General features: G+C 33.0%; 7 protein-coding genes across 7 annotated transcripts; 6 read left to right on the forward strand and 1 right to left on the reverse strand.

The window, feature by feature from the left end:
• Positions 1-1564: 1564 nt before the first annotated feature.
• Positions 1565-16158, forward strand: LOC108343043 (brefeldin A-inhibited guanine nucleotide-exchange protein 5). Its single transcript, XM_052871795.1, has 33 exons — positions 1565-2001; positions 2222-2294; positions 2470-2698; positions 2790-2911; positions 2994-3052; positions 4224-4281; positions 4360-4444; positions 4532-4735; positions 4809-4867; positions 4956-5025; positions 5106-5174; positions 6763-6885; positions 6961-7014; positions 7107-7195; positions 7310-7406; positions 7507-7605; positions 7701-7892; positions 8012-8122; positions 8204-8388; positions 8898-9521; positions 9720-10137; positions 10519-10758; positions 10854-10977; positions 11052-11200; positions 11661-12017; positions 12265-12431; positions 12512-12774; positions 13060-13232; positions 13310-13423; positions 13771-13907; positions 14010-14331; positions 15119-15214; positions 15915-16158. The coding sequence occupies exons 1-33, from the start codon at positions 1890-1892 to the stop codon at positions 15975-15977; spliced, it is 5337 nt and encodes a 1778-aa protein (XP_052727755.1). The 5' UTR covers positions 1565-1889; the 3' UTR covers positions 15978-16158.
• A 2831-nt stretch (positions 16159-18989) lies between these two features.
• Positions 18990-20962, forward strand: LOC108336832 (glucan endo-1,3-beta-glucosidase 5). Its single transcript, XM_017573284.2, has 2 exons — positions 18990-19410; positions 19683-20962. The coding sequence occupies exons 1-2, from the start codon at positions 19064-19066 to the stop codon at positions 20824-20826; spliced, it is 1491 nt and encodes a 496-aa protein (XP_017428773.1). The 5' UTR covers positions 18990-19063; the 3' UTR covers positions 20827-20962.
• A 2224-nt stretch (positions 20963-23186) lies between these two features.
• Positions 23187-27267, forward strand: LOC108323887 (uncharacterized). Its single transcript, XM_017556699.2, has 6 exons — positions 23187-24424; positions 25085-25182; positions 25673-25697; positions 26165-26285; positions 26370-26504; positions 26680-27267. The coding sequence occupies exons 1-6, from the start codon at positions 23902-23904 to the stop codon at positions 26882-26884; spliced, it is 1107 nt and encodes a 368-aa protein (XP_017412188.1). The 5' UTR covers positions 23187-23901; the 3' UTR covers positions 26885-27267.
• Positions 27268-28669: 1402 nt separating this feature from the next.
• LOC108320668 (alpha-aminoadipic semialdehyde synthase) lies at positions 28670-38975 on the reverse strand. The gene is made up of 26 exons (XM_017552169.2): positions 38895-38975; positions 38681-38728; positions 38310-38560; positions 38129-38215; positions 37774-37903; positions 37496-37669; positions 37285-37367; positions 36507-36617; positions 35551-35626; positions 34913-35084; positions 34120-34216; positions 33852-34018; positions 33658-33715; positions 33376-33516; positions 32537-32884; positions 32379-32459; positions 32129-32194; positions 31599-31716; positions 31132-31261; positions 30617-30696; positions 30367-30525; positions 30003-30240; positions 29817-29925; positions 29398-29559; positions 29251-29320; positions 28670-29032 (listed from the first exon to the last, which is right to left on the reverse strand). Exons 3-26 carry the CDS (start codon positions 38547-38549, stop codon positions 28980-28982), a joined length of 3150 nt encoding a protein of 1049 aa, XP_017407658.1. The 5' UTR covers positions 38550-38560; positions 38681-38728; positions 38895-38975; the 3' UTR covers positions 28670-28979.
• Positions 38976-58959: 19984 nt separating this feature from the next.
• LOC108323761 (pectinesterase/pectinesterase inhibitor PPE8B) lies at positions 58960-63069 on the forward strand. Its single transcript, XM_017556487.2, has 3 exons — positions 58960-59451; positions 59547-60071; positions 62066-63069. The coding sequence occupies exons 1-3, from the start codon at positions 59133-59135 to the stop codon at positions 62761-62763; spliced, it is 1542 nt and encodes a 513-aa protein (XP_017411976.1). The 5' UTR covers positions 58960-59132; the 3' UTR covers positions 62764-63069.
• Positions 63070-63955: 886 nt separating this feature from the next.
• Positions 63956-66358, forward strand: LOC108332083 (probable pectinesterase/pectinesterase inhibitor 12). Its single transcript, XM_017567193.2, has 2 exons — positions 63956-65053; positions 65437-66358. The coding sequence occupies exons 1-2, from the start codon at positions 64165-64167 to the stop codon at positions 66123-66125; spliced, it is 1578 nt and encodes a 525-aa protein (XP_017422682.1). The 5' UTR covers positions 63956-64164; the 3' UTR covers positions 66126-66358.
• A 116-nt stretch (positions 66359-66474) lies between these two features.
• On the forward strand, positions 66475-69192 carry LOC108340310 (putative pectinesterase/pectinesterase inhibitor 45). The gene is made up of 3 exons (XM_017577600.2): positions 66475-67927; positions 68021-68181; positions 68290-69192. Exons 1-3 carry the CDS (start codon positions 66948-66950, stop codon positions 68982-68984), a joined length of 1836 nt encoding a protein of 611 aa, XP_017433089.1. The 5' UTR covers positions 66475-66947; the 3' UTR covers positions 68985-69192.
• Positions 69193-71413: the final 2221 nt, after the last annotated feature.

A 71413-nucleotide genomic window follows, 5' to 3' on the forward strand; every position in this document is an offset into this window, starting at 1 on the left:
TTGGTCTTCAAGCTAAGATTTGCACCATATTTCTCATATTACAACACAAGAATGACTCACTCACAATTTTCTTTAAACACACCAATGAACGATACTCATATGTAACCATGAATGCAAGAGCAAAGTTATAGAAGTTTGGACTAAGACATATTTATGGGAATTTACTGCATAATTTAAATGCTTTGTTACTTTTGGTAAAAAAGAAACCTCTATTATACTTAGGAATCTTTGCATGTACAACTGAATCTCTAGATGCACATTAAAAGTAAATGAATCGTCGCACACATAGTGAAATAAAATGAGGACAAACAAGTGAAAAACTTATCTGCCAATTGGCTTTCCCCTTCTTTCTTCTCACATATGAGAGGAATCCCAATACCATTTTTCCTGCAAATTAATTGATATGAACGTCTCACCCACTTTGTTTTTTATTCTTTTGAACAATACTTTTGTGAAGACAAACAAAACATAAATAATAATGAAGTTTGTTTTAGGTGTTTGTGATTTATGTTTTTCATGGATGAAGTGTTCAGAGATTGATTTTGACACACTATTCATCTAAAGTGAAGCTTGAAAGTTGATAATTGTTTGAGCTTTAATTTTTGTGGTCTTATTAGTTTCAAACATTTATAAGTTTGTAGTTTGAATTATTTCTAGATTGTGTAAGTAATTAAGAAGGTTTCTATTATGCAATTTAGAAGTCCAATCAATTATGCAATCTAAAAGGAAAAAAGTTATTTCTTTAAGATAATGTGATTTGAAACTTCAAAATAACATGTATTTCTGATTACTGTAACCACAAAATTATCGAGTTAAATAATTTAAAATACAATTTTAAATTTCAATAAAGTCAAAATTGTATTTTTTGACTAAAAATATTTGGATTAGATACTTTAAAATATAAGAGTGATCCTATTCTCCCCCACACCTTTCCAATTTTTTAAAAATTCTAAATTTACTTTTTTTACTTTTTATTTTTTACTTTTATCAATTTTATTTTTTATTTTTTAAAACCTTAATTTTAATCTTTCTTCCTTTTATTTTTCTTTTTACTCTCAACAGCAAACTCCCACCCTCACTGTATAAATAAACTATGAAACTTTATAGATTACAAAATTGGTAATGGCGCTAACTCTACAATCTTGAAATTTTATGGAAAAAAAAAAAGTCTAAAATACAACATACACAACAACAATTTGAAATAAGAACTTGACTATTCAACGTGGCAAACATCATCAACGTCGGTGGCAACAACAAGAGGTTGCGATGGTTTAAGCAATTCAGTAGAGGGAAAAAGAAGGATAAGGAGATGATATAACAATAGTTTATGTGTAGATACAGATAAGGACCTTTTTGTCTTTTCATCTATGGAGGTGCAGACAGTAACCATGGTGTGAAAAGCACTTGCCTGTAATTTCTCTAAATCCAACTTTAGCCCAAAAAGCAAAGCATGAGACTAGACCAAAAAAGTAAAAGAAAAGGGGGGAAAAACAAAATTAATATTGCAAAATTGCCCCTGTGTCTTCTGAAATTGAGCTAGTTCAACTTGGGGAAACATGGTTGGAATAGTATTGTTTTGGCAGTGCGAGACCAAAACAGACACAAAACATTTAAGACAGATCTACGCCTTTCTTTCTTTCCATTTCTCAGATCTCTGTCTCTTCCCCATACTCTTTGCAGCTCCATTTCCTCTTCCCTCTCCCTCTCCGGTTTCCAATTCCATCGCCGCCGGACAACTTGCATTCCTCGAGACTGAACGATCTCCTTTCCGATTTCGGATGATCTTCAATTCGATTCGCCTGCATTCCGATTCCGAATTGCACGCTGTCTGGGATCCGTGACTCCGTTGAGAAACGCGTCTGGCCGCAGAGCAATTATAGTGAGAGGAAATGGCCGGAGGTGCAGCCGGGGGTTTCGTCACTCGAGCATTCGATTCTATGCTCAAGGAGTGTTATGGCAAGAAGTTTCCCGAACTCCAGAAAGCTATCCAGAATTACACAGGTTTCAACCCTAGATCCCTGTTTCCACTTCTTTATTCGCTATATAAGGCCTTTAATCCTCTTTCTTTGTTTTTCTTTTCCATTTAGATAAGATAATTATCCGGTTCCAATGTTCGACTCCTCGCATTGATTATTTAGTTCGTCTAGTTACCATGATACCGGTAAACGGCTATGTCGTTGATTATTTAGTTATGTTTGGTGTCTGCTCTTTAATTGTATAGATATCACGAAAGAGGCCAGCCAGAAAAAGCAGAGCGAGGTCAATCAAGCTGCGCCCTCAGTTGAATCTGGCAGGTGAGATGTTTCGGAATAAACATTGATGATAGATAGAATGTTATTGGTGCGTTTTGGAATATTGTGCATGGACGTTTGATGAATCTGTTTATGGAAAGTGGGTAATAGTCCTTATTTGGCGGAAATGGGATCGAGCTTTTGGTTTTAATATTTTAATTATGTTGTTTTTCACTAGTTCGAACGAGACTGATGATGGAGTGGCAACTAGGACAGAGGCAGATCAGTCACAGAAGGCTGAGCATGCTTCAGACGACAGGCCTAAGACTGGAAACATTAATGTTGTCCTGGCTAGTGCCGGGAATACACTTGAAGGAGATGATGCAGAAATTGTTTTAAATCCACTTCGTCTTGCATTTGAGACTAAGAGCTTGAAAATCCTTGAATCAGCTTTGGATTGTCTTCATGTACATACCTTCTTGGCACTAATTGACAGTTGTTATCGCGGTTGTTCATACTAAATTGGTTACTTGCTCGGACTAATTATTCTTTATACAGAAACTTATTGCGTATGACCATTTGGAGGGAGATCCTGGGTTAGAGGGTGGTAAAAATGTCCCATTGTTTACAGACATTCTAAACATGGTTTGCAGTTGTGTTGACAATTCATCACCTGACAGGTATGCAAATCACTATGCATATTATGGTTACCCTATGTATACTTCCTGTAACACCTATTCATTTTTAAGAATCGTGATGCAGTACCATTCTCCAAGTGCTGAAGGTTCTTCTGACTGCTGTTGCTTCTACAAAATTCAGAGGTATGTTTACTGTAATAGGAAAGAATGTAATATTGAGCAAGGTACCTTCAAAGTTCTATCGTGTGTGTTAAACGACAAAAAAAATCCTTACATGTACTTTAAATGATTAACCTAATGTTATTTAAAGCTTAGAAGAAGGTTTTAGCTAAAGGAGATTAATTTACATGTTATGACCATAGCAGATATTGTTGGAAAACAATGGTAATGTACCCAAGTAGGCTCAGCATGATCTTAGTTTTGGATGTAATCTATCTGAATGACTTATTTTTGTTTGGCTGCAATTTTATTCAAGCGAAAATGTTTGAGCAATTTAATTTTCTCCCTATTATTTGTTATATAATGCTTTTTTTTTTCTGAGAAAGTTATTCAGGTTTTCGTGTAGAATTTGGATTTGAATCTACTTTTTGTTTTGTCTTGGATGTATATTTTCAAGGATTCACTTACTTTCGACCATTGGTGTCTCTACCTTAGAAAATGTTTCTCTTGTTGAGAAAGACACTTTGGGGAAAGTGTCTCTATTTTGGAGGTCTTTTTCTTTCCTTTACCATACGTTTTAGTATTATAAACTGGGGTTTTAGTTGCAATTGAATGTTGACAATAGTTGTTACGATGTCAAGTTGCCCAGGTAATTATTGATGGGTTGACTTGTTTGAATAATGAGCTCGAATAGTTTAATGAGCTACGTCTGTTGATGCCCATTTATGATTCTAGCTTCAGCATTCTGCTTCTTGCGTTTAGGTTTTTGTTTGACTAGATTCTCTTCATTTTATTATACTTCTTTTTTCAGTTAATATTGGAAGTTGGGGCGTTCCAATTAGGCATGACTAAAGATGCTAAACTGTTGTGTCAAGGAGGGGATAAATAGAAATTTCATTAATGGAAAGGACCAAAATACTAATACACTTGCTTTCTTTCATGCATTATTGAAACATGTGTACAATTTGAGGCTTAGATCAATGTTTGTATACAAATTAATTTTGCTGTCTTGCATATATTTGTTGTGCTTTTATTGTCCTTTCACCATGTTAACATTGGTCGTTTATATTGGTGCTGTGATTAGAAAACCACCTTGTGCTACCAGAAAATGTTTATTGCATTGATATATTTCCTTGTTTCAAATATGTTTAATTTTTTTTTTTTTGTATTTTGAATTCTTATTTACATTATTCAGTACATGGCGAACCTCTACTGGGAGTTATCAGAGTATGCTACAATATTGCTCTGAATAGGTATTAATAATTTCCTTTGTCTTCAAGGCTTGTTATTGCTAATCTATAGTACTGAGATTCATTGTTTTGGAATTGTAGCAAGAGCCCTGTAAACCAAGCAACATCAAAGGCAATGCTAACACAGATGATCAGCATCATTTTCAGAAGAATGGAAACTGATCCGGTGGGGCTTCTAAAATTCTCATTAAGTGCATATTTGGCTTATGTCTTTTGTAGTAAATGATTTTTAAGTGCCCATCAAAATTTCAAGGTTGGAGCTCCATCTGTTTCTGGGGGCCAAACAATATCAAAGGCAGCTTCAGCAGAGAATTTGAACCCAAAATCTGATGAATCTTCAACTGGAGACTCAAACGAAAAAGAAATGAGTTTAGGTGATGCACTTACTCAAGCCAAGGATGCATCTCCAACATCTCTTGAGGAAATTCAAAATCTTGCTGGGGGTGCTGATATCAAGGTAAATCAATTGTGTAGCTATGTATGAAACCCTAGCACAACCTTATTATGACAATATTGTATGTCTTGTATAGGGCTTAGAAGCAGTACTGGATAAGGCTGTGCATACGGAAGATGGTAAAAAGATAACACGGTATAAAACATGAATATGATATTGTTCTTTGGGATATGCATTTGTGTTTTACTCTGAATAGGAGCTTAAGTATTTATCTTCTGTAAAGTGGGATTGATTTGGAGAGCATGGGCATAGTACAACGTGATGCTTTGCTGGTATTCCGCACTCTTTGCAAGGTTGGTTGTCTCACTTTAACAAGAACATGGTGGTCACTTCTTCTGCACATTAACTATAGTTCACACTTTAAATTTTGCAGATGGGTATGAAGGAAGATAATGATGAAGTTACAACCAAGACAAGGATATTGTCTCTCGAGCTTCTTCAGGTCATACGGTGATTTCAGCTTCTATTACTTGTTAGTTAATAGGTGAATAATAATGCATTGGAATATTATGTTACTGGTAGTCGTGCAGAAGTAATTATTTGCTTTATTAATTATGGGCTGATCTGCTGGTGCCTGGTACTTATATTTTATGTGGCTGACTTGGTTTCACTCAATGACGTTACCCTTGGTTAAGATCTAGAATTGTGCATTTAATTGTTAGAAGTTGAGTGAACTACCTAAATAATTGCCTAACAAAACCTAATAATTACTCCAGCATTTTTCTATTGCACTCTAACACAAGGAAATAAATTTTATAATAATTTTTTTTGCTGTTGATTTTTACTATTTAATGCTGAGCCTTAGGGAAGGATTACATCTTGTTCTTCTTTATCACTCTTTGAGATGTCCCATCTTTCTCTTAAATGAAATTGTAGATACTAGTTTTCGTATATTGTGTAACTTGGTGACTAAGTCTAAGACAATCACAGATTGAAGTGGTTTGCTACCATATGATGTTGATTATGGGAAACGTAATTCTACATGGATTGCATTGGACTAGTTTGAACCACTTCTTGGAACTGTTATCACTGCAATCCTTGTTAGAGCGAGACCTTTTATAAAAGAAAATAAATTAGTATTAATGAATAGTCAGTGTTAACTAATTTACATATAAATATTTATCTCCTCCTTTCCCTAGTGTAATTATAGTCTCCTATAACTTTAATACCCGTTCCAGCATAGATACAGAACTAACTTGCCAAATTAGCAAGAGTCCTAGCTTCTTCATTTCCCTCGTTTATATCTTCAGATATACTGTGTACACCTTCTGAGCCTTGATCTGGTTCATTAACCAGCTGGTCTTGATTTTTCCCAAAAGCCACTTTTATCACATTATTCGACCAAACATTGTTGCTAGTTGATTTCTTCACCCACATGATAAATACGTACATAATTTTTCTTTTGGATTCTTTCAGTAAATTATATTATTCGTTAAAGTTAAAACCAGAAATATGTGGTTAAAGGAGAGTGCAGCCTTGTACTCTGGTTATAGAAATTTCAGGGGTTGGAAACGGTGACTGCATGCATGTGCGAGTAACCTTGTATTATTGAATATTTAGTAAGTACTTTATTTTTTCATGAATTAAAGATTATAAGAAAGTTTCCATGTGAATGAATCCCACTAAGTAGCCACAAAAAGATTCCTTTGAGAGGAAATTCAAAATGAAGGAGAAAATACGAAAAAAAGGCCAGGAATACAAAATATGCCTCAATTATTCAGCGGATCAAGCTTTTGTAAAGCTCTGAAAAAATAAAAAAAACTCACTATACAACTACCGGCTACTGCTGTTGTACTGTTGGTTCAAGAAATGTTTTGTTTATAAGCAATTACATGACAAAACTAGTTTCCTATTGCTGATTAATATAATTTTTAGTTCTGCCCATTCTTAGGCTAGACTGTAGCATTATGTGGAAGTAGATAGGATAGGAGCAAATATTCCATCCTTGCTCTTCCACCCATTCAAGTTTTTCTTTCTCTGAAACTACTATTTTGTCTGTTCAGTCACATGTTTGTTATGTTATTTTTCAGGGTTTGTTGGAGGGAGTCAGCCATTCATTTACAAAGAACTTCCATTTTATTGATTCAGTGAAGGCATATCTTTCATATGCACTGTTACGAGCTTCAGTTTCACAATCCCCTGTCATATTTCAGGTCTTTTTGCACAACATTATCTATCTTTGTGAAGGTATCTGTGTAAATTTTAATATCGATATTCTTTCTTGGCAGTATGCAACTGGAATATTCTTGGTGCTGTTATTGCGATTCAGGGAGAGTCTCAAAGTATGCATGTTATTCTGCAGAGTTTGTGGAAGCTTCTCCACAGGGAATAATATTTTGATGTCTCATTTATTTTTCCACTATTTTGTTTCCAGGGGGAAATAGGGATCTTCTTTCCGTTGATTGTTCTTAGACCACTGGATGGTTTGGATTTTCCTGTCAACCAAAAACTCAGTGTTCTCCGGTATAATGTTCACCCTAGTTAATTAAAAAATTACAAGTATTACGTCAATGAACTCTTTTGTTGTGTTCATTGTCATTCCCTTTCCTTAGTAATCTGGTTTAGTATGGTTTGCAGGATGTTAGAGAAAGTATGTAAGGATCCACAGATGCTTGTTGACATCTTTGTGAATTATGATTGTGATCTCGAGGCGCCAAACTTGTTTGAACGAATGGTATAATCTTACTGAATCATGGCATTATAGACAGCATGTAAATCAGTTATTTCCTCTTTGATAAATATAATAATATTTTATTTTCTAAACCAATGTGTAGGTTACTACTCTATCCAAAATAGCTCAAGGGACTCTAAATGCTGATCCAAATTCAGTTGTTGTTTCTCAGACAGCTTCAATTAAAGGCTCGTCACTTCAAGTAGGTTTAGTTGTTTTCTTTTAGAAATCATTAATTTGTTGAATGGACGTTTTTTATAAAAGTTGGCGATTGATCCCATTTTCTGTCTTTCTCAGGGTCTTGTGAGTGTGCTCAAATCTCTGGTCGATTGGGAGCAATCTCATAGGGATTTGGAAAAGTTAAAGATTAATCAGCAAGAAGGGATCTCAGCTGAAGATTCTTCTGAAATAAGAGTCAGGGAAGATGTGACTAGTGATTTTGAGAAGGCTAAGGCTCATAAATCCACGTTGGAGGCTGCCATTGCTGAGGTATATATCATGCATTCTTTAAGTATTTTAACAGGGAAGGGGAAATTTGTCTTAACCTTCTTTTGCATAATGATCAAGTTATGGTTGGGAGCTGACTTACAGTTTTAATAATCTTTTAGTTCAACAGAAAACCAATGAAGGGGGTGGAGTATCTAATTTCAAACAAGTTGGTGGAAAACACACCTGCTTCAGTTGCTCAATTTTTGAAAAATACTCCCAGTTTGGATAAGGTTGTGATTCTTCACTATTATTTTTTATTTACCATTGCATCTAAATTTGTTCTGGAATATGTAAGTGTTCGTTGTTTTCAGGCTACAATTGGTGACTATTTAGGTCAACATGAAGAGTTCCCCCTTGCCGTGATGCATGCCTATGTAGATTCAATGAAATTTTCTGGATTGAAATTTGATACTGCAATCAGGGAGTTTCTTAAAGGATTTCGACTTCCTGGGGAAGCTCAAAAGATAGATCGGATCATGGAAAAGTTTGCAGAGAGGTAATGGCATTTTTTGTACATGCAAATTCCCTCCATATCTCCTTTCCCGAGTGGCAATCAGTTTCCTATTTGTAGAACTGTGATCGAACAATTAGATGTATCCATTTATGCATCTGTGTTGGAATCTCCTTGAGTGCTGGATATTGTAGATGATATGTGCACAATATTTATTCATCATCATTCTTGCTTTTTAAGAGTTTTGTTAACAGGTCATTTGTTTAACCAGTGTGCTTGTCAGTTATTGATTTCCTTGAACCTAACTAGTGGGAAGAAAGGAAAACTTTGATAGTTCTATTTGTTACTCTTCATGTGGACTGAGGTTAAGAAGTCTCGGTGTTTTGTGAGATGTCAAATCTTGGTTGATTGTCATGTTATAATGATTCATTCCGATTGGTCCAAGATCAAGACTGTTTTATGTATATTGTGTCTTATACTTTATATTTCATTGGCTTGACACCTTTTACCTGTACACCAATAGTTTATATCTTTTGTGCATGTTGTCTATACAGATACTGTGCAGATAATCCAGGCCTTTTCAAAAATGCAGATACTGCATATGTGCTAGCTTATGCTGTTATTATGTTAAATACTGATGCTCATAATCCCATGGTGTGGCCCAAGATGGCCAAGTCAGATTTTGTTCGCATGAATGCTAGGGATGATCCAGATGAATGTGCTCCTAGAGAACTACTTGAAGAAATCTATGATTCTATTGTTAAAGAGGAGATTAAAATGAAAGATGACACATCTTTAATTGGAAAAAGCAGCAGACAGAAGCCAGATGGTGAAGAAGGACGGCTTGTCAGTATTCTTAATCTGGCACTCCCTAAAGGAAAGTCATCCGGTGACGCCAAGTCTGAAAGTGAGGCCATTATTAAGAAAACACAAGCTATATTCAGGAATAAAGGGGTGAAAAGAGGAGTTTTCTACACTGCCCAGCAGATTGAACTTGTAAGGCCCATGGTTGAAGCTGTTGGGTGGCCTTTGCTTGCTACATTTTCTGTAACTATGGAGGAAGGCGATAACAAGCCTCGAGTTGTTTTGTTGATGGAGGGATTTAAAGCTGGCATACATATTACGTTTGTTCTTGGGATGGATACCATGCGATATGCATTTCTAACATCTCTCGTCAGGTATAGATTCCATGATCCCACCATCATGCTCCATCCCCAAAAAAGTGTTGCCTTGATTATTACAAGTTAACTGTTTTTTTTCTCTTTATTTTGACATGCAAGGGAAAGATGGTGTATTGTGCACGGGAATACTGATTGGAAACTTTGATGTTTCGTACTGTTGACTAGGTTCATTTAGTTTCTTTTTTGACACCTCAGGTTTACTTTCTTGCATGCCCCCAAGGAAATGCGTAGTAAAAATGTGGAAGCTTTGCGCACATTGTTGATCCTGTGTGATTCAGATATGAATGCTCTTCAAGACACATGGAATGCAGTTCTGGAATGTGTTTCTCGCCTTGAATTTATAACATCAACTCCTTCAATTTCTGCTACTGTTATGCATGGGTCAAATCAAATCTCCAAGGATGCTGTTGTTCAATCTCTGAGAGAATTAGCTGGGAAACCTGCTGAACAAGTTTTTATGAATAGTGTCAAACTACCTAGTGATTCAGTTGTGGAATTCTTCACTGCTCTCTGCGGTGTATCAGCTGAAGAGCTTAAACAAACTCCAGCTCGTGTCTTCAGCTTGCAGAAGCTTGTTGAAATTAGTTATTACAATATGGCTCGCATACGTATGGTATATCTTTTATCAACCGTCAGTTGCACAGTTTTTATTTTTCATTTTAGTGTTTCATGTCTTACCTTTGGCACTTTTTTATGCTCACTTTATTTTTTGAGTTATTAGACTTTTTGTTATTGTTAATTTTTTGTTTGAATGTATTGTTTCCTTGAGGAAATTGAATAATTGAATTTAGTTTATGCATATATAAATAATGCACATATCTGTACGTGTATACATGCTTTGATAATTACTGACTATTTTAAGGTGTCATTTTTCTCAAGCTTTGGTTTTATTCCCTTAATTGTTGAACTATTCTGTCCTTTGATCCCATGTATAATATTGTCTTTTGATGCTGCTATGAATTCATTTCTAAGCTCTAATTGTTATGTTTTTAAGGTCTGGGCTAGAATCTGGACTGTTCTAGCAAATCACTTCATATCAGCCGGGAGTCATCATGATGAGAAAATTGCTATGTATGCAATAGATTCTCTAAGACAGCTTAGTATAAAGTATTTGGAGCGTGCTGAATTAGCCAAGTTTTCATTCCAAAATGATATTCTCAAACCATTTGTTGTTCTTATGCGAAATAGTCCAAGTGAATCCAAAAGGAGGCTAATTGTTGACTGCATTGTCCAGGTGTTGTAGGCTTAATTTCTTATTCTTCTCACATTTGAGCTTAATATCGTTGGATACATTAACTGAAGTTCAGCTGGAACTGTTGCCTATTTCAGATGATAAAATCTAAGGTTGGGAGCATAAAGTCTGGGTGGCGTAGTGTATTTATGATATTTACAGCTTCTGCAGATGATGAATTAGAATCAATTGTGGAGAGTGCATTTGAAAATGTTGAGCAGGGTAGGAATGATATTCTGTGTCATTGTAGTCTACAATTGCGATTATGGTGTATCTAACACGTTGAAATTTTACAGTCATCTTAGAACACTTTGATCAAGTAGTGGGCGACTGTTTCATGGATTGCGTGAATTGTCTGATTAGATTTGCCAACAACAAAAGTTCACATCGCATTAGTTTGAAGGCTATTGCACTCCTGCGGATCTGTGAGGACCGTCTTGCAGAGGTATGCTGAGTTATCTTTAGGAAATTGCTTTTCTGAATTTGAAGGCTTCTCACACCACAAAAAAGAATGTATGCACACACACATTAATAGTATAAAAATGGGTAGTTTTTCATTTCAAAGTCCAGTAACTTTTGCCCACTAGAGTTGTCTGCAATCTACTTGTTTTTTTATGAGGGTTTGATATCTCAGTACAGAGATGTACAGTGTTGGAAGCTAAACTGTTTTAATATCAATTTTTCAAATGTCCAATCCGTATTGCACTGATATCTAATGTTCAAACAGAAATCTATGAGAAAGGGAGCATGCTATAACTTAGCTCATGATTTTGAGTAATGTGTAATTAAATGTACATTGTTTAAGGATTTGGAAACTGTTTATTCATTTTTACTGTCAATAGTTTGTTCTTTCCTTACATTGACATCCCTCCTTTTAAGTGGTTTTAATTGTTTTTTTGCTTAAGGGCCTTATTCCTGGAGGTGCTTTAATGCCCATTAATGCTAATTTGGAATCGACTTTGGAAGTAACTGAGCATTATTGGTTCCCAATGCTGGCTGGTTTGTCTGATCTAACCTCAGATCAAAGGCCAGAGGTCAGAAGTTGTGCTCTCGAAGTCTTGTTTGATTTATTGAATGAAAGAGGTAGCAAGTTCTCTACATCATTTTGGGAGAGTATTTTTCATCGAGTTCTATTTCCAATTTTTGATCACGTGAGACATGCTGGAAAAGAGGGCTTTACTTCCACCGATGATGATTGGTTTCGTGAAACAAGCATACATTCGCTTCAGCTGCTATGCAACCTTTTTAACACATTCTATAAGGTAGTGAACTAAAACAATATTGTTGTCTATTCTTGTAACTTAAACAAGCATGCATGTGAAAATTTCTCAACAAAAGTTAGCAAACATGGTGTTATAGTTTTGACGGAAAATTGCCCATGTTGACTTTGTTAGTTTATTGGATTAGACGCTTTTGTTATGTTATAAATATTTATGAAATTCATGTTTAGAATTTATATGATTTCTGTTAAATATCAAAAGAATTACTCATGAGGAATCTTGCTTCCAGGAGGTTTGTTTTATGTTGCCTCCCCTACTGGGTCTGCTGTTAGATTGTGCTAAAAAAACAGATCAAACAGTGGTCTCGATATCTCTTGCTGCTCTGGCGCATCTCATTGAAGTCGGGGGACACCAATTCAGTGCCACTGACTGGGATACTTTACTTAAAAGCATAAGGTGCAATTTTTTTTCTATTTTCTGAACCTCCGTTTTAGTTAATATCAACTATAAAACATCTATTTAATATTGATTTCCAGAGATGCTTCATATGCTACACAACCTTTAGAGCTGCTTAATGCATTAACTTTTGAAAATATGAGAAACCCTGGAAGCCTTATTAGTGATTCTGAAGGCAACCCAGGGGACAGTGGTGCCATCAGGTCTGTTGACAATGAGGTAATGGCTGATCATCAACTTAATGTCAATAGTAATGGGAAATTATCCTCATTGGCATCCTCAAATACAAATGCTGACGAAGTTGAAGATTCTGTATCACAGACCAATGTAGATCAGTCTGAAGGTTAGTTTTTTTTTTCAAGAAAAAAACGTTTCTTTTTAGTTTAGTGTGTGTGAAAGCATGCTCATGTCAGGCACAACAGTGAGAAGTGGTATCGGTTATCAAAAGATTTGTCAAAGTTACCTTGTTAAAAAAAAGTGAAATATCTTATTCAAAATCCCCAAATCTCATGGTGGGGCCTTAGAAGCTACATTAAATTGGAAAAATGAAGAATGAATTGGGCATTAATTGATACTGAAGAGCAAATCAATTTGGTTGACACCATCAAGGAATTGTTTATTATTGTAGGTCTTCCATCTCCATCAGGAAGAACTCCCAAAACTGGAGATGGGGGAGGTTTCCAGCGGAGTCAAACCTTGGGTCAACGGATTATGGGAAATATGGAAAATCTCTTCCTTCGAAATCTTACAAAAACTAAAAGCCATATATCTGATGCTTCTCAACCATCATCTCCAGTTAAGGTATAGTGTTTCTTTAGTGCCCTGTTAATTGACCTTTATTATCCTGTGAATACATCTCTTATATCACTCTGTTTTAGCTTTCTGATACTGTAGAGCCAGATACCAAGAATGAGGAGAGTCCTTTCATGGCAACTGTCAGGGGAAAGTGCATTACACAGTTATTACTTCTTGGTGCTATTGATGGTATTCAGGTCTGTGTGTTTATTTCTTTTCTTTGTTCAGATCTCATATTTTTTGGGGTTCCCTTAAATTTGTGCTATTTGATGGCTTAGATTCTATATAGGATAAGGAGAAGGTTTTCCCTCGTTTTTCTCCCCACATTAAGGTCTTGGAAAAAATTTCCGTTTGAGGAAGTACCTCTTTCACACTGTATATATACGAGGAATAGACTGAGAATGTAATTTGAGGTCCATCTGTTTAAAGACTTGGTGGTGGATTGAGTTTGGAATCCATCACCTTCTAGCCAAAAATTTCTTGATGAGGAGTCTGATTATAAGATGGTATCTTCTTACAGCTATGTTTTTCTAATTATTTGCAGAAGAAATATTGGGCTAAGTTAAAAGCACAGCAGAAGGTTTCTATAATGGATATTTTGCTGTCTGTGTTGGAGTTTGCTGCTTCATATAACTCATCCACCAATCTTAGAACTCGTATGCACCAAATTCCTGATGAAAGGTAATGCAAAATTCAATATCTAATTTTCTTATTTTTGTTCTGGTGGAATTGGTTGACATTGGAATGGAGGACTTCAAGCATCACTAAAGTTTTCTTGGATAGGCCTCCAATAAATCTTCTTCGTCAGGAGTTAGCTGGTACTGGCATATATCTCGAAATCTTACAAAAGGCAACTACTTGCTTTGAAACCAAAGAGGCAGACTCTGATGGATTTCAAGATGCAGACTCTGCAGAAGTTAATGGCTCGAGTATTGCTCTAGATCTTGATGCAGAACAGAAGTTTGAAAGGTTAGCTGAGGAGAAGCTGGTCTCTTTCTGTGAACAAGTGCTCAGGGAGGCATCTGATCTCCAGTCAAGTACAGGAGAAGCCAATAACATGGATATTCATCGAGTCTTAGAACTGCGTGCTCCCATCATTGTTAAGGTTTGAAGTTTATTCTTCATGATAATATATGAAAGTTGACTTGCCTTCTACTCAGTGTCATAGTGTTGCGAGTCGTATACTTCTCGATTAGTGCATATTGCAAATATTGCAGCCCTTGGTGTAAATAAAATTTATTTCAAGTTATTAAATATCTATGCCTGGGTTTTATAATTTATACTGAGTGAACGAGATATCATCACCAATTTTAAGTTTCTATTGTTTATGAATAGCCGAATTACCATGATGTGGAGCTTGCTTGTGGATGGCATAACCTGCATATACCAAACCTTTAAACTAAAAATAGTATTTGTTGAAATGATGTATTTTGTAGATTGATTTTGGTATCAAATATCATAAAAAAGTCCCAGGTCCTCTTTCCGTATTATGAGAAGTAAAAACTCTCAAGTCTCAACCTGTCTGTCTTGATTGGCAAGTATTTCTTCTTTAAAAAATTTGCTACTTTATAATCAAAGATGCTCCACCCATACTTGTTTTAAGGGATTTGCCATGTCCTGTATAAAAAGACTGGTTGGATGTTCTGCGTTCTTTGTTTTCTTCTTATTTCTTTCAGTTTTTTTTCCGCACTTATTGTTTTTCAAATGTTTTGAATACCTGACCCCAGTCTGTATTTCCCTTTTTTTAGTTTCTTTTTTCTATAACACAATCAATTAAAGGGGTACTCCGCTAGAGTTTTTATCTGCTTGCTTATCAATATAGTTGAATGATATTCATTGCAACTTATGTTGTGTTCATTTATGCGCTAATAAATTATTTATTTACTTTGTAGGTGCTTCAAAGCATGAGTTTTATGAACAATATGATTTTTAGAAGACATCTAAGGGAATTATACCCTTTGCTAACAAAACTTGTTTGCTGTGACCAGGTAATTTCTTGTTTCTACAATTATTCAAGGCTGCTTTTTGATTGATTGTTTTGATAATTATTTTTTATGCATAAAGTTATTTTTGTGATTCTTCAGCTGCTGCTATATGTATGTTTCGTATGTCATTACTTGGTTGTGTTCGCAATATATGCTTGTGTCAATGAAAATAGAATAGTTTAATAGGATTTCATTAAATATTTTAAATCTCACAAGAATTGGTCTGAAAATTAGAGATGGAAACATAGTTTGGCTCCATTTAGGTGTATGTCTTTTGGTCATTATTTTGTTTCTATAACTAATATGGTTCTTGCACCGGACAATCTATTTCGGTTTAGCCTAGCACATAAAATCCATATAATTTGATCTTCATATGGCATTGCAAACTTATTACGAATCTATCCATTTTATCTAATGAAGTTATAACAGTGATATATTTGGTCTATACATGGTATCGCTCTTTGTTTCATTACTTATCCAGGAAAAGAAAATTACACTACATTTTGGTCATTCCGTGCAAGAAAACTCTACATGACATCTCATTTTTCGTGTTGGTCATTTCAAGAAAAATACTCCAATACCATTATTACTTTTAAGTAAATGTTGAAGGGAGCTCTTGGTGATTTATTCCGAGCACAGCTGATGGGTGTTTTTAAGAAAGGAAACCTTGTGTGTTGAACTGATAATCCTTTGTTTTGAACAGATGGATGTTCGGGGAGCTCTTGGTGATTTATTCCAAGCACAATTGAAACCTCTTTTACCATAACCATCTTATAATGCCGCTGTTAGGGTTCTCATATAAATCTCAGGGCATTGCCCCGATATCAGTTTTAGATGGCTTGGAAAGAAATATGATAGCATTTTTTTGTATTAATCTTCTTATGGAAATTTTTGTGCTTGTACCAACAGTTTTGTAGAAAGGCAATAGAAATGTAATTTTGGTTTCATCTGACGTCTCCCACTATTCGTTTGCACTCAACTCAATTTGTTTGTGCAGTATTTGGACAATAGGTGAAAGCTCTGAGTGAGGTTTCGTATGAGTCTTTTGTTGTATGATAATAGATGAATAGCATGTGAAACCCTTGTGTCTTTCACGATGAGAACTTATGGAGGTACAGACTAAACTGAAAGAAATGGCCTTTTTAGTGACGAGTTCTGCTGTTAATTGTTGAAGTAAAGGGGTGCTGAACCTAAGCTCATTTTATGAAAATATATATCCGGCTTTTACTTCTTGCACCCTCAGTTTATTTTTTTCATCCTCTTAAATTTCTAAAATTCTCATTTTATTCTCTATAAAAATTACTTTCGGATTACATGTTTTGAAAGCTTTCCGAAACAAGTCTTTTTGGAGCTTTTGGAATAGGATTTCCAGATTTAGATTTTCATAATCAAAATTTTGAAATGAAATATTTGAAATGCATGGAATATATTTTGGAATAAAATCTCAAACAAACTTTCCTAAATGCATGTGATACTTTTTGAAAAGAATTTTTGTACAATATCTCTAGAAAAAAAATTCAGAATACATTAAGTGTGTTCTGAAAGAAACTCTTCACAATAAATGAAATACATTTTGAAAGAAAACATTTTGGAGAGTTTTTTTTCTTTTTCATATTTTCTCTTTTCTTTCTCTGCAGCACGGGTATAACGGCGAGGCAACAATGAAAGTAGAGGCAGTGATGAAAAATATTGAAGTCCTTTTCCTGTTATTGTTAAGGTGCAATTAGTATTGTGGAAATACCGCAAGCAATATCTTATTGATACACATGGCAATACGATTTCTCACTGCCATTTATTTCTTTATTTTATCTTTGCTTTTTAATGACTCCGTTAATTTATAGTTGCAAGTGTAAACTTTAATAAAACAACTCAGATGAGCGCAATTTTTTCTTCCACCCTATTATAATTTTCCCTGTATCTCATTATTTTGGATTTTATATTTTGAAATATACTAAATCAATTTTGAAAACGTTTTTTCAGAACAAGAGGGGTGACTGTCTTCCAGAAAAATGTTTCTGGAATTGATTTAATAAATCTCGGAAAATAAAGTCCAAAATAATAAAGTGCAAAAAAATTTGATGGGATGCATAAAGAAAGTGCCTCAGATGACACGTCGTAAGAAAAACAAACCCATGTCTGGCCTTCGGCATAACAGATTTATTAAGCACGATTAGTCTATACGGTTCAATATATTATTTAAATATTTAGTTGTTCTTTTAATGTCTTCAATTGGATATTTTATGAGTAATAATAGGGTTCCAATGATTTAGGGATATATGGTAAATTTTTAAGTTTGGTAATTAGATATTTTGATGAAAATTCGAAAGATATTTCAACGTGTGGCATTGGAATTTAAATAAAGGAAATTTAAGGAATAATTCATTTTTATGGTGAAAAATAAATAAACCCCAAAAATCTTATTTTAAAAAGCTTATCCTAAAATACATTTTAGAAATTCTGATCCAAAAATTTTATTCTGAACATTTTTGGAAAGCTTGTTCCTGAAAATTTTATAAATATATAATCTAAAAGTCACTTTTAGAAAAAGTAAAATGTTATTTTGAAAATTTGTGAGATTGTGCAAAGAAATTGTGGAAGTTCAGGAAGTAAAAGCCACATGTTGGAACTTGGATGACAATTTCAGCACTGAGACAGACAGGACACTTGCCTCTTAACCCCTAACTGCTGCTGGCTTAATCTCGCAATCTAAGTCCAACTTCTCCAACTAAAAGGAGATACGAAATGAGATAATAAGAAAACATACAAAAAAAAAAAAAAAGAGAAAGACATTTTTTCCTTTTCCTTTAAATTTTTAAAATACTTATTTTGAAAATAAATTTCAAAACTTAATAAATTTTTAAATAAGAAGTTAGTTGTTAGCTTGAGGGAAAAATAAAAAGAAAATGAAATAAAAAAGTGATTTGGGAACGAAATACTTTGTTAGTTTTAAAACATTTTATTTTATGAAAAAAATATTGTAAGCTAGCTTTTTAGTGAGTAGAAGTAAGCAGGACACACGAGAGTTGAAGGAGCAACATGCAAAAAAGGAAAACTTGGTGTAGAAAACTCCATTCAGTTAACAAAATATAAAAAAAAAAGTTAATTTTTAAAATAGTTTTCAAGAACTACTACAAAAATATATGATATATTAACAATTTTTTTTTAACAATTTTTGATAATGGAGTATGTGTTACTATTTTATTGATTCGTATATTTAAAATAAACCAATCACAAATTATCACATAGACTATTGTAGTAAAAAAAAATTATTAAAAAAACATTTTCCTTAAAAGAAACAAACATGCCATCCCGTTTCTCTTCGATGTTATTTACGGAATCATGATGTTTTGCTAGTAACATGTCTCGTTGTATATGCTCTAAAAGTTTCTTTTAGCAATATGTATAAAGAAAATTGATTCCATACCGTATAGTATAAATTAAAAAGGCATGTTAATAAATAATAAATTAGTAGACAACACAAAGATAGGGAAACCAATAAAGATTCATAGACAATCCAAAAACCCAGTAGGAATATGTTTCAGAATTTAAAAAAAAAAACTTTGCTTTTTAGTCTGATTCTACCTTTCTTTCCTAGATTGTTCTCCCTCTCCTGCCACTTACGCACTTCCAAGAAAAACAAGAAAAGGGTTATGCTTTGGCTTGGTGTCACACAAGCAGTTTAGGAATCCAGTGCTTTGTTTACTCTAAATGCAATTCTTTACGTAACTTTCTATTGAATAAAAGGACATCATTTTCCTTCCACTTTGTTTAATATATTCCATTCTACTCAGAATAATCATCTTCATATAGGTGAGTGTTGGGACAAAGGGTATTCAGAAAAGCATAGGTAGCATGGGATTCAAACATTTTAGTAGGTGTTTTTTGTTAGCACTATGCATTCTAAGCCAAGGTTTGGTAATGGGTGCTCATGGCTTTGCTTGCAACTGGGGAACGCGTTTAACACATCCTCTTCCACCTCAAATAACTGTGAAACTTATGAGAGACAATGGATTCAAGCAAGTGAAGCTATTTGAGGCTGATCCTGCTGCTTTGAAGGCTCTTGGAAATTCTGGCATTCAAGTAATGGTTGGCATACCAAACGACCTCTTAGCTACCCTTGCTGCCAGTGTCGATGCTGCCATTGCATGGGTTAACCAAAACGTATCCAACTACATATCCAAAAATGGGGTTGATATAAGGTTATTCAACTACACCACCTCTTTCTTTCAATGCTTTTTTCTCTTCTCTTATACTTTTCACAGGTAAAAACTTTTTAAAGTTAATGCTATGTTTTTAAAAGTCATAAAATATGAAGATCAAATTCATTATTTAGAAGTAAAATGCAAAAACTAAAACGAACGGAGTGAAAATTGAAGTATCTGAAACCCATTTTACCTATTTGAAAACTGTGTTTGTGCAGAAGGTGCAAATGAATTGCATGTTTAACAAGTGTTTGAAAAATTATTCCTAGGTACGTTGCTGTGGGAAATGAAGCATTTCTGAAAACATACAATGGTCGGTTTGTGAATTCAACTTTTCCAGCAATCCAGAACATTCAAGCAGCCCTTATAAAAGCAGGATTAGGCAGGCAAGTGAAGGTGACAACCCCTTTAAACGCAGATGTGTATCAAAGTGACAGTGGTCTTCCATCAGGGGGAAACTTCAGGCCAGATATTCATGACCAAATGATCTCCATAATAAAGTTCCTGAGCCAAAATGGTGGCCCTCTAACCTTCAACATCTACCCATTCCTCAGCCTTGATGCTGATCCTCACTTCCCAAAAGAGTTTGCGTTCTTTGATGGCTCAGCTGCCCCTGTGGTTGATGGCTCCATAACTTACACCAATGTGTTTGATGCAAACTATGACACACTCATCACAGCACTTGAGAAGAATGGTTTTGGCCAAATGCCTGTCATAATTGGAGAGGTTGGGTGGCCAACAGATGGAACAGCCAGTGCCAACATAAAGAATGCTCAAAGGTTCAACCAAGGCCTAATCGATCGCATTGTGAAAAGGCAAGGAAGTCCCAAAAGACCAACCCCACCTGATATCTACTTGTTTGGATTCATCGATGAGGATGCCAAGAGCATTGAGCCTGGCCCTTTTGAAAGGCACTGGGGTGTCTTCAACTTTGATGGTTCCATCAAATACCCCTTAAATCTTGGTGGCGGAAAACAGCTAGTTGCTGCAAGAGGGGTCAGGTATTTGCCGAAACAATGGTGCGTGATGTCAACTCAAGCAAATGTTCAAGACCCTACTGCTTTTTCTGAAAGCATGAGCAAAGCATGCACATATGCTGATTGCACACCTCTCTCTCCCGGAGGATCTTGCAGTGGATTAGACATAAGAGGCAATGCTTCGTATGCTTTCAACATGTACTATCAGACCATGGATCAACGCAAAGGTTCATGCAATTTCAATGGTCTCTCTGTCATCACTAACATCAACCCTTCACCCCCTCAAAGTTCTTGTCAGTTCAAGATCATGATCGATCTGGGGAAGCATGAAAAGAAGTCCACTACTCCTTCCGATGCACCAAAAATTAAACTCAACTCAATGCTCATGCTCCTGTCAAGCTTCATTTTCACCATGTTCTTGCTGCTTCGTGTATAGGTTTTTTTATTGCTCTTCTGCAGAGATTCACCACTTCACGCCACCAATTTTTTTCTTTATTCATTCTGTGTCTGTATTATATCACTTTCGAGTAGATTTTCAGTCTCGTACATGATCAATGAATGAATAAAATTGATCTCGTTCTTCAAGTTGAACCAATTTTTATTCCCCGAACAACCTCTTACTATCGCAGTTTTTTCAGTCTGGATATTTCCACTCTGCAACTTACTTAATCTGTAAAACAAGTTCAGAATTCAGTGTTATATAATAGCTTTTTGCGATACTTAAGATTTCGAAATCTCCAAAGTTGTTTCATTTTTCTAATTGTTGTCATTAGTTTTAATATCTAATGTTTAATAAATATGTAGCATATAATTGTGTGATATTTGCATGCATACTGAGTGCATATAGTCAACAATAACATGTTAACTGAACCAAATTTACCTATCAAAATTTTATTTAACCTTTTGGTTTTATTCATAACACTCAGTTACGAGGGTCAAACTTCCTGTTTCGGATGTGGGAGCAGTGCTGGTCCCACGTTTCCACGTTACTCTCTTCTCGTCGTCCGTATGTCGGATCTTCTATGCTTACTTCTCAGTTCGCCGGTGGGAGACCTGCAAAAGATTTTCCGATGCCAAAGTCAGTTGAGAGCTATGGGTTTGGGATTAGTGACAAGTTAATCACGGCCCAATTCAGCCCAAATAGCTTTTAAACCCTACTTACCTTAAACTAGGATGATTAGTAACGCGGCCGGCCGCCCTCTCCGGTCTTGTTCTTGAGACCGGCAGATCCTGGCGGCCGGCTGGGGTGAGCTCTGGGTATGGGCGCGCGGGTGTCCGTCCTGCCATACTTAACCTTTCATAGTAGTTATCACAGGTATACGGGCGGCCGCCCTACAATATTTAACCCTTCACATCAGTGCGGTTTCCTGGGTCTCATGCATTACTACGAGCGGCCGGTCTGTTTGGTAATCCGCTCACACGGATGTCTTTCCGTACAGCGTCCGGTCCTTGGGTCTCGTACGCTGATGTGGGCGGCCGGTCCATTTGGCAATCCAATAACTTGGATGTCCTTCCGTATGCTGGTACACTTCCCATTTCAGTTTTAAACTGTTACAATTTTAAAATTAATTATTCTCAATTAACTTTTTTTGTGTGTATATACTCAATTTAAAGAGTATCAATGAGTTTTCATTTCCATATTTATAAAGTAAAAATTCGTTTTCATCCTATATTTGATTTGTAGAGAACTTTTCTCATTCTCACGTAATAATATTTTTTTACTATTTCAATATCAACTAACTAAATTTTATAAAAACTAATAATAAAAAAATATAATATTATAAAATATTTACTATTAAAATAAATTTATTTATTTAATATTTAATATTTTAAAAATAAGTTATATTGACATAAATTTTAAATCAGAATATCAAATAGTAATTGAATAAAAGTAAAATATATGTTGATTGGAAATACTTTACTTTGAGATATTAAGATAAGAAAAGTTATAGATCAAGTTTTAAAAGTAAAAATTTAATTAAATTATTTTAACAATACTAAGAAATTATAAATTGAATAAATTTACTATAATTAAATATTGATTTGTGATTAGAAAATATTTGTACAAAATAGAGAGCATATTTTCTCCACATTTAAAACGAAAGAAACATATATAACTTGAAATCCGAAAAAATACTCTTTAACAAAATCCACACAAAAGATAGTGTCTATTTTTCACTTATTATTTGAATAAAAAAGCGATTTAAATAACTCCACTTATCAATTTAGAATTTTTTTATCGTTCTCGATAAAAAAAAAAGTTACTGTTTTAGTTCTGGGTAAAAAAATGTTTTTGTTTCTAAAGTTTAATTGTATCATTTTCTTTTTTATTTTAAAAATATTTTTATATTTTAATTTTTGTTCTCAATAACTTTTTAATTTTTTCCTGTAAATATTTGAAGATGTTGTCAATTATAAAGAGGATGAAATTATAATATACAAATGAAATATAATAAAATGGAGTTTTCTTTTTTAGTAAAATGAAAGAAGATGAAGAATTCTTAGAACCATAAACAAAAAATTAAAAATTCATAAAAAAATTATTAAAAGCCATAAACAAAATAAACAGATATGTGAGTGAGAAAAAAATATTTAAGGAAATAAAACATAGTGGCATCAGAACACAATGATGAATGTAATTTGGTAGGTGCATCGCGGACCCCACCGACTTGGATGGCCCAAACAACTTGCACCACAATAAAGAGAGCCCAACCAAATAATACAAAACACAGAAAATGTGAACAAAACAAATTTTTTCAAAAAAAATAAATCTAAATAAAAAGTTGGTAAAAAATAAAGAGTGATGATGGCTACTGCACCCCGATTTTGTTGTACGAAAAGAAGGAGACGAGAGAAGAATCGAAAATGATGCCCAAATTTCCGTGTTAACCACAATTAACTTTCCTTCATGATTCAACTTTCCCTTTAAATTTTCCTTTCTATCATCCAAAGATCAATCTATTGCAGAGTCTTAGATTCAGTGCATGTTTTATCTGTCTCTGCATGTCCAATGCTTCATTCTAACGTACAAAACCACAATTTTGAATCTGAATAATTCTTAAACAACACCGAGAGATCAGAAGTAATAAAATCACCCATATGCAAAGGTTCTTCATTTCGTTCGTGCATATTTAGCCCCATCGAAGTTTCTTCATCTGGGTGTTCGTTTATTGGATCCGGGGCATTGTAAGATTACATCTTTTCAAGCATCAAATGGTTATCGAACATTGCCATTTTCTGGGTAGTTGGGAATGATTGCCTAAGGTTTCACACTTCCGTTTCTAGGGTTTATGTCGGTTGTGTTTGGAGATACTCTTTTGACTCCAAAACAGTCTGACCGCGAAAAGATCGGTTCTTGGTGATCGCAGTGTTCAATTCAATAAGTACTGGGATCGATTCTTTTTTGGAGAGAATATTTTCTTTTGAGCTTTGAGATTTATCCGTTTAATATTTTCTTTATTTTTCTTTTCATGGTGATGCTAGAATATCATAGCAAGATTCTGGTGTTATTATGTTTAGATTAAAGAACTGTGAAGGCCCTGTGCGGTTCTTGTATCAGCAAGCTCGGCATCACCCTCACCATAACAATCTCATGGCTTATTTAGTAGGTTTCGATCCTTGCTCCCACTTGAGTAGGGCCTTTTCGCAGTACCCTTCTCTCTCTTCTTCTGATCGTGGCTGCTATTTGTCTTTCCCACTTCTCCATAAACTTGTTTATGCAAATGTTTTTGGGGTTAGAAGAAGCATTGGTTTTGGTCGTAGAGGTTGTGGCTTTGATACTAGTGGTAGTTGTAGTGGTAATGGTGATAGGATCTTTGTGAAGGCTAAGGCAAGGTCCCGTGGCTTTGCATCGAATCGTCGCCAGCCGATGTTGGCTGATTTGGAGAAAAGGAATTCTGTTAAGAGTGATGAATCTGATGCTACTTTGGTTAAGATTGATGATAGATCTATAAATGGAAGTCCTGCTAAACCTCCTTGTTTCAATGATCACCGATTGTCCCAGAAACTTGTTGTTGCCGTTGATGTTGATGAGGGTATGTATATGAGTGCGCATGCTTGTGGCACTCTTTTTATTATATTATGCTGTTTCCTACTTAGAGTTTTATATGTTGTGTCATTTAACTTATTCTTATGAATTAAGTAGACTTAGTGCAGAATCTTGACTATGTTCCAATCCTTTAAAAATGCAAGGAGTATTGCTTTACTGGATGTCATTTCCTCTGTGTTTTTTTTAATTTGTTTCAAACATAAACATATAATTGAAGAAATAAAAGTCAAAGTCCTCTCTCCAGGTGAATGCACTGGTCAGATTATATCTTCAATTGTTCAAAGCTTCACCCATATCACATGTGTATTTGCTTGAATCTAACTTGGTCAATATGTGGGTTGGAGCATTCTTTTTCGGCATGCGATTGAGACAAAATAAAATATAAGGAAATTATTGTCTCAATTTGTTACATAGAACTCATTAATTTGTTGGAAATTGTTTGAATTGTGCAGTGACCAGAGATAAATTGACCCCCTTTTTTAGGCTGTGTGATGATCTCTTTTAATATGCAACAGTTTGCAGTGCGATGGCTTGCCTAAAATTATACATATTCTCTTTTAAATAGAATCCATTGTAGATTGACTAATATGTATTTTGATTCTTGGATTATCCACTTGTGTTCTGATGTTTCCCCCCTCATAAACAGTATTAGGAAACTTCGTGTCAGCTCTCAACAAGTTCATTGCAGATCGATATTCATCAAATTATTCAGTTTCTGAATATCACGTGTACGAGTTTTGTAAGGTAATAGTGGCTGCTTCAGTAATTATATATTTTGATGATAAGTAATTGAAATTTACCATTTTTTTTCTTGGACAATTAAATATCAATAATATTAAGTTACAGCAACTTGAATGTTCTTTCAGAGGCTCCTTTATACCCCCATTCATCAGTCTTTTATATGATTATGTAGCATTAGAAGTGACTGCCAATTTTTTAGATTTTGCTTATTTGTGTTGCATTGGTTTTGTTTGCTGTTAATACTTTGGAATGTAATGTCAGATACATCAAAATGATAGGTCTGTAAGCTTGGGGCTTTAAAAAATCACAATTTGTTTTAGTTTCTTCTTTACTTTGTCAATTTATTATGGGTAGGGGGCTCCCTTTTCATAATGAGATGGAGCATCATTGATAATAATTATATACACTTCTTGCAATCTCTTTAGCCCATTGAAATGCTGGAAATTTATGTTTGTTTGTGGAGTCTGATATGCACCCTTCATTTCTGTTGCAGATATGGAATTGTTCACGTGATGAAGGTAACTAACCGTGTATTTGTCATATTTTCACGTCTCATTATGTGAATGGTTTTGCTATTCCATTTATTTTGAAAATATTTTGAAAGTAAACCATTTTATTCTCATTTGATTTTCATCAGACATTATGATTGAAGTATCTCTTGTTTTGAAATCCAGGTGATCTTTCTTGAGTTTGCATTCCCTGTAAATCCTAATGTGTAGTCATTGAACAACTTAAACTGGTTTTTAATGGTGAGGCCAAATGTTTTCGCCATGTATTTTCATGGGGTACCATGCTAAGGGCAACCAACCAACCTTGCAACTTTTTTTGGAAGTAAAAAAGTATTTCAGATATTTTGGCAACTAAGCTAAAGCAAGCTGTTCAATATTTTGTATCATGTTTCTGATGTAATGGAGTTCTTTTAACTCCTCTTTTAACCTTCCCGATGACTAATGGAGTGGTTGAAAACAATTTTTTTGTTCTGCAGCTGACATCCGTGTACATGAATTTTTTAAGACACCATATTTCAAGTCAGGGATCCACCCTCTTCCAGGTGCTCATACGGCTCTTCAGAAGTTATCAAGATTTTGTAGCCTATCAGTTGTAACGTATGCTTTTATATTGAATATTTTTTCAAACTGTAAAGGAATCTTGGCAGCATTGACTAACTACAGCTATTGTCATATGATCAGTTCACGGCAGAATGCAATTAAGGATCACACAATCGAGTGGATAGAGAAAAATTTTCCTGGACTGTTCCATGAGATTCACTTTGGTAATCACTTTGCTCTTGATGGTGTGTCAAGACCAAAGTCAGAAATTTGTAGGTAAGTCCCTTAATTCTGTTAGATTTTTTTCTACTTTCTTTCTCAGCATTAAATCCAGTTCATGTCCAAACGATAGAACTGCAAAAACTGAAGAGAATTCGAACTCTTTTCCTCACTTAAAGCAAAAATATGTGATTTCAAATGTCTGTTTAGTGATATAGATTGGCATTGACAGGTCCTTAAATGCCAAGGTTCTTATCGATGATAACCCTCGATATGCCATAGAGTGTGCTAATGTTGGAATTAGAGTCCTGCTTTTTGATTATGAAAATTCATATCCTTGGTGCAAGAGCGAGTCAACGGAAGAACACCCTCTGGTGACCAAAGTAAAGAACTGGGACGAAGTTGAACAACAATTAATGTCATTGATTGCCTCTTAGACTTTAAATCCTGTCACAAGAATTTCTGCAAAATCACCCTTTCTACATTAAGTTCCGGACTATTTGTTAGAAACATGTTATATATATAATAGATATTCTTGAAGACGTGGCTGCAAGAAGACCACCTAGAGGTAGTAATAGGATTTTTCCATTTTGAGCAACTTGAAGGAATGTTAGAATAGGAAGTTGTTCATTTTGGTGGAACTTACCATACGTATAACCAGGCTAAGATTTGTTTAGACCCTCTGAATGTCGGAGGGAAATCTAGATAATTTTTGTTATGCGATCCTACATTTAATCTTAACTATCAAATTGTATGATCTCTGGTGTTGAACAATGATTATACATGAAATACAAGTGCAAAACCTCAGGGGTTTCAATCATTGGATCCTTTTGAACTTGTTTTACTGCTCTTTTATCTCTGTTTATTCGTGGATTAAACGTATAAAAGATTAGTATAGAAACTCTTCCATCTTTGTCAAATTCCTTCACCCGAATTGTTTTTTCATTGAGTTCTATGTCTTGAAAAAAATCTAGAACGTTCTTGTTTTAGAATTCGGAAATAAGTTTTGGATAGTACACTCAAGAAAACATTTCAGAATCTTCAAATATATCCTGAATTACATTTTTTTTTATTCAGTCTAGAATGTATTTTAGATACATTTTAAGATATAAAATTATATTATGGGTTATTTTAATTCAGAAGTTCAAAATGTATTTAGGACTTAGGGTTTAAAATTTTTTATAGACATCTATCTTGTGGATAAGAATCACGGATTGAACTTTAAACATATCCTTTGTATAAAATTCAAATACGTATATGTAGATTCTGGCTGAAACATATTTAAACATATCCAAAATTTGAAAATAAATATTCTTTTAAATTTAAAACTGAATTTTTAATTCCTTACTTTGTTTTTTTTAAAGGTCTCTGAAATTTATAAGTAATTTATATTATAATTTTCCGTAGTTTATCTTATTTAAAAGTTTGTTAATATACTAATAATGTGTTAAGTAGTTTTATAAATAAATTTGTCATTCTTAAAATCTCAAAATTTAGATTAGTGAATAATATTTTAAAATAAGTTGTGTTAACTTTGAACCATAAAAGTTCAAACAAAATCAAACATCGTGTATGCACTTCAGCCATAATTTGACTTAAACCGTAGAAAACACGACATAAATCTTACCTAACTTGTGTGATTAAGAATAAGAAAATAAAAGAAAACGACACTCAATTGAAAAATTAAGATAAAAATGATTATGTAATACAACAAAAGATAGAGAAATAAGATGAAAGTGGATGTTGCAACTTCAAAATCACTGCCATCATTACTTGATGAATTAAGAGAAAATGTATATATAAATAACCTTATTCTTAATATTTAAGCAATTTGGATTTTTAAATATACTAAAATAATGAAAGAAAAATCAATTGCAAGAGCTTTTTTGTTTCATTATATTTGGTGGATTTAAAACTACTACAAAATATATTTTAGAACATTACTCGTTAATCTAAATTTTAGAAATTTAAGATTATCAGAAAATACACTGTTACATATGTTAATAGGCTTTTAAATCCATTGTGACAACTAGAATAAACTACTTTCAAAATGAGGAGACTATATTGTTTTAAATTTGGAGCCTAAAAATAATTTTAAATATAAGGAACCAAAAAATTGAATTTTAAATTTAGATACTGAAAGAATAAAATGATATTTTAACAATACAATTGTGTGGCTAAATTCCACGTAATAATTACTCACATGACACCCGTCATTTATGTCAACAATTTGTTAAAGAAAAAAAAATTAAAAGATTAAAAGATATTTATAATAATATAGTTCTGGAAATTAAAAACATAATTAAATTATATATTAATAATATAGTTCGGTTGACACCAACTAATATTTATTCTGGAATCATACTTGAGGAGTGGTAGAATGAGTGCTGCAATTGAAATTGGTATCAGCTTCTGTAGAAGTGCTTTTAGCTGAGATGCTACGATCTGCTGCATTTCTGACACTGATATATATCTTATTCGCATCCAACATTGCACGGTAGACACTGATGTATACCTCTTTAGAGATGCAAATTACTCCGTCTCTTCAATCAACTTTATGCCATAAGCTTCTATAATATCCAGTGCTGCAAAGTCCACAGTATACAACTTCTTCAACATATGCATCATTTTCGCAATAATCAATGACAGAATATTCATCTGATGCAAAGAAACTTTCCTAAAAATTCAAATTACGCAACTTTCTGCAATTCTTTGACCATGTGACTGCCAAATATGCTGATTATGCAAGCCAGAAAAACTAGATTCAACAAATGAACAACAAAACTAAGGTATCAGGTTTCACCTGGAGTGTATACTTCAGGTTCTATTGGCCTCAAAACTCCTCTTGTCTGAATTTTGTTTGTCAATAAGAGCTGCAAAAAAGAAAATATAATTCACTAACAGCTTTTGCTTGGAATACAGCACAAGAATAGAAAGGGATGGAAAGTACCAGAGCTCCAACAGCAGCTGGAATACCAACAGTAAGAGCCATGGCAGTTGTGGCGTTTCCATTAACAGTCTTCCCAAATTCAAGTAAAGTAGCTCTGTGTTTCTCTGTCTTTTGGCTATCTGGGTATTCTATTTCCACTTCATGGTGCAAAAGCACCATGTCCTGCTTACAAACCAAGTAAAAGGTTAAGGTACTGATACTAAAATGTATGCTTTATTACGTAAATAAGTTACTTTAGCAGTATTTAATGTGATATGCGGATGGAATACCATGTTTTGCTGGATTTTGGAAGAAATTACATTAAGCAGTCATTTTTTTGTTGTTCCAGCATTTGTGATTTTTAATAAATTTCAATCAATAGAGAAAAGTGTATTAAAGAAAAATTGTGTTGCTAGCATTTGTTTATAACAGAAACATACCTTTTCTGAGCTAGTGTATGATAACCTCTCCTCCATGCGGAAACGAGCAACATCAAAAGCACTTTTGCAGAAAGCAGGGATTTCTGTTTGCTCAAGAAGTCCCAAGAATCTATATGAAAAAGGACAGTGAGGTTAAGACAACAATTTTCCAAATGAAAGTACAAGAGGAGGGTAAAGGGTATATACATGATTGTCTTTGCTGTCTTCTTTGCAGTTCTTGAATCTTTGCAGTGCCCTTGTGTCAATATTCGTTCTATGATGTCATTCTCTCCTATTAATGGTCCATCTAGATCTGCACTAACAACTTTCAGAAGTTCAAATAAGAATTCTCTGAAAGTTGGTCTCTGTACATCCGTTAGCAACGAATGAGCTTCATCGTTAAATAATCCAATCCTAGACAGTGTCCCCATGATCTCACTGAATCCTGCATACCAAGTTACTACAAGTAAGTTTCAGAAAGATCTAACAAACCATAAATGCACAAACACAACGGTATTGATTGCTGCGAAATATTAGCCTGAAAAGTAAGAGAAACAGTTGTAGATCGTGCCTTGATAGCGGAGGGTTCCACGGAAAATGGTTGATGCTTCAGAAGCTATTCCATATAAATCCCCATAAAGCAGTGAATTACGATTTGGGAGATATTCCAAAGAAAAAGCAGGAAGTTCTGGGAGCCGTAGTCTTGTTGCTGAATCATAAAGATCGTTCCCTGTTCAGAAACCAATAGTGGAAAAAATGAAGTCACCTTCAAAATCATGCATGCATGCATGCGTACATAATCCAAATGATTAAAAGCTTACCATCAATATGTACAGTTTCACCACCCCATTTGTAGGTGGCAGGATTGCGCCCAGCTCGGATGGCCCCTGCAGGATTCCAACTGAAATAATGGATTACCAATGAGTTCTTCTAAATACAGTCATAAAAAAAATTACTGAATAATGAAAATGACAATGACCTACCACAGTTAAAGGGTAGCAAGATGAAATACTACAAACATAGTTCAAAAGCAGAGCTTTGGAAATTTATACTAACATCCATACGGACATTTATCCCAAAAAACGTTCATGTGATAGTTCATACAAACATTGATTCCAAGTCAAAATATTTTGTTGTGTGATCTCTTGGGATCATTCACTGGGTAGTTTTACTAATGCTGGATGCAAAAAAGAGAAGACTCCTCCTGTTAGAGGGAAACTCTCTGCTGCCTATGTCTTGTACTGTAATTTTGGCCTAAATCATACCATTTTCAATAACAAATACAATATTCAGCGTGCTTACTCTTGAGTTTGGCAAAAGACATTCCGAGAAGTACCTGAATTTATATGCTAATGGATTGTTAGCAGCTTCAGGTGATGGAAGTCCACCGCAATAAGAAGTGAAAGACTTTACTTTACCCTTCCGTGCATGAGCTTGGTTGATCATTTTCATTGCCATCATATGATCTGGGTCATCAAACAAATACCCATTTTAGTTGGAAATAGGTGAAGCTTCTACAATTTTCATACGCTGGTTTCAGTAAATGTTTTGCGATAAAAAGAAGTAAATAAGTGTGTCTGAAGGGTTTCCCCTGTTCACAAACTGTCCTATAATAATCTTGTTGATTTTCAAAATGATTTGAGAATCATGTTGATAATATTTTGATTAGTCAACAATGTAAATACTTTTAAACTCAAAAACTGATTTTATACCAAGTACGAAAAACCAGATGCACTATTATAATGAACTATGTTATGTTGCAAAAGTCCCAGAACCAATCAATATTATCAGAATAAGTCTTACCAATCCCTGGGTCCAAACCCATCTCTCCAAGAATTGTTATACCAGCCTCTTTAGCCTTATCATCTAGCATTGACAAGGAGCTATCAACATAGCTAGCAGTGACAAGATGTTTTTTCAGCTGCATTAAGGAACACATTCTTTATTAAATCCAGAACAAAGAAAGAATAGTCAAGAACCAATACTGACCTACAATTCTTACCAAAAAACAAATCTGTATAGAGGTTATTTTTGAGAATCAGGAATTAAAGAAAGCATTGTTTACAAAGGATCAGTAATTTCCAACATTACTTTCATGACCCCTTTTACTTTTACCCACAGTTGACCGATCTTTAACTTGATTTGTATATTAATTCAAGAATTGACTTCAACCCTCATCACAAATTTATTACTTTCAATATTGTTGCAGTCTTGACCTATGATTTATCCTAGATATGCTTTGTCCAAAATCCTGTCATTTTTTATTTTATTTTTTCTGAATACATATCCTTTCAATACAATATTAAACTACAACATAAAATAATGTGAGGCACCTCAATGCAAGCATTTGCTACGATAATGTGACAACTAGGAGGCAGCAGACTTATAACAACGTCAACCTGAAGAAAGAGAAAATAAAACAAAATGTTAAAGATAAGGCTGCTAAAGCTATCAAGGCCATAAGTACACAGAACATAGATCACATGTTGCATGATGTTTCAAGGTGGAAAATTCAAAATTTTAATTAAATTTATTGGTTAATTAAGATATATGCAAAATTTAGTTGGCAAGAGACAAACGCACCTGTGATATGTATTTACACAAACCCTCATGATCCATCACATCAAGCTGGATTCCGGTTACATTTGGAATGCCCTCAACTATCTGCATTGATATTCTAATGTCAAATCTAGGAGAAATCAAGAAATAGTTATGTGAAAGCAAAATATCAATCAAAATACCTGCTCTGCATCCTTCAGGTACAGAGATCCCACAGTGACTTCTACCTCAGTTTGGCATTCAAAATCATCTTCCAACAATGTTTTATACCATTCACTCGATGATGGCCTTCCAAATGAGGATAGCATTACAGCAGCTGGTTGACAAACCCGACCAGCACCAAGAATTAAAACCTCAGCCTTCCTTTTGGAACCCAACTCCTTCACTGTGCCATTCTCTTCTACTTTACCAAGCGTAAGGGAAATTTTACTGGAATCTTGATTTGAAAATCTATCATTTTCAGTTCGTTTAGCAATAGCAGTTAAAGAATCAATGATTTGATCCAGAACAGCCCTATCATCTGCACCAACCTGTTCAGAACCCAAAATGTCAATACTTCATTGATTGTTGTAAATTCACTAGGTTGGCACAAAATTCATAGTTTAAAATGTAATTTCAACAAAAAAAAATGATACAAAACATTGCACACAAGGACATACAGCTAGACTTGACATTAAAAAGAATTGACACCCCTCAAAATGGGGTTGAAACATCTAACAGAAGACAATCTACAATGTTCTCCAGAATGGGAAACAAGGAATGATGAGTGGGAAAACTATCCTCTCTTATAGTGAATTACTTAGGATCCGATACCCTTCCTGTTGAGAAAATCATCATTACCTTAACTTGAACAATGAAAGACATTCCATCATTACAAATAAAGTGTTTGTAACCATATTTAACAAGTCTTAGAGAAAAGAAATTGAATTATTTAGTTTTATACTATTATACATCAAAATGAAGAGAAACAACATTTTCAAAGGGACATAACATTTCAGTTCAAAATACAGGAACTACTTACTTCAAGTTCAGAGAACGATACAGCCTTAGCACTCTGACCCACATGGCAGTTGACTAAGTGGAAGGAGCCTCCTGCAGCTTCAATAATATCTAAGGCCTCGTTTATCAGAAACTGATCAAATAAGTGACCACTCAGAGATACCTGCCAATGTTCAGTAATTTCAATCAGAAGATTAACTAACAACTAATAGGATTATGCAAAAACATGCACGGTTGTACACAAGCTAAGCTAAGTATGTAGGGTTCAAAAAATGGATAAAATATTTGAAACTGAAGAACGCACCGAAATATTGTACTTTCTTTTGTTAGATAGGGAATTTTCTGAGTTTTCTGATGTTTCCCTGCAAACCAAAAGGACAGAATGTCCCTGTTATAATGTCGGAAAATAACAAGAAACTATAAAAATTGGAACGTGATTCAACAAAGTGAATGACTAAAATGATATTACAAAGAATGAAATATAGAGGAGACACGTACTCTGAATCAGAATGCCGCATGCGTGGGATATAATCATACAAGGAGGTTAGAACTCCTTTATGGGCAATGCAAGCTCTTTTTAAGTGAGCAGGCAACCTTGTAATGTCTGTAGCCAGAGCCAAATTCACGACAAATTGGGAAAGTATGTTTCCAAAATGTTGAGAGGCCTAGCCATAATAAAATTGCATATTTGATACATTCTCCATTCCAAAATACTATTCTCTTATAAAATAGAAGCATAGTAATTAACAAATAAAAAGGAACCTACCTCCTTTGCAAATTCTGTTGGAAGAATGTCAACAGCTAAACATATCACGCCATCGCCGTCCATATCATCATGGTAGGAATTTGTTATCGGATCATACCTAACAAAAATGTTTTACAGATTATTACATCATACTTGAAAAAAAAAACTGTCATGTAATGTAAATATATGCAGTTGAACTGAAAGTTATATGATAATGTAAGCCAAGATAATATTTTAGCATAGCATCTACTACAATTTTTATGGCTTCTAAAACACACAATCAAGTACTATATGGTATTTCATCCTTCATTGGGATTATCCTTTTTCTTTTATATGGAGCTAGAAAGACAGATTTTATGCTTTTTTTGTGACATAAGTAGGGATATACTGTGTTGTGCATAATAAAGCATTTTGCTAAGGCCTCATGGTGAATAAAATCCAAGCTTTTATGATTAACAGAGGTAGAACAACAGCAGCATGCACATTTGTCTGAACTTCCAAGCAAAGCATTACCAGAGCAGAAAAGGGTACTTTGACAAATAATCTTATATTTGTGTGTCTTTTTTTTTTATATATTCCTAGCTTGTTTTAAGCAGAATATATGACCATGAAGAGTAGATTATGCTATTCATAATATCAACTTGGGCCATATACATTTCTTAACATGTGTTATCAATGCAAAGTGCTTGAAATAATCCAATATTATGAACTCTGAAACAAAAGTATAACTCTCTTTCTAGGATAAATTCCGTGTTAGAGTGGTGTAAATGAGACTAAAAGTAAATTAATTTCCCAAACTAGTTACATTTTATACCTGAAAAAGGGTGAATCAATTGAGGTAGTGTGGTTAACAAACTGAAGTGAGCCTCCTATATCACATGTTATGTCTGCTATTCCCACAAGGGGGCACCCCTGACTCATTAAGTCTTGCATCTGCTTATAGCTCAACAATTGAGGAAATCTTTTCTCCCAATACATGCAATTGACTAAGACAAGTAAATTTGAGTATTAATAAAAAAATTCAGTTTATAAAGAAACATTTGATGAGATCAGAATTACTAATATATGGTGAAACTTGAAAACTACTAAAATTCTTCATGATATCGTAACATGTGAATTAGATATATCTTCATGGAAGACACAAAATACCAGGTAAAATTTAATTGTATCAAGAAACATTTCAGCCAGGGTATCGAAAAAGGAGTTGTAAATATGTGGTGAGTGGTGAGCTTAGTCAAGACTTGTTGAAAATCCACTTTATCTACATACATCCTCAACAATGAAAAGCATTTTAAGAGGAGGTTTTGTTTAGCATTACTTTCCGATATACGAGAAAGAAAATTTCAAATATCAGGAACTAGAAATCTTAAGGACTTCAAATCATTTTATTTAAATTGTAGCATATAATTTGCTCCAATATCAGTACTCGGAAACAAGTACGAAGGGATCTACCAATAACAGATGCATATGGTGCTACTTTTTCATGGAAAGTGGGATTGTAATGCTCAGGATGTGCATAGTAGTCTGCCTGAAATTATCATATCATGTTAGTGTATTAGTTATAGATAATAAAAAAAATTGTTACATTAAAATAATAGAAAGAGAGAAAGAAGAATAGCATATGCTGAACATCATATGTTAATGCATACTATGGACCATTTCGTATATATTAATCTAATAATGAATACATGGGCCTTAACTTCCCTTATTAATATATATTTACAATGAAACCAGATTTACCTAAAGCAATTGTACATTGAACTTGAACAAAGGTCAATTGCATATCCAACAACAAAATAAAGAATATTCAATAGAAAAATAGAAGAGAGTTTGAATGAGAAGAGTTAAGTGTGCTTCCACAAGTTTCAAGAAATCATGTTCAAAGTTTATTTTTCTTGTCAGAATATCATGAACAATCCATAAGGATGCAAAGGGCAATGCTAATTGCAGTAGTTACAATTGATAGCACATCAATTGTGCTCTTGTAAAATGAAAACACTTAGACTTAATGTCTTCTTACTTTATAGAATAGTGAGGAATTTTTAAAATTACTTTCCCACTGCAATAGCATGATGGTTTTGAATTTTTACATTCCTTCTGAAATGGCTTACAAATCACACATGCTACCATGCTATAAAATGGGAAACGGTTGTTTTTAAGATCATTTAAAGAAGGTTATCATGGATTTGAAGTATTCATCTTCTCCATATCTGAAAAACCATGCCAAAGTAACCCTTCATATTTTATTTTATTGCTTATGTTGAAATAACCCTTCATATGAATAATGTGAGTCAGAACAGGTTTCAGATTTCAAATAACATGTCAATTATTTTGCTACTTATGAAAGACCTATTTTAGCAGGAAAATAGATTATGAGATCTGAAAAATCAAGATCAAGATCAACTAACTTTATCAAACACTTTCGTGGGATCTTTGGGTTCAACCATGTCTTGGGCAGTCACCACACAACCATAAACTTGGAAAGCTCTTTTTGAAGCGTGCCTTGGTTGATTTGTGTCCTGTTAAACAAATTATATTCAGAGCAAAGTATAAGACGTTTGCTAGACATCTCAAAAGCAACAATAACAGCTATTGACATTTCAAGATTCTATCAATTCATTTTTTAATCAAATTAGAACTTGAATTCATTGTAATTTCACTTATTTATAACTGTAATAGATGTTTTGTATACACTTGTTTTATTTTTATACTATCATTACTGTGATGAATTTCTAGCAAAGTTTTGCATTCTTTATCTCTTTACACTACCCTGACTTTTTTGAAATTTCACAATAGTGACTGAAGACTAAAGAAATAATAGAAACTTGAAAATACATTTTCTCCAGGTGTCACATTATGCATCCTGATTATGAGAAACTTAATGTGTTACCCTGTAACCATGTTGTCTCAACTTAGCAAAGCACTTACCTTATTTATGATCTAAAATTTTGATGAACCTTAATCTTGTACCGTAATGAAAACTGTCAAAGTTACAGGAAAAAAGGGTTCTATATAATTGAGTGATAAGACTCTGAATCATCATTATGCTATGATATGAAACAGACATACTAATGGCTTCTTTATGTTGATAATCTAGGACAAGCACAAGTGTATTACAACTAACACAAGCTGAAGCTAAAAACACTCTTAGCATCGTAATGCAACAAGAATTGAACAGAAAATTACCGTTCTGTGGAGGTCACTTAGTCTTGATGGATCTACGAATGTATGAGGAAGGAGCCTAAATATCTCTTTTGCACCAGAACAAACTACAAGAAATGAAGAAATCAAAAGTTAGCATAAGCCTTACTTTTCCACACTCATTATGCTAACGCAAATGGGATTTCAGAAAGGATTGGACATTAAAAATAATGTATCATTTTTGCTAACACCATACCATTTCCTGAACCAGTAAATACAAAAACCAGGGGACAAATCCCCAATGGCAATCCCTGTGTAGCAATTTCTTCACCAACAGAAATCACAGCAGCCTTAGCAGCAGCCAGGGAAGGGTACATGTAAGATGATCCCAGTGACAAGAAAGGTGTTGAGTATCCAAGACTTAGAAAGCCTGCAACAATGAAACAGATAAGATGTATAGTTTGAAATCAAACTCTAGACAATGCCATTCAACATGGACACCATAAACTAAAACAGGTACAATTAGAAACTTACGCTGTCCTAATCCACGCAAGAAGTCAATCATTCCAACTCTACCAGCAAATTTTCCAAATGCAAGTAACCTTTTCCCGTTGTCCCCAACAATTAACTCATAGTCAAATAACGATGCCCTCTCGGCTAGAATCTAAGGTTGTGGAGGAAAATAACAAAAACAAGTTAGAAGTGCCAAGAAACCGCAACAAAAATTGAAGCCAAGCTTCAAACATGATAAATTCTATAGGTTGAATTACACTCTTGGTTCCTACGGTTGTAGCAGTTTTACACTGCCAGAAATTCATCTGTGTTGCATGTAGAAGAGTAAAACTTAAAATGAAGAAAACAACAGAGAAAAACTGAATAGTTGAACCACCTTATCGAGCAAAGGCATGTTCTCTTTCTGTGCTTTATGGGTATGGGAGAAGAAAGCATAAGCTCTATCTGGCAATATCATTTCCAGCTGCAAGAAAGTCATGTACATCATTACAAGTCTCATATCAACTGAACAGACTCTAGCAGGAAAATAATAATTTAGAAAAGAAAGAAATATGAACCTTTGGTTGCTTAATGCCAAGGATGAGACCACATTGTGACAGGTCTTGTGATATTTCAGCGCCAACTTCTTCATAGAGAGCATCATGATGAATTCTCTTAGTGGAAGGCTGCACAATGATTCTAGAAACACCTGTTCCACCATGAAGTAATCGAGCACAGTGTGATGGTGTCAAAGGTGCCCTTCTTTCCCATTTATTCACAGATTCTGCCAATATCCCAACAACCCCGTTGCCAAGCATGATCCTTTTACCTGTTTCAACACACCCAAAGGTCTGAACTCTTCATCCATTCACAACATAACTCAAAAGCAACGCATGCTTCAATCAATTTCCTTATCATATTCATAAATAACTAAATAAATAAAGCGTACCCCAATATCAGCAGTTGAACACGTTTTTGCAATGGATTATGATTGAAACTGAGTTAAATAGAAGAAAAGATGAGGAACAAACAACAATAAGAGAAGTGATTTGATTTCTGACAGGATGTCTGTGTTAGTATTTGCCAAATCAATGTGAAAGGTGGATTGAGTTGAAGGTGTTTTTGAACTATTATGAGAACTTGAACCGAAAACAAACACGTACCAAGTTGTCAAGTTCGTTCTTTGGTTGAGGTAATGTCAGCAAAACAATATTGTAAGTTACAACAAATCTCGTGACATTTAAAAGGTTGAATTGCGACACATGGAGGTGTCCTACGCTTTGCAGAGTTAGGCACATACTACATTTTAAGAATGGGAAGTGGATCCTACTCTTTTCCTACGTTGTCATCTTCTGTTTGTTTTTTTATTCTAAATTAGCATGGTCTTATCTAAATTCCAAATAAATAATAAACAATGTGCATAAAATGTTCATATTAACCTCGTGAGGGACCGTGACTCCTCAGACAAAGGAAAATAGTAAATAGAAATGGTTGGAGATCCATGTTGACGCCACGTGTTACCAACCATACATACGTAACGTAATCATTCACTGAAGTTGAAAAACATGCTCTGGATAAACACCTGACGTGTATTTCATAAATTAGCACACTGATAAAGCAAGCAACAACAAAAAATAATAAATCAATTTCTTTATAATTAAAAATATTTTCTTTAAAACTTTAAAGACTTTTACATAATGAATCTTAATGCAAATATGTGACTTTATGTAAGCATTTTAATTATTAAAGGCGTGAGGAGAATATGGATAAGATATTTTAGTCATGAGAAGAACAAAAACACCGATGAAGTAGTTTAACTAAATGTTCAACTATAAGTTGATTGTTGTGATATGAGGAGTACGTGAGCAATATTAATTTGAATTGCTGTCATTTTCTTTTTCTTTTCTGGAATACATGTATAATGAGATGTGGGGATGGGATTTTTTTGGAGGTATATTGCTGGAAACACTAACATTAGAAATGGTTAGAATTGAGGAAAGATGTAATATTTTTTACTTCATATAGCATGAATATATATAGTTGTATTGGGTTTTCAACACTCAAGTGTTCGTATATTAAATGTATTATTTTTATCGATAAAAAAAATTAAAACATCATCTAATATGTTTTTAATATTTGAAAATACCAAACAATCTAAAATAAATATAATTTAATATTTAAATTTATTCAATATTTTATCCGTTTGATGTATTATTTAAATATATTGTAAAAATATCGTAAAAGACATATTTTGTGTCTCTTTGTATTTAAAAATAAATAAATTATAATAAAAAACTAAAAATAAATAGTGGATATGATTTATATCGTTGGAAGATGAGAGATTTGAAGAGTATAGTCAGAAAAAGGAAAAAAGTAGACTAAAATTGAATGTGATAATATACACGTATAAATAAAACTCACATGACTAAAATTTAGTTTACTTCAATTTGAATTAAACTTAAAATCAAATATAATTTTAGTTTGCTTCAATTTTAATTTTTTATAACATTTAAACTAAATTAAATCCTATTAGCTTACTGGGAGACATTAGTCAGATCGTTTTTCATGAATTTATTTAATACATTAGTATTTCAGAAGATTGTGTTAATACATCTATTATAAATATTTATAGTATGATCTATTTCAAATTGATTATTTATAAGTTATTTCTTTAAATACATCTTTGACATTTTAAATTCTTCACCTATCCTTTTTATTTTACTATTTTTTTTTCTTTACTTCTCTTTTAAATACATTAGCTCAACTTGGTGTTTGTGATGGGAAGTTGTTTTTGTTTTTTACCTGTAATGATTGTATTATAATATGTGAGCCGTAATAGGTGTTGATAAGATAAGGATCTTGAAAATTAAAACGTACTAGTTAATTAAAAGTGTTTCTACACTTTTAAAAATCTATCTTTTGAAAAACCTATAAACCTTTTTATGATTGTTAGTTTGTAATGATAATTGATTATTTTGAATTATATATATCAATAAGACTTATCACATATTAATTAATATGCATTGGAATGAATTTTAAAAACAACGGTCTTATCATGTGATTATAGCCATACTCCATTATACTTCTTTCTTTGGATACGAATCCAATTTACATATTTTTATATACCACTTTGCCTGTCGCATCTAACCACAGAATGTTTTGGAATCATTCTCTTCTTCTTCCTCATAACCTTTTCTATAATTCCAGATAGTTTAATAAAACATTACGCACAAATAATTCCTGTGTTTTCAATACTTTTATTTCTGTCCATTACTTTTCTTTTCAATATTTTTATTTTATTTCAACATTCACTGTAATGGGCTTTGGAAAAGGCTTAACAATGATAACATGGAACTTGCTTTGGCAAGAAAAAGAAACTAATAAAACTTTTATTTTTTCTTTTCTTTCTTATTTTACTTATCATTTTTTCTTTCACTTCAAAACATCAGACAGTGGTAGATTCTGATTCTCTCTAACGTGCTTCTGATAACACTCTTAGACTCAGTGGACCCCTTAGGCCCTATGTGAAGGCTCCTCTATTTTATGAACAACCCAACCCAGAAATCATTACAAGAAGAATAAACGGTGCACATATCTCTCGTTATTAATTTATATCATAGTCAAAACGTGATTTTTAATCAATTTTATTTAAAATTCTAAAAATAAAAAGTGAAACATATAGTAACCTTAATGGAGCTTAACTTTAATTAAGTTAATTTATTAAGCTGATGAAGCTATTGTTGATGACTTTTATGGATTTGGCTAATGGAGGTTAACTTTAAGTGAAACACCCCCTTCAACATATTTATTTTATATTTAAAGGGATGTCACATAAATTCAAACCTTGGACCACTTATATAAGAGACATAAGTTACTATTATAATATAGTAACTTGTACTGATTAATGGTAAGTTGATATTGGTTAGAGTAAAGATGAAGTAGTTTTGAAAAAAGAATACCTATGTCTCTATAATATTCCAAAAAATTGTTAGCATCATTTTTTTAAATCGAAAACGAATCATCAAAATATGGTAAGTTTAGGAACAAGATCATACCAGCATCCCTTGCAATGATATTCCTGGTGTTATGTATGGACATTGCGAAATTAAAAAGTATGAAACTTAAAGTTAGACATTATATAATATTTACTTCAAAATTTTAAAAACTATCTTTTAAAATATATCACTATGTAACGAAAAACATGTCTATTAAATTAAAAGCTATCAATACATATTTGTTTTAAAAAGCTATATTTTAAGAAGGAGAATTACTCCCACCATCACCACATACGGCTCCCGACACCTCTCAATTTCTTTTTTGCTCTTCAATATTAAACGGATGTTAATCTCCGTAAACAAATATAAACAACCGTTGAAAGAAAGAGATGTCACGGAAGTCAACATCCGTGTTAAGAATCCACACGGATGTTGATCTCCATCCACCCAATAATTTGAGTACTCAGTTCTCTTGTCTACTATGGAAGAAACGAAACTGAAAATCAGAATTTGAGTTCTTCAAACTCAAACCCTAACATATAACAAAAAATCAATGTATCGATTTTTCTCTTGCATTTGCCATGGCGAAAGATCTTCCCTCGTATCTCTCCTTGCATCAAAACCTGCGTTTCCATTCTATGAAAGTAGCATAAGGTAGCCATAAGATGATGGAAAAGTAGGGAATATTGTGGGTGTAGAACCTAGTTAGTGCAGACTAGGTAGAAGAATATGGAATTAAGGAAGTCGATGCTTTTATGGAATCTCTTTGAATTAATTGAACTTCAGTGTATACATATATTTTGGTCTGATCTTGTAAACGGAAAAGAAAATTGAAATGGTGGTTGTGCATTAGAAGGCCTTGGTGACTTGTTCGAAAGCTCAAACAGTTGGCATGCATGATGAGAGGCGTGGATTTAGAGGGCTAGGATGGAGAGAAGAGGCGCCATGGGCCTTGGGTGTGCCCATCCACGCACACAGCCACTGCCAACATCAACAACAACATTATTTAATGGGAAAGTGGCAGTGTTAAGTCACTGTCAAGGGTTGCCATTTTAACACCCCTACCAATCATTCTTTCTGTACTATTATTTCCTCAATCTTAATTAATTAATTAATTACTCTATTATTTAATCTTCCTTATCTATCATTAAATTATATACCTGCTTGAAAAAGAAGTGGCAGTGGAGGAAGGAGGGGTTGGTTGAGGATTGAAGGCGGTGGACGTTGATGTGGCTGCCGAGAGATTGGGCTCTGCAGTATGGTGTAGGAGTGTAGAGGTGTACGGGTGTAGGGAGATTTAGGATTTTAAAAAGGATAAATAAAGTTAAATGGTAAAAATTATATTAACTTAGATATTTTTAGAATAAAAAAAGTAACGAGGAGGTGTAAAAAGTACTTGAGGTGAGGTGGTGAAGGTAACCACTCTCTTTAAAAAGAATATAAGATATTGTTTGGAGTAGGGATTTCCGGAACCTGTACTCAAATTAAGAAGTCCATTTTCTAAAACTTAAGCCCATGAAACCCAACTGTGGGTTGGTCCAAATTTTAGGGGGAATAACCTGCACTGCACCCTATCATTTTCTTCCTGCACCCATCATTTTAATTAATTTCAGTTTTGTCTTTCAAACTTTCATTTGAAATGTGTGTCAGCAAAGGAAACATCATAGGAATGTCGTTGGAGAAGGTTGTCCATCGGTGGGTGCATTTTAACACTTTATAGCTGCTGAATCAGCGTTCTTGCTCTTTGAAGAAAGAGATACAATGAAGATGCAAGAACTCGTCGCCTATTAGACTTTTCAGTTGCACAAACCATCGCTCACCACGTCCTCTTCCGAATCAATGTCCCTCAAGTTACACAAGGTAAATGAAGTTACAATGAAAAAAATTAGGGTTGAAGTAGAAATAGGTTAAAAGGACATAACTGACATTTTGCAAGATTGATGGAATGCAGGAAGAAAATTGATTAGGTGCAGGAAGTGATAGCCATTTTAGGAATTGATCGAATCTTCAATACAATTTTTCGTCATTTCTTTCTGCACCACCATATTCCCTATGTGCACCCACTTGAAGTCTTTGCGCTCCTGTCTCGTTACCACTATTGTTTATACATTGGATTCAAAGAAGAAAGTAGTCTTGATTGTATATAGTTTAAAAAAGTTTTTAGATTGTGGAATATAGAAATCAAAAATAAATTTGAATTACGTAATCTAAAAATATTTTCTATGATAAAAAAATGACTTTAAAATCACACCATATAAAAGTTGTTTTTTAAAATTAAAATAAAATATGTCATAATTTTAGATTCAAAAGGAAAATATAAGTGAAAAAAGAAAAAAGTTTTACATACTAAAAATCTCTCTTGTCATCTCGCTTGTAAATTTTACTTATATATATATGGGTTAACTTGTGTACACTCTTTTTTCAGGTGGTACATTTTAGTAATGCGTCACAAAAATATCTTCATATATTTTAAAGTCAAGGGTATTTAAATAATTTTCATTTTTAAAACTAAAAAAAAACAAGAAACCCTTATACCCTTACTCACCTTCTTCATTCCTCTTAACCCTTTCTCTTTCATCTCTCTCACTCTAACATTTTCTTCATCATCCTTATTGTAACTTCAACTGAAAAAATCAGAAACACTCACTGTTAAACAATTTGTCTTTGTAAAGAATTGAGTCATTGACATATTTGCCTTCAGGCAAATGTTCATTCAAGATCTTTTCAATTCCATCATTTTTACTAACCTCTTTAATTTCATCAATATTGAATATCATCTCTAAATATACCCTCCAAGTGAATTACCAATTCCTTAGGATGTCATTATGCTTATGAAAATGAGATAAAACAAAAATTATAAAATGAAAACTCAACTAAAAAAACGTACATAAACCCCTGTATATATATAATGTATTTTTAATACAATGAGTAAAATTATCAAAATAATTATAAATTGAGACAATATAAATCATTATAGACTAGAATCGGATTTAATTAGAAAAAAAATAGTTTATTTTAATCTTGTAAAAAAATAATCAAATTAAACTAATTTATTTTTAATTCAACTTGTAATAAATAAACTTTATGAACTGAATTGATTCATATTTTGACATCCATACAATAAGATGAGATGTGTTCTTCTATATTTAAGTGAAGCTCTAAGGCTGTGTTCGCATGAACAGAATTTACTGTTCATGCGAATTACAGAGCGATGAATTAAGCATATTATGTGTTCGCTTAGAGTGAAATACGTGGACGGATTTGCGATGAAATGCGGGATGGTTGCACTGTTCAGTCACCCGCGGTTGTGAAGAGATTTGCGCGGATTGTGAGCGAAATGTCGTGTGTGCCCTCGGTTAAGAAACGCTGGAAACGCGTAACCGGTTACGCGTTCGCGTAACCGGTTACGAGTTCGCGTAACAGGTTACGCGTTCGCGTAACCGGTTACGTGTTTTCGTAACCGGTTACGCGATTTCTGATTTTTTTTTTTAAGTTTTTTTTATAATTATTTTAATATTAATAAAATTAGGTATATTATATTTTTTAATTTTTTAAAAATAAATTGATTATTATATTTTCTAATTTATTTTTAATAAATTGATTATTATATTTTCTAATTTATTTTTAATAAATTGATTATTATATTTTCTAATTTATTTTTAATAAATTGATTATTATATTTTCTAATTTATTTTTAATAAATTGATGATTTAGTTTTCTAATTTATTAAAAAAAATTGATTATTTAGTTTTTTTAATTTTTAAACATTAATTTTATAAATTATTCATAATTTTTTTTTCTTTATAAACATTTTTACAATTAAATATAACATTTATAAATAACATTTTATATTACTTTTATAACTAGGGGCATTTTGGTAATCCTTAATTTCTATCAATTAAACTAATTTTTAAAATCTATCACATCAATCAAATCCTACACTCTAATTCTCACAAACTTTACTTCCAAATCCACTCTCAATTACCCACAAATCCACTAAAAAAAACAACAAAAAAATTACCCTCAAATCCACTCAAATCCATTCAAATCATCTCCCCCAAATCACTCCAAACGAACACAGCCTAAATGATAATAAAAAAATAAACTCATTATACATTAAAAATTGTTAACGGAATGAAAGTCTATCTCAGAATGAATTTCCTATGTTGAACACAATAAAAAAAATATTATAAATATTAAGAAATTGAATTGAAGTAATTCTTATTATCACATGAATATATATATCTGAGAAATGAACTATACCTAAATGGAGACAACAATCACGTAACGGAAGGTAGGATAAAATATCTGTTACTGAAAATAAAAAATAAAGAAGGATTAAAGAGAAAAAGACTTTGTTGCATTATGATAGTATTGAAAAAATTGAACAGGGTAGCCTTATGAATGTGGGTCGTCCTTGCATAAAACAAGATGCAGTAGTCGCAATCAGCTAAGTACCCTTTTTCAGATTCTTTGCAGCGTCGGTGCTACCGAAGTGGGAGCTATGCAAACACATGTTTGCATCACATTTCTCTATCGTACTGTGAAAACCGTGCAACACAATAATGTCCCATGCAATCTTTCAAACTCATAATGCTATTACAAAACAATGTACAAGCTTTTCCAAGTACCATCATGCATGCATCACATATTAATTGCTTCACATGCTTTCTTTAGGTCATATTGCTCCTTAATTTGCATCTACCTTAACACAGCAGAACATCTTTTCATTAGTATAATGTTTTCATTTTCATGTTCATACATAAAGTTAGTTAATACAAGCATTTCAGGCTGTATTATTATATCTCATTAGGTATAGATTTAATTGTATGCCACAAGTTTATATTTTAAATAACATTGCATTTCTTTCTTAGAAATATGTGAGTACAATATAATTAAGATAACTTCACAACAAAGATTTCTAATCAATATATAACATTATATTAAATAACATTGTATTTCTTTTTTAGAAGTACTAATTTTATACAACACATACAGATCACTAAACAAATCATTTCATAGTTAATTCATTTACTTTCATTCTCCTGAAACCATCAAACTTCCGTAACATAATTATTTTTTAATATATTATTCACGAGGCAAACTATAATTCAAATAAATAATTGATAAATTCAAATATAATAATTGATAGACTCACTCAATGAACTTAATTATTCACTTAATAAGTTATTTATAAAAAGACACCTCCTCAACAATTAAATGGCTCCCTGGCAAGTTGAGCGTTGAAAAAAAATTATAAATAAATTTATTTAACGAGAGTAGACTCGTCCAGTGATCCATCATTCCTTGACTTTCTTCCAAGCTTGAGTTTGACTTTTGCTCAAAGAGAGTTAGCTTGTTAACTCTTTGCCAAATTTAAATTTAACACTCGTCCATTTGGATCGTCCAAAGAGTCTACATAAACTATAACTGAAAATTTGTACAACAATTGGTACCCTTAGCTCTAATGAGAGTTTTTCTCCTGTATACAAATCATTAGTACCAATTTGATCAAAATGACTCATTAGAAGCAAAAGATACCACTGCACAAGTTCAACCTCAATTTCATAACTCAGTTGTCAATTTAACCATACATTCACATATCACAATTCATTCAAATTATACGAATCAATTCAATCAACAATTACATATGATTATACTGAGATTACCACACACTTTAAATTAAACAACATAAATCCAATATACAAAAAATAACATTAATTTTTCTTATATTGGTTAAACTTAGGGATGACAGCAGGTCGGGTCGGTCACGAATAGTGCCTACCCGCAACCCGACCTGACAAAAAAATCCACCTGCTACCCGATCCGCTACCCGCAAGGATATCCACTTAAAATATACACGCGAATATTTTAAAACCCGCGAATATCTGTGGATACCCGCGAATAGTCAAAAATATTTAAAAAAATATATTTTTATAAATTATTAAAATAAAATTTAAATACAATTATAAAAAATATATAAAATATAATATTAATTTAATTTAATTTTAATTCAATTTAACCTTATAAAATACTAAGTAATGTTAATTTTAATTAAATTTAACTTAATAAAATATAAATTAAATTTTTATTTTTATTTTTTGCGGGTAACAGATATCCATGGATACGGATAGTATAATACCCGCATCCAACCTGTTTATAAGCGAGTATTAAAATACCTGTTACCCGCAACCCGCGAGTATTAACTATTCATCGCGGGTTTTATCTGCACGGATTTTTTTGTCATCCCTAATGAAATTGTACATTTTTTTCACAAATGCTCGTTCGAGCTCTATCTCTCATAGGATAACTTAGATAAACAATTAATATCTCAATTAGAAATCTAAATATATCACCATCATCAAGAATAACATAGATTCATTTTGAGCAAGAATCACATGCAAATTTTCAAAAATAAAGATTGAGGTTAGAAATCTAAAAAAAAGTAGAGAGGAAGTTAAAAAAAAAGTTTCAAAAAATGGTGACTTTTGTAACTTAATAGAAAATCTATTTCAACCTTTTGTTGTTAATATATTGTAATATCTCTACTCTTATATCATTTTCTAGATTCTCACAAATATCTTTCACTATTGGTAATAAATTAAAAACGTCCTAAAACATTAAGTAGGAAAATATTTATTATCAAAACTAACAAGTGTTATATATATATATATATATATATATATATATATATATATATATATATATATATATATATATATATATATATATATATATATATATATATATATATATATATATATATATATATATAGTGCTGTCAAAATAGGTTATAACTCGCGAGCCAATCCGGCCCACCACGGGTTTGAGCTGGGTTGGGTTTGAAAAAAATGTAATTTTTTTAAGCGGGTTAGTTTTTCAACCTGGCTCACTTAGAACCTGATTCACTTGGGTTGAACCCGTTTGGCTCACCAATCCACCTAATTTAATTTAATATTTATTATGTAATTTAATATTTATTATGTTGTGTTTCAATATTATTAGTTAGCATTTTTTTTATTAAATTAATTTTAGATTAAATTTATTTATATTTGAATTTAAAAACATTATAATTTTTTATTTTAAAAAAACTTATAATTAAGTGATTCAATGAGTCAACTTGTTTGACCCACCAACCCGTAGTGAGTTGTACCGTGTTCGAATTTTTTCAGCTCACTAACAAGTGAGCCGGATTGGGTTGGCTCACTAAATAATCAACTCGTAGTGGACCGGGTCGAGTCGGGTTACCCGTTTTCACAGTTCTATAATATATATATATATATATATATATATATATATATATATATATATATATTATTATAATCAAATAATAATATAAAAATATTTACATTTTGAACACATACAACTCCTTTTTGAAAGATAATACATTCAAGTAACTTGGATTACGGAGAGATAAATTTGATATGATTTGACATTGAAATTGGAATAAATCCGAAAACCTGTTATTGCTATAAATGTGTGTGAAGGGCCACTATACCACAAGTTTACTTGTTTAAAATTGCAATCACATATTAGAGATAGCATCATCAAAATCCAAATTCCAAATCCAAAGGGCAAGTCAAATTCCCCCATTGATTTTGATATTGCTTGTTCTTTTTTCGTGAGATTCTTGACTATGTGGTGCATATGATGGAACTAGCCACAACCACAACACGTTCCAGATCAACGAATAGATCCTTGAAAGCTCAAATTCCGCGTTATATCTCCCTTTAATTTTGTTCTCTTTTTCCTTTAACATTATTATTTATTAGGGTTGTTTCTTATAGAATAATGCTAAAGCAAAAACGGCAGAATCACAAGCTGTAAACGCGTTTTTTGTTTTAGCAGCATCGCAATCTCTTCTCTAAAAGCACTTCTCTCTTGGCTTTCTTGCTTTTGAGAATGACACATTTGGGATCTCTTCACTTTCCTTCTTCTTTATTCTTTCTTCGGATTAATTAGCTTATGCTTTCTGTGTGTCATCACAATCAACATAAACTTTCTTCCAAGACCTTCAACCTTAAGTTATGCACACTTGGCTAATCTCCATTCAAGTATTACTTTCATCCCCTTTATATAATCAGGGTTAACATCATAGGTTAATTGGATAAATTTTAATTTATATTTCATAAAATAATTAATTAATTACTTTTAAAAACCTTCTTTATCCTTATCCATTATTTCATAAAGTTCATTTTCCCTTCATCAATAATTATTTCTTATGGTTTATATCCAATTCATTAAGAAAACTAATATATATATATATATATATATATATATATATATATATATATATATATATATAAATATATATATATATAAAGTATTATAAATTTAAATTTCATTCCAATTATGTCTGTAAAATGAAATAGTTTGAGTGAAAATTGATAATTTTTTAACTGAAAAGAACTTATTTTGTTAATAGTTTAATAAATGCATCAACTTTAATGCGAAAATGAATGGATGATTATTCATTAACAAACTTCACTACAAATTAATGTATAAAAAGAAATTAATCATTGATGTATTTGAAAGTGGTTAAGTCTTATTTTACTTAAAAGAGTTTTTATACAGAACCTGAATTATATTTTTTATTTGAAAAGATCAAAACGGATTTTGAAAATATAATATGTTAAATAAAAATAAATAAAAAAAGGAATATTTAATTATGAAAAATAGTTAAATCAATTTTGATTAATTAAATATTGATTAGATGGGTTTTGGGTTGTTAGATAGTAGATTATTGTTAGTATGAAGTTTCTGAGAAGAGAAGTGAATGGTGTGGCTCATGCTTTAATTACTTTTATGGTTGCCCATCACTGTATTGCTTCTGTTGTTGATAACGAAATAAAATATCAAGTAATTTTCAATAGATCAATTTTCAGTCAGATATTGACTCTCTTTTGTACTGTAATTTGTTGACATTATTTCAATGACAATTACGTAAACCTCGTGAAAAAGAAGAATAAACGATCACTAAACATCATGGATATCAGGTTTATAATTTAAGAAAAAAAATTAGATGAGACCGTAAAACTTAAAATTTTATGACGTGAAATCTAATTTAATTTTACAAAATTAAATAGAATAAACTTTAATAATAATTATGATAATATGTTAAAAAGTAAATTTTAAATTTAATTTAATTTTATAATATTAATTTATAAAATAAAATTTACATTTATTTATATATTATAAATTAGTTTTATTTTTAATTGTGTAAAAAAAAATTCAATAAAAATATTTCAAATTTTGAGAACATTGTTACGAGAAATGACCGTATTTGAATATTTTAGAATATAAATACTTATATGAGAGTTTTAATTTTAAAAGACATAGGGGGAATTGAAAGTTTAATAAAAGAAAAAGTAATATATGCATATCTTTTTGTAAAATATTGAAACCAAAAGTAAATTTAAAAGTAATTGATACTAATCGATTTTTTCTTGTGATTATGATTTTTGTAAATGAATTTAATTTTGATATGTTTCACTGTGAACCTTTTCAGATTAACCAATTACACATCAAGTTACTTATAAGTTTTTAATTTTAAACTAACGTAACGATTATTCTATAAATTAGTTCAATTTAAAAAAAATTATCATAGGGGGTTTAAATAAATAGTAAAAGATACACATACTTGTTATTGATGCAAAATTTAAACCTTTTCTCTTATTTGGATCTAACTTTTGAAATTTAATTTACGGTATTGCTTTTTAATTAAAAAAAAGAAATCTAAAGTGGCTGTCACATTATGCTATTTCTAAAATAGATAGATAGGTTTTTCTGTAAATGTAAAATTGTGCGTATTTTTAACATTTCAAAGGACGAATTTTAGACTTTTAATCTTCTTTTTGTAGTGATGCCAATAGTAGCTATACATTAGAATTTAACTATCTGCTTTTTGTTATTGAAAGAATGAAAGGGAGAAAGTGATATAAGTTGAGTTATTTGATTTAAACTACTGTTATGATTTATTTCTTTCTTTATTAGTATTTTTATTGTTATTAACTAAATATAATTTATTTATATTTATATTTAGTCTAATATCTAACTTGTTTTTAAATAATTGTAATAATAATAAAACCTCTTGATAGGATACATAAGATATTATTATTACTATAGTTTTATTTTTAGTAGACGTAGAACTTCTAATAAAAAATAATAATAAAAGTTTTTAATATTATTAACCCAAGTTATAACAAAATTTAAAAGTTATATGAAAATAAATCTATAAACTATTTTATACATTAGTTAATTTTAACTTTGAAGTTATTTTCAAATACAAATTTGTTGAAACATTCTCCTAATATTGGTAGACTTATTGAAAGCGTGTCGTTGAAGTTCTTTTCTTGCCAATGGTGAAAGAAAACAACGTATTCCTGATGCTCACGAGCCTATCCCATACTGCTTTGTCCAATTAGCATAACTTTTTTTTTTGATAAATAAATTGTTATTGAAATATAAAATTGAAATTGCATATTTATAATAATATCTAAAAGGCTTTATTAATATGAGTAAAACTGAAAAACGAAAAAAGAAAAGTAACCAATTATTGTATTTAATTAGAAAAGCAAATATTTAAGTGACTTAATTTTGATGACGGTGGATGTGAATTTAAGGTGTAGTGACAGTGAAGGAGGTTCTGCAGATCTAAAGGGACAGGCATAGTTGATTGTGCCGACAGAACTTTTTTTTTGTTGCGTAGGTTTTCTCTTTTCATGTTGGAAACTATATCTTCTGACTATTTTTGTGTAAAACTCAGAAACCCTAGACTTAGGTGAGAGAGTAGCTGGTTGATGGATGAGAGCCCAGAATGTGGTGATACTGCACACATATTTACATAATTCGGTTTAATGAAAACATATATAGAGAATTCAAATTCAAATTTACATATTTGGTATAACCATCTAATCATGTATTAGTTTGTAAAACTGTTATTTATTTCAAGTATATGTTATCATTGGATTGAAAAAAGTTTGGATATAATTCTTTACAAATAAGGGTTCACTTGAAATAATTTTATAAAATACAAGGGTGTACGTAGTATGATTGAGAATAATTATGGTATACTGTATAAAAGTTTCATATAATATAAGCATACCGATAAACGATAAAAAAAAAGAGATAAAAAAAAAGAGTATCAAGATTATGAACTATTCAATTTCACTTTTAAGTTTAAAAAAGAGTTCTTAATACCTCAATAACTATAAATCAAGTCATAGATAATTAAATGATAATATATAATATATGGTAATCAATTTATTATATATAACCTCAACAAAAGATTTAGCTCTTCGTGATAATTTAGAGTTTATAAAACGAATTAGGAATTAAGAATACAAAGTTTATAGAAAACAAGAGGGGAATACAAAGTTTGCACGGAAAAACAGACACTGAAAAGAAAGAATTAGGAATTCAAGTCATATCGTATTAGTTTGCCAGCTCAAGAATGATTTTAAAGTAAGAAAGAATAAGGTATTCTTATAACGCGAAATAAGAGCTGATATTAATGAAATGCATAAAATAATGATCTTTAATACTCCATAACAACTTATATCATCGAAAATAAATTGCGTAATATTAAAATACCAACGGCAACAGATTTATATTTTTTTCGTTGACTAAACAAATTGTGAATATTTTTTTATTATTCTCAATAACTTCGTATCGTTATTTTTTGAGAAAAAAATAAAGTTAAATTATAATTAATTTTAATAATTAGATGGGTGCAATATTTTTTTGGTGAAAATATACAAATTCCCTCAAATATTAGTTTTTCTTTCCATTCTACTCCTCAAAAACACTGGTAAAAGATAAGCTTTTGGCTTGATTGAATGTAGTTCTTATAAGACATTGAATGAGTGAAGTAGATATCTCTAACGTATACAATGCTGAATAAACTATTAGCTGTCAGGTTATTTTAGTTGAATAATGATAGATTGAGACATATTTATATTTATTTCATATATATTATAAGAATAAAATGTTTATAAAATATAATTTTTATATTTAAATAAATAAATATATATATATATATATAATATTAAATAAATATAAATATAAAAAGTTTGTGTGTCAAAGTATTCTTTTTAATTTAATTTACTTGTAAAATAAATACACTTAAATTCAGGGGACCATTTTCGACGATTGTTTGTGAAAATATAATTGTTATATTTAAAAAAAATTAAAATTAAAATTATCTATCAACACATATAATATAATATGTTTTATATATTAAATAATTATATTTAAAATTCTAATTTAACTTATTAATATAAATTAATTTTTAAAAGTACATTTTTGTTAAAATTTTTGGATTTATATTTTTATTTTATTTTTCTAAAGTAATATGGAGTGATAAAATTTGCAAACCATATACAGTATGCATGCACCTGTATAATAAAATTTGACATATTATGTAGGCCTTAGTACAAGTACACTTTTTACCAGTAATTTTTTTTTTGTTTAATACTTTTTTGTTCCTGTTTTCATTCTATTTTTTCAATGTGTTTCTAGTTTTTTTTTTAATTAAATTTTTATTTTTATTAAGTTTGTTTAATTAAATTCCTTTTGAAAATATTTTTTAAATAATTAACAATATGTAAATAATATATTGTGTCAGTTGGTAGTTTTTAAAATTTTTAATTTTAAAATACTTTGAATTTTTTTAAAATACCTTGCCGTGTATTTAAAGTCCTACTTGGCGAAAGAGTTGGGAGATTTGCAAAAGAAAATTGCTAATGCAAGATGTTATGATTTTTGTAAATCTGCAAGGGTGAAGAGAATGCCACAAAAATACAGCAGATATAAGCTTGGAGAGTATATATATATATATACCAAACAATTGTACAATAACATACGGAGTATAGTCAGCGTAAGAACCACATTATCATCATTGTATCATAGAGATCAATTGAACACCAGGTAATTCAAAATTCCATACAAAAATAAAAAAGAAGAGTGTCGTGAATGCTTTTAAGCACCATTCCATCCACTAATGTTTTGGAGTATTGATAGATATATATGTCTTGGCCCTATACTGCTCTAGCCATTTCAGTGGTTGCCATCGGACCCATTTACTTGAAAAGATTGCGGAAAATTGTATACTATCAATTACGTAGATCAAGTTATTCATCCCATAGAACTGCTTTCAATTATATATTGCCTAGAAAGCATTTAATGGAACTGATCATTCTTGAACACTCCGTTAAGATCGAAAACACTAAAGAGAGTCCATATAGGTATGATCTACAATCTCGCTTTGGAAACAGAGTGGAAAAGTTATAACTATATTATCCAATCACATAGTCTTTGGTTCTACCAACTAGCCAACATCAACTAAAGCTAAAATCAAGACTTGAGTATACAGAGATTGAGAGAAACCTTGAATGAAAAGTGTTACTATATGATGAAAGTTGACCGATTGGATATTACTACGACTTGAGTCGAATGAACCAATCGATTGAGATATGGAAGAGAACTTCACAGTTGATCGAGCATGACAACAGTTGAGCAGAGTTAAAGCGTAATCAATACGGTAACTATTTTCGAGGTAATAAACACTTTTTTTCATAATTGAATTACTTTAGATCTCTAGAGAAAAATTATGACTTGAGAATCAGAGTGCCTTCTGCAGGTCAACCCCCCTCAAACTGATCGGTTACCCAGAGTAGAGTGGAAGTAAACGTTCGTCTAGACAGGAGTGATGTGCATGAATCATCCTCGTCCCAATCCAGTAGAAACAAAAAGATATATGAAGTTTGGAGATTGCATAGTGGTACTAGGGTTCAATCACTACCCATTCAAGCATCATTTGAAAAGATAAAAAAAAACAAGAAGAAACATACATCACAAACACAATAGCTCTGTAAAGCTCTATGAATCTCTAACACTTTAAAAATGAAGAAAGTAGGGAAAAGGAAAAGAAGTAGTTGGAAGAGAAGTTAGAGTATCGTTCTTGACTAACAAAGTGCGAGTTTGAAATTCAACATGAGGTGACCCTAGAGTGCACGCTTAACTCATTCTGGGATTGACACTACTGTGTCAAAAACCTTAAGACAATAGATTAATGGGTCTTCACCTTTATATGTTGCTCCACATTTTCTACTCGATTTGAGACTTTGACTCATACTTGGATTCTCAACAACTTTCCCGCTACAAAGTCACTAATCAGCACCATCTTAAAGACGTTTTCATATCCTCATGTTGGTAAATACCTAGTTGTAGAGAATGAAAAATGCAAACAATACGTGACAAAAGGCAAAAGATAAAAACACAATTTAAAGTTATAAGGATAAAAATGTAATTTCATTTCATTAAGGGGTAACAAATCCTTACGAGTATAGGTAGAATACTTACGAGTATAGATAAAATACTTACGAGTATAAATAGTATGATATCTGAACCTGACCCATTAATAAATAGATACTAAATTATCTACGAGTACTAATTATTTGCACTAGTTGAGATTTAATAAAGTAAATAAATAAATATAAAAATTGAAATACAATATATTGACACTTTACTTTGACAATGGCACATGAAAAAAAATAAAAATAAAAATAAAAATAAAAAATATTATGAATTAACATATTATATTTAAAGAAAATGGTGTGAATGTCAATTAAACATAGTTTATACAAATAAAAAAAAGACTAAATTGAATTTGTGGCATCCCAAATATATAATAACCACAATCATATAACTTAGGCATCACATTCCAATAAAGAGAACAGTCAGAGTAGAATAGTAGTTCAGTAACTGATATTACAGTCATCCACAAAAGTACAGAACTTAAAACTTAAACAGTTTAGAGTACTTCAAAATAACACCAACTTAAATTTAGAAATCCTAAAAATACTATATTGCATCATTAGCATCCTCCAACTCTTGCTCCAAGGGAACCTCTTCAACAACATCTGCCCTCATCCAAGTGGATGATCATCGCAAAGGAAAACATACACAAGCAACACACAACAAAGAAGCAAGGGTGAGCTAGATAAACAAGCAGTAATCATATAATTCAATCAATAAATATCATCGTGCTTAGCTACATATAAAGAACAATCAAGGCATACCACTTTAAACCATGACTCAAACACTCACACGACTCATCCGAATTGGTATAACTGTCGAACTATTGGTCGTCTTTGCACTTGCGTAGTTCAGCTGGCACTCCCCAACACTATGCAAGATAAATCCCCCATCTGTCTATGTCTAAACTCTAAGACTATAGACGAGAACCTCCCTCTACTCTCACCACTTACACTGCTTTCCTCTATTTGAGCATGAATAGTGCTTCGAGTGTAGGGATAGACATAGCAATTCAAAGTTTCATACAGTTATACAGAACAACAACAACACCCCACACATCACTTTCAATCATCTCACCCTGAGATGTCCACTTCATACTCAATTACATCATTGTAGTTCACATTCATATGCTTTACAACCACTCAACAACACCATACATACATCCTGGCAGTCAAACAACATCAATCAATCCAAACAGAAGAAGAAAAAATGAGTGAGATCCCCTCCATGCACCAGTTTACGTTTATATATATATATATATATATATATATATATATATATATATATATATATATATATATATATATATATATATATATATATTATGATAACAATTTATATATATGTTAATATAATATATATCATGCTTTCTTAACTTATATTTCCATAACATTTAATAATATACATACATATATATATATATATATATATATATATATATATATATATATATATATATATATATATATATATATATATCATGGTTCTTATTTGATAAACTACTTGTCTAATTTTCATCATAGTAGAGATTTTACTTTTCCCCAATTGGTCACCGGAGAGGGTTCAGATGTCTGAACGCATCAAACTCACCTTCGGCGCTAGCACATATGACTAGTCACAACGTACTGGTCCCTGCCAGGGCTGCTCTATGATCAGGGATGTGCCAACTCAGGTTTTTAAGTCCCCTCTATCCTACCAACAAAGAAAGGCTTTTAACAAGTTATGATTTAATTATCTAAGTTATTAAAACTGTAGTGTTCTAGACATCAAATACCCAATTATATATATCACCCTTTCCCTCACAGTAACCTTAAACAGTACCTGTCAATATACATGCTATCACAGAGCCCTTACTCCAAACCCTTCAACCAGAACAATTTCAACCAAAACAGATTAATTTCAACCAAAACAGATTAATTTCAACAGAAAACAAATTAATTTCAACCAAAACAGATTAATTTCAACAGAGACACTTACAAACATAATTGCCACGTAGCAGTTCAACGCCAAAGCATAAATTATTTAAGCACAATTCCACAATCTCAGTTATAATTATCTAATAAAAATTAACATCGTAGAACAACTTGACAAGAACACACCAAGTTCAACATTCAACCTGCATATATTTGTATAAAATAAATTCATACAAAAATAATTAGCTCCCCTTACCTGGAAGTTGAGCAGTACAGCGAATAGGACCGCACACAACGAAGAACCAAACAGGACCTACAGATCACCGCATTGGTGACAGCCAACAACTCTTAGCGCTAGAATAGGGCAAGGAATGAAAAGAAGAATACACAAGGCACATGCAAGAGCAAAATCGCATGCCCTAATTTCAAGAACAGTGGAGGAAAATGGCAAAATCACTTACTCGCTAGAACGTGAAACCGATCGGTTCAAGTCGAAGCTCTCGACTCCGAAAATGCAAAATCACGACAATGCACCCGTCAAATTTCAAGATTTGGTAGAGAGAAGAAAGAGAAAGTTAAGGCTAAGTTGGTCTGGTTTATAAGTTAATAAAATAAAAGAAAAACCTCTCCTTTAATTTAATTTCTTTTCTTTCTTATTTAATATATGTCTCTATATCTATATATAATTACACGTCCTTCCACAATTTTCTTAACATCAAATAAAACTTAATTAAAAGAATACGAAGTTCAAAATGAATTAAAGGAATAAAAATTGGAACAAAATAATAACTCAACCATTTTGAAACAACGGTAAAGAGCACGATGACAAATCATTGGACATTTTTTACATTGGGAAAATACTATATAACTTATGTTTGATTTTTAGAGCAGTTCCATCATCATTTCTTCTGTAGCTGTTATTTGAATCTGTTAGTTCTATTCAATTATCTGAATAATATATAAAGAGATTCATGTTGTATCATCATAAAGTCGCGTAAGAATATGGATGCAATTATTTAAGAAATATTGTTAATGTTTTAGTACAGGGTAAAAACCATGAAAGTCAACACTTTGCATTTCGATTTACTTGTTAGAAGACAAGGATGATAACAACTCTAAATTCTCCGACCTTATAAATATCGAACCGTTCTGAGTTGTTACTCGCCACTTGTTCGAGATGGCTGTTTCTCCAGTTAGATATCGTTCCACCCTCGCATGCTCCTTCTGCTGCCTTTTCTTTCTGGCACTTTGCTCCCCTCTCACCGCCGCCACAGACTTCGCCGGTTCAGCCTGCCTCGGGGTCTCCCCCAGCCAGTTCGCCGGCTCACTCACCCAAGTCATCACCGCCATCAAACAACTCGCGTCCATTCTCTCACGCTTCTCTATGCCATTCGCAGACTTCCGCCTCGCCACTGCCGTCGCCGACTGCCTCGACTTGTTCGACATCTCCTCCGACGTTCTCTCCTGGGCCCTCTCCGCCTCTCAGAACCCCAAAGGTATAAAATCTAAACACTCTTGTAAATCACACTACCAAGGTTGCTACCAATGAAAACTTGTTGGAGAAGATTATAAGAATTTAAGGTTGTTACAGGGAAGCATAACAGCACGGGGAACCTGAGCTCCGATTTGAGGACATGGCTAAGTGCGGTACTTTCGCATCCACAAACTTGCATGGATGGATTCGAAGGGACGAACGGCATTGTGAAGAGTTTGGTATCCGCTGGCATCGGCGAAGTGGTATCGCTGGTGGAGCAGCTTCTTGCGCAGGTGGTGCCAGTAAACGATGAATTTGAAGCCAGCCAGGAGCAATTTCCTTCGTGGATTAAACCCAGGGAAAGGAAACTTCTGCAATCGATTGGAGTGACTCCTGATATTGTGGTAGCTTTGGATGGGAGTGGGAACTACGCTAGGATCATGGATGCGGTCCTCGCGGCACCTGATTATAGCATGAAACGGTTTGTGATTTACATAAAGAAAGGTGTTTATTTTGAGAACGTGGAGATCAAGAAGAAGAAATGGAACATCATGATGATTGGAGATGGAATGGGCGCCACCGTGATCTCCGGTAACCGGAGTTTCATCGACGGTTGGACCACCTTCCGCTCATCTACATTCGGTAAGTTTGCCATTGATCACCACTCTCACTCTCATGCTACTCTTTTCTTCCTCTTTTTCACATTTCTCTTTCTTTTACTAATGTTTACTGTTCATAGGTTCATTTTATCAAGAGAAAATTTACTTTGATATAATTTTTACCCTCATTTAACATATTATTTATCATTTTCCTATTATAAAAATTATGACAAAGAGTGTAGTATCAACGAACCATTACCCTTTCATGAACAATAGTTTTAAATAATGAAAACAGGTAAAAGAAGGTAAATTTTTAAAAAAAAATGGCCATGGATTATGATGCAAAATTTGAATACTTGCATTGAATTTCGGTGGAATCTCCATTTTGAACATTTTGGTTGCCTGGAAATTGGGGGAACTGTTCACGGTACTTTTGTTTTTGTCGTTAGCGGATGCAGGCTCATTTTTTTAAAATAAAAAATAGAAAATATCTTTTTTTTTAATTTGAATTAATAATTATTTAATTATGGTTTAACAGGCTAGCGCTTATATATATATAAGAATTTTTATTTCATTACTAATCTTTTTGACATTGTTTCTTAAATTATATGTTTGTTATACAAAATGGATGTATACATTCTTAATATTTGATTCTATAAAGTTTTAAGATTTATATGTTATTTTTATTTTGTAAACTACTGTTTGGTGCATTTTCATGTAAAATAAAAGGACCAATAGAACAAAGAATTTTTTTAATGAAAATTTTTAAAACTTCACGGGATTGATTTAAATACTCGCATCTTAAAAATCTCTTATTGACTTTTAAAAATTACAAACATGGTTGATAGTTGTTCTTTCTAAAACTTTAGCGTTTCTAATAAAATGAATATTCTAAATTTGTGAAAGATGAACGTTAAATGCTTGCATCAAATGTCTCAGTCAGTCACTAATGCGAAGCGTTTCAAATTTTTTTACGTGTGTTTATATGGGAGTTGATAGGTCGAAACCCATTAGTTTCTACTTCCATCCTACAATCATTTTATTAATATTTTATTCAATAATTTAATTTATATTTAAATTAAATAATTTAATTTAATATTTTATTATCATATATATTGTAAAGATGTAAGAGAAATAATATGCTGGTGTAAAAATAGTTTTCTCCTTATATATATTTTAGCTGGCAATTCATTTATAGCTTTATATTGAAAGGTGATGCGACAAAGAAAAAAAGAAAAAGAAAAAAGAAAAGCAATTGGCACACGAGGGACCACTTACATTATACACTTTATTTATTTAATATTATTTTTCATTAGGAAAATATCTTTTTCACAATTTTTTTTACTACCTTTTTAATAATCAATAGTAATGTGTGATTGATCCATTTCAAATATACAAACCAATAAAGTAAAGACACATTATTTTTGTCAAAATGTTATTAAAATATCACGATGTTTTTCATAGATACGTAAAAAGAGTATAGACTGTGTCACCTTCTTTTTGACCTGTACAATGCCTTAACCTTTTAAAATTGTTTTTCCAATTCTGAATCGAGACAAAAAAAAATAGTAATAAAGTTATTTTGAAGAGAAGATGGTCCTAGGTTAATAATACCTGGCTTTGATATCTTAATTTTTTTAAGGTTTGCAAAAACTAACGAGATCAATGCGAATCATTAAATACGTGTTGATCACTTTTTTTACACAAAACATTTATGAGTGTTCAAGTGAATGCAAAAAGCTAACTCCTTCTGAATCAGCACAGACATGAATGCAATTGTTCTGTTTTTAGGAACAGTCACTTCTGAACCAACAAACACACAAGATTGGAAGTATCATTTCGACATTTAACGACCTTAAACAGTAAGTAGGGCCTTAGTATTTAATCACACCAGCTACTAACAATCCAGTATGCAACTAACTCATAATTAACATTAAATGAGCTCGTTTACACAATTAAAATTCTCAATAAACCCATCTTATTAACTGACTGAAACGTTCAACTAAATTCAGTCTGGTACTAAAAATGTGTGTGCAGCTGTGAGTGGCAGAGGGTTCATAGCAAGAGACGTTTCCTTTCAGAACACGGCAGGGCCTGAGAAGCACCAAGCAGTGGCGCTGAGATCAGACTCGGATCTCTCTGTGTTCTACCGATGTGGGATTTTCGGTTTCCAAGACAGCCTATACACCCACACCATGCGCCAATTCTTCAGAGAATGCAGAATAACAGGCACGGTGGACTTCATCTTCGGCGACGCCACCGCCGTCTTCCAGAACTGCTTAATACAACCGAAGAAGGGTTTGCCAAATCAGAAGAACACGATCACAGCACACGGTAGAAAAGACCCAAATGAGCCAACGGGTTTCTCATTCCAGTTCTGCAACATCACTGCAGATTCCGACCTTGCACCCGTCGTCAACACCACTCAAACGTATCTGGGCAGACCCTGGAAGAGTTACTCACGAACCGTTTTCATGCAATCGTTCATGAGTGAGGTGATAAGGGCAGAGGGGTGGTTGGAGTGGAATGGAGACTTTGCTTTGGACACATTGTATTATGCAGAGTACCTGAACACTGGGGCAGGTGCTGGCGTGGCGAACCGTGTGAAATGGACAGGGTACCATGCATTCAATGATTCAAGCCAGGTGAGTAACTTCACGGTGGCTCAGTTTATTGAGGGGAATCTCTGGTTGCCTTCCACTGGAGTAACCTACACTGCTGCATTCAAAGCTTAACGCAACACTGCCATGCTTTCTTACTCTTGTACTTAGAATCTATTCATGTGGTTCTTTATGGTTTATATCAGAGAAAAAATATAGGTGTCAAGAAAACAAGTTAATGGGGTATGGGTCCGTCTTCAGTTCAATTAATTAGGACTTTATTACTGTTAATGATTTGAATTTTGTGAACGGGATGGAGGCAGTCTTGTGTTCAATTGCACAACAGTGCAGCACATGCAGCTTCACCTAAGTTTTAATGGAGGTGTCATGTAATAATGTTGATTAATTTATTATAGATGATAACGATCATTTTTATTATAATATTTTTAGTATTGACGCACTTCTTTAAGATGATACCTTTTTACTTAATTATTAATTAACACGAATTATCTGTCATCAACTTTTGTGAATGCTAGATTTATCAGTGATTAGATAATTCTGTCATTACTAGTGAATAGTTATTAAGAATAGAGTTTTTTCGCTTCCAAAATATCAAACACTTACTTCATCACTGTATTTAAACAAGTAGTTGCTCCGTCTTAATCTCCAACAAACAAAATGAAGCAATACAACTAACTTTTGGCTCTGGGGTTGCACAAGATAAAGGTAACCATTTCTTGAAAGTTGAAGTCATGAGATAAAGCATGAAGGTTTCGTTGTCGTTGTCATTCTATTTATCAGTTACCGTCAAATAGTCTGATAGTACTTCACTAATAGCAGTGACCCACTCTTGGTTTCTGACTACTCTGGGAGTTGGAAGATGTTACGGAAACTCTGCAATTAAAGTATTGAAACTGTTATTCTCGAAGTGGAACTGTCAACGTACAAAGGTCCCTTCAATTAGAACTTAATGTCCACCAACCCTTTCATTATTTTCACCGCTATCCACAAAAAAACAAAACAGAATGACCCAAAATAGAGGCAATGTCTTCATGTCTTAGAGCATTCTCTTTCACCGACACGTGTTTCAGTGTTTCTACATCAACTTCATAGATAACCATCACTCTAAACCAAATGACGGTTCCTTTTCGGGTATTTCTCATTCTTACTTCCCATCGTTCTCTCCAATGCCAATAATACCCTGTTGGTCTGCGAGTAAAAACAAAAGAGATGACCCAACCTAAGCAGAAATATTGGAAAATTAATATGGCAGACGTTAGTTTTTGTGCACCACATGAATCCCCTTTGGCCTCAAGCCGATTTTCATGTTACCATGTTTGAAAAGGTAGTCCAATTGTCTACCCTCTTTTTGTTAAAGGTTAAAAAATCCAAGTCCGTGCTATTTTTTTAATTCTAATTTCTATTCCATGCTCACCAACTGCCTTATTTATCACGAGCCAAAAACTGAAACTCTTCATCTCCAAATTACAATGTTATCAGCCTCTCTCTTCTCACTGTTTGTGTAATAGTAATTTCATGGCAATTCCTAAACTTTTCCTCCTTCTTTTGGCATACTTCTTCTCACATGCCATAGCTGTTAAGTCCTCCAATGCTTTCACAATCCCAACATTCCATGCAAACCACTCTTCCTTAAATAGAACAAACTTATTTCATGAAGTCAGCTTCGGTTCCTCTAAGCTTTCCATCTCAATAAACATAAATCCAAACATCATCAACACCCTCCTTCAGTCCCTCCAAGCAGCAATATCTGATGCCACAAAACTATCTGATCTATTAAACAATGCAGGACACTCAAGCATCATAGAGAACAAAATAGGAGCAGTCCAAGACTGTAGAGAACTTCAACAATCCACCTTAGCTTCCTTAGAACGATCGCTATCAGGAATCCGTTCCCAAGACTCCAGAAAAGTAGTTGATGCAAGAACCTACCTCAGTGCAGCCCTCACCAACAAAGGCACGTGTCTGGAGAGCTTAGATTCTGCTTCGGGTACCCTTAAGCCAGTTCTGGTGAATTCTGTGATAAACTCTTACAAGCATGTCAGTGACTCTCTCTCAATGCTCCCTAAGCCTGAGAAGAAGGCTTCCCAAGGACACAAGAACCGGCGTTTGTTGTGGTTGTCAAGGGCAAACCATCGCCTCTTGGAAGGCAATGATGGGGTGCTTGTTGTAGCTGCAGATGGAACGGGGAAGTTTAGCACCATCACCGAGGCTATCAACTTTGCTCCAAACAACAGCGTTGGTAGGACAGTAATCTATGTCAAAGAAGGGACTTACGAGGAAAATGTTGAAATCCCAAGTTATAAGACCAATATTGTTCTGCTTGGCGATGGAAAGGATGTAACTTTTATCACTGGCAGCAGAAGTGTCATTGATGGCTGGACCACTTTCAGATCTGCAACTCTGGGTAAACCCTTTATGGATGGAACTATTAATACGCCTGATATGCTGTACATTATAACTCTTATGAATTCATCACTGACTAATTTGTTTTAGTTTCAGTTAATTAAGATACACTTTTACCATGAGAGCTTTTATACTGTAAAGCCTTTTCAATGACAAGAATATCGAACTCTGTTAAGTTCATAGGTACTTGTAGAAAAGTGGGAGCTTCCGAAAATAATTGAGGCGCATGGCTTTATTTTAAATAAAGAAAAACCTATTAGACAGTTGTTTAGGTGTTATTAGTGTTACTTAATATAATCTTGTGATAAAACTTTACATTAAAGATCAATATAGATTACCAACATAAAATGGAAGTTGCATGACCATTGTCTCTTTGTTTTTCAGCGGTCTCTGGAGAGGGTTTTCTTGCACGTGATATTGCTTTTGAGAACAAGGCAGGGCCAGAGAAGCATCAAGCAGTTGCCTTGAGAGTGAATGCAGACTTCACTGCATTCTACAGGTGTGCCATGTATGGTTACCAAGACACTCTCTATGTTCACTCCTTTAGACAGTTCTACAGAGAGTGTGACATTTTTGGGACCATAGATTACATATTTGGGAATGCAGCGGTGGTTTTTCAAGCATGCAACATCGTGTCTAGAATGCCAATGGCAGGCCAATTCACTGTCATTACTGCACAGTCCAGAGATTCCCCTGATGAGGACACTGGCATTTCAATCCAAAACTGCTCCATTCTAGCTACCACAGACTTGTATTCCGATTCTGGTAGTGTGAAAAGCTACCTAGGAAGACCATGGAGGGTTTATTCTCGTACCGTGTATCTTGAGTCCTACATTGATGCATTTATTGAGGCAGAGGGGTGGACCCAGTGGTCTAATGATGAAGGCTTGGACACTTTGTATTATGGAGAGTATGCCAACTATGGGCCTGGTTCAGGGACAGATAACAGAGTAGATTGGGCTGGGTACCACTTAATGGATTACGACAGTGCCTACAATTTCTCAGTTTCGGAATTTATCATTGGTGACGCTTGGCTTGGGTCTACATCATTCCCTTATGACAATGGGATTTAATTTTTATTGACAGAGGGAGAATGTGTGTGAGATATTAAATAACATTTAGGCCTTTGCAAGTGTAAAATGAAAAAGGTGACATGTATTTGTATTATCTAAGTTCAATGTTTTATCATAAACGTCTTATATTGTATGAAAAAAGGTGCTTGAACCGAGCTGGCTGCTACGTGTGGTTTCTCTGCCTTATGTATGCCAAACAGCTAAAATTCAAATAAAATGAATGATTCTTAACAGAGTATTGACTCGTAATATTTTTTAAAAAAAATGCATTTTCAGTTTTGTTTTTAATTAATTTTGCTGAAGGTGGTACCCGATTAGATGTTTTATTTTTATTTTTAAAAAGGGGGTAAAAATTCACAGCCATTCCTTTGTGAGTGAGATGTTTTGTCCGAAATTTTGGGTGGGTTACAGAGGCAAACATGATCCTAGGATTGGAAAAGGATGTTGGATTTGTGTTACTGGTTTTGGGGAGATTCTAGTTTTAGGCATGGAGAAAGAAGAAAGGAGAGAAGGGGATTGAAAAGGGTATCTAAAATTGGCGGGGAAGAAGGTGGAAATGTGGAGAGGAGAGGAGAAAGTGCAGCATCACACGTTAATTGGAAGGTTGAGAGTGAAATGGAAAGAGCTGAAACGTTTCTCGTCCACTCTCGCATGCAGAGAAAAAACATTAAAGTTGGAAGCGATGAAACACAGACAAGGTGTAAAAAGGAGTCAGAGGCATAGCGTCCCTTGGATATCTTTCTACCTTTCTTCTCCGCGAGTGGTTTCAATTTGAAGCTAAGGCAGAGACCTGAAATCCTCTGCCTTAGAGAAACTCTCACAATGGCGTTTCAGGATTTTGACCTCATCTCAGAGCGGCGGAGAAACGAGAAAAAGCAGAAGATGAGGAAGAGGATCATGATAGGCGTGGTTTCTTCCATCGTCCTCGTTGGCATGATCGGCGCAGTTCTCTTCGTCGTGGTTAAGAATGATGACACTGGCCATGGCAATACCAATGGAAAGAGCACCAACAAGGCACGTACCAGCCATTCACCACCACAGGCTCAAGGTGGCTCGCCCAAGGAGCAGGTGGCGCACACGGAGAAGATAGTGAAAATGGTGTGCAGCTCCTCCGATTTCAAGGACAAGTGTGAAGAACCTCTGAGCAAGGCCATGGAGAATGACTCCAAACTCTCGGAACCCAAAGACCTTCTCAAGGCCTACGTGAAGCTTGCAGAGGAAGAGGTTTCCAAGGCCTTCAACAAGACCCTGTCGATGAAGTTCGACACTGAACAAGAAAAAGGAGCGTTCGAGGATTGCAAGAAGCTGTTTGAGGATGCCAAGGATGACATCGCAACCACCATCTCTGAACTATCCAAAACCGAGCTCAAGAATATCACTGAAAAGAGTCCTGATCTGAACTCCTGGCTCAGTGCTGTCATCTCCTTCCAACAGACCTGCATAGATGGCTTCCCTGCAGGAAACATCAAGAGTGAACTTGGAAATCTCATGAACGATTCCAAGCAATTCATCAGCAACTCCCTTGCCATTGTCTCTCAGCTCGCATCGACTCTTTCTACATTGGAAACAGCTGCCGCCTCATCACACGGCCGATCCTTGCTGTCTCAGTTCTCCAACTCCCCAGCTGCTTCTCTCGACGAAACCGATGGCTTTCCCTCTTGGATCCACAACGATGACCGCAGGATCTTGAAGGCCGTCGATAACAAACCTCCACCTAATGTCACCGTGGCAAAAGACGGCAGTGCAAACTTCAAAAGCATCTCCGAAGCTTTGAATGCTGTCCCTGCAAAGTTTGAAGGACGGTAAACAAACCACCTTCTCTCGCCAACTCCTTACTTGTACGACGTTTTCATGCTTCCCGGTATATATAATTCAAGCTGCTGTGAAAAATGCAGGTATGTGATTTACGTCAAAGAAGGAATATACGACGAGACAGTGAAGGTTACAAAGAAAATGCAAAACATAACCATGTACGGCGATGGATCCCAAAAGACAATCGTCACTGGCAACAAAAACTTCAGGGACGGAGTCAGGACTTTCCTCACCGCAAGTTTTGGTATGCATGTGCATGTCACTGTTATTATATTAAGATGGATGAGTAATTACTAATTAAGAAGCATATTATGTTGGTTAGTTTAACATGTTTGGGTAAATGCAAATGCAGTGGTGGAGGGAGATGGATTCATAGGCATGGCAATGGGATTCAGAAACACGGCAGGACCCGATGGGCATCAAGCAGTGGCGGCAAGAGTGCAGGCAGATCGTGCAGTGTTTGCGAACTGTCGTTTCGAGGGGTACCAAGACACTCTATACACCCAAGCACACAGACAATTCTACAGGAGTTGCATCGTGACCGGAACAATCGACTTCATCTTCGGTGATGCGGCAGTGGTGCTCCAGAACTGCATCCTGATCATTAGGAAGCCAAACGACAACCAGCAGAACATGGTGACAGCTCAAGGGAGAGAGGACAAGCAGCAAGCGACTGGAATTGTGCTGCAGAAGTGTACAATCAAAGCCGATGACGCACTGATCCCAGTGAAGGACAAGATCAGAAGCTACCTGGGAAGGCCATGGAAGCAGTACTCAAGAACCATTGTGATGGAGTCAGAAATAGGTGACGTGATTCACCCAGATGGATGGACAGCTTGGGAAGGTGATTTCGCTCTGAAAACATTGTACTATGCTGAGTATGGGAACACAGGAGCTGGTGCCTCCACCAGCGCCAGGGTGAAGTGGCCCGGTTGCCAAGTTATCAGCAAGGAACAAGCTACGCAGTTCACTCCTGGCACTTTCTTGAGAGGCACATGGCTTCAGAGCACAGGAGTGCCATCTACGCAAGGCTTGTACAACAATTAAACCTTTCCTTCCAAATTCATACCAATTCCTGTTCTTTAGGCACACTGGAAAATAAACCTCATGGTGTTCCTCGTTTTGATCAATTGTAATCTTTTTTTTATTCTTTTATTTTTTATTTTTACTTCTCTTTCTTAATTTTTAAAAACATTATTTAATCTTAATTTGTAATCTTCCACTAACTACAGCGGTTGGAACAACTTGCCATAAAATTCTGTCACCAAAAAATAGAAGAAACCATATTATATTTCTTGTTAATAAAAAATTTCATTCTCGACCACTCTCCAATGTCTACTTAGCTCCTAGGATTCAACAATTTACGGACATTAAAATTTACTAAAAAATGTATAAATAAAATTATGAGAAGAATGGTGATAGCAAAAGGAAATATTTATTATCTCGAGAATTTAAGTTTTCAATATATGATTTATAAGTTTAAGTGAAAAAAAAAATGATAAACGATATTCAATTCTCAAATCTAACGAGAAATAGTAGATAAAATCATTTATTACCGAAAAACGAAATAATAATACCATTATTAAAGAGAAAAACCAATGATACTTCACTACTTAAAAGTACTAACTACGTAATAAAAAACTATGGAAAAATATTGATTCAAATAAAATAATTAAATGATAATATTTATACATTTAAATATTAATATAAAAAATAATCACCAATAATATATATATATATATATATATATATATATATATATATATATATATATATATCATTTTAAAAAAATGTGGTAAGTCTCTTTCTGGCTGTCAGTTATGAGATAAATTAAAATTACATATTCCGTTAACAAATTTTAAATTTATAGTTCATTTAAATATTTTTAGATGTTGAAACAAATTTTAAGATGATAAGTTTGTAATTGATTAAATTTAGTTTTTATCTCAGCTCATTCTATTAAAGAGTAACTAAGGAATAAAAAACAAATTATGCAAAGTGGTAAAGTTCTCCTGGTTTTGTTGAAAAAACCAACATATGGGTAGACTGAAGTTCAATAAACGTTTAATATTTGTGTTGAAGACTATGAAAGTATGTCTTTTGTAGGTCTTTTTAATTTTCTCCACTATCTCACTTTGATTCAGTTAAGGTAACAAAAATATTACATATGTATATATATTTACCTCATTTATTAAAATCATTATAATTACCTCTACTGATCACATTATTAAGTAATTACTAAAATAACTTCATTTAAAGAAAAAAAAAATTTACCCTCCTTGTTCCTTGGGTTACTGATAAAAGGAGATTTTTATAAAAGGTTAATGATTCTTTTATTTTATACAAAAATAATTTATGAACTAACAAAAAACTAATAAACTACTTCCATTCATCTCAATTGATGCCTCTCATGAAGTCTTTTATATATTTTTTTCATTCACTTCTCGTTTTTGTAAACTTTATAACTGTGATTATTTGTTTTATCTCATAAACATTATATGTTTGTAATTTTCTCATAACCATTTGTTCTTTCATATTTGCCTAGTAAATGCATGTTATATATATATATATATATATATATATATATATATATATATATATATATATATATATGTATATATATATATATATAAATATATATTCACTTTATACATACTCTTTTGTTGTGTAAACTTGTTTTATCGTAGTAACATTACCATCATTAATTTTTTTAGAGTCAATAAAATATTTTTAGGTGTTACTTGAATTTTAATCATATCAACAAATATTGTTTTTTCACCAGGATATTTAACTTACCAGTTTCCACATATCACTTGCAATACCTACCCATCATCGTTACAAAATGGTTTATCCCTTAACTTGAAAGGACACTCACATTTTCGGATGTCATATGTAATAAGCTGTACATCGAGTTTGTATTTTCTATATTTTTCACCTCTTTCACATCTTAGCAACACAAATGTTTTCCTTCCAAGTTGACCCATAACTTTATTCGATCTTATAATCATCACAACAAATCATAGATCATATGCAATCTCTTTCACCTACTCAGTTAAGTTTTTACGAGAAAAATATATTTTATTTGTTGCAAAATTATTTGTCAAATATCTCTGGACAATCTCATTTGTAAAAGACAGATAATATTTTTTTATTTATATTATAATCACTTATAACATAAAATTCATCGCTCAGATTTATAACAATCTAAAAGCATATAACAAATTTTTAATAAACTTAAAAAAACATCAAAATAATAATACTTAAAACTGTCTAAAAAATTATTTAAATTTTTCATATGAATTTTAAATACCAAATATTTTTAATAAATTAAAAAAATTCCTACAACTTATTTTATAAAAAAATTCTTATGAATTTTTAATTCTTTTACATCACACAAAAAAGAAAATAAAAAAATTAAACATTTATAATAAAATTATAAAATTATATTCGAAAAAACATATATCGAATATCGAAAT

Source organism: Vigna angularis, chromosome 1, assembly GCF_016808095.1.
Source record: "Vigna angularis cultivar LongXiaoDou No.4 chromosome 1, ASM1680809v1, whole genome shotgun sequence".
NCBI lineage: Eukaryota > Viridiplantae > Streptophyta > Magnoliopsida > Fabales > Fabaceae > Vigna > Vigna angularis.

Bases quoted from the DNA above. Each gene is read 5' to 3' on its own strand.
- LOC108343043 (XM_052871795.1), top strand. From the start codon at position 1,890: ATGGCCGGAGGTGCAGCCGGGGGTTTCGTCACTCGAGCATTCGATTCT. The intron at 4,282-4,359 runs GTATTAATAATT...TTGGAATTGTAG, and splicing joins TACAATATTGCTCTGAATAG to CAAGAGCCCTGTAAACCAAG. The intron at 10,759-10,853 runs GTGTTGTAGGCT...TGCCTATTTCAG, and splicing joins TTGTTGACTGCATTGTCCAG to ATGATAAAATCTAAGGTTGG.
- LOC108336832 (XM_017573284.2), top strand. From the start codon at position 19,064: ATGGGATTCAAACATTTTAGTAGGTGTTTTTTGTTAGCACTATGCATT. The intron at 19,411-19,682 runs GTTATTCAACTA...AATTATTCCTAG, and splicing joins AAAAATGGGGTTGATATAAG to GTACGTTGCTGTGGGAAATG.
- LOC108323887 (XM_017556699.2), top strand. From the start codon at position 23,902: ATGTTTAGATTAAAGAACTGTGAAGGCCCTGTGCGGTTCTTGTATCAG. The intron at 24,425-25,084 runs GTATGTATATGA...CCTCATAAACAG, and splicing joins TGCCGTTGATGTTGATGAGG to TATTAGGAAACTTCGTGTCA. The intron at 26,286-26,369 runs GTATGCTTTTAT...TCATATGATCAG, and splicing joins TGTAGCCTATCAGTTGTAAC to TTCACGGCAGAATGCAATTA.
- LOC108320668 (XM_017552169.2), bottom strand. From the start codon at position 38,549: ATGCTTGGCAACGGGGTTGTTGGGATATTGGCAGAATCTGTGAATAAA. The intron at 37,368-37,495 runs GTATGGTGTTAG...CATTTCTTGTAG, and splicing joins ATTTACTGGTTCAGGAAATG to TTTGTTCTGGTGCAAAAGAG. The intron at 31,717-32,128 runs GTGCCTCACATT...TCCTTAATGCAG, and splicing joins TAGCAAATGCTTGCATTGAG to CTGAAAAAACATCTTGTCAC.
- LOC108323761 (XM_017556487.2), top strand. From the start codon at position 59,133: ATGGCTGTTTCTCCAGTTAGATATCGTTCCACCCTCGCATGCTCCTTC. The intron at 59,452-59,546 runs GTATAAAATCTA...AGGTTGTTACAG, and splicing joins CGCCTCTCAGAACCCCAAAG to GGAAGCATAACAGCACGGGG. The intron at 60,072-62,065 runs GTAAGTTTGCCA...ATGTGTGTGCAG, and splicing joins CTTCCGCTCATCTACATTCG to CTGTGAGTGGCAGAGGGTTC.
- LOC108332083 (XM_017567193.2), top strand. From the start codon at position 64,165: ATGGCAATTCCTAAACTTTTCCTCCTTCTTTTGGCATACTTCTTCTCA. The intron at 65,054-65,436 runs GTAAACCCTTTA...TTTGTTTTTCAG, and splicing joins TTTCAGATCTGCAACTCTGG to CGGTCTCTGGAGAGGGTTTT.
- LOC108340310 (XM_017577600.2), top strand. From the start codon at position 66,948: ATGGCGTTTCAGGATTTTGACCTCATCTCAGAGCGGCGGAGAAACGAG. The intron at 67,928-68,020 runs GTAAACAAACCA...TGAAAAATGCAG, and splicing joins CCTGCAAAGTTTGAAGGACG to GTATGTGATTTACGTCAAAG. The intron at 68,182-68,289 runs GTATGCATGTGC...ATGCAAATGCAG, and splicing joins TTTCCTCACCGCAAGTTTTG to TGGTGGAGGGAGATGGATTC.